This window comes from Rattus norvegicus, chromosome 8 (genome assembly GCF_036323735.1).
Source record: "Rattus norvegicus strain BN/NHsdMcwi chromosome 8, GRCr8, whole genome shotgun sequence".
Taxonomy (NCBI): domain Eukaryota; kingdom Metazoa; phylum Chordata; class Mammalia; order Rodentia; family Muridae; genus Rattus; species Rattus norvegicus.
This window is the reverse complement of record NC_086026.1, coordinates 128,626,814-128,688,873: the sequence shown is the minus strand read 5'-3', so window position 1 is coordinate 128,688,873 and position 62,060 is coordinate 128,626,814. Positions and strand designations below refer to the sequence as shown.

Below are 62,060 nucleotides of genomic sequence, written 5' to 3'. Positions count from 1 at the left end.
CTGTGCTGCCTGCAGGAGCCTGCACAAGCCTGAGCCCGTAAACATGGTCATAGATGGGTGAAGAGCTCATGGATCCCCGCACCACCTGGGGGAAGTCCGTGAGGAACAGAAGTCACTGTCTTCTGAAGCCACTGTGAGCTCCTCATGTTCTGGTGGGTAGCGTCACACAAATGACCCTGGATAAGTGAGTCAGGAAACAAAAATAGAAACAAAGTAAAGAGACGGGGGGGGGGGGTGGTGGTGGTGTAGGGGTGAGGGTGTGCAGACTGTTCGTGTGGGATAAGTCAGAGAATTGGAGGGATGCATGGGACCAGACTGGATTACATAAGTGTGAAATTATCAAAGAATAAATAAAATAGAAAAACAAAACCTAAGAGATGGATTGTAGCCACATGGTGGAGTACTTGCTAAGAGTGCCCAGGCTGAGTTCCATCCCCAGCATTTACCACAATGGGTTGTATGTGGTGGGCAGGGCTTCTGGTTTAATGTGTATTCAATCACGACACTGTTTTTCTTTCTCTGCCACCGTTTTGGAGACATTTTCTGAGTTGAAATGAGAGTTTGGACTTTTTAGATTTGATTTCACCCACAACAGCACTTTGCCAAAAACGACATTAGCAGTTGCCACTGGATAAAGGAGTGAGGTCCCACCTGTTACATTGTTATAACTGGCTTTTCACACCAGAGAGCAGACGAGCATGCACACTCGAAATTCTGTTGGCTTAAGACGTCATCCTGCTTCTATTCAGACACATTGTCTTTTCCCCGTTTTTTGGTGTGAGCATGTGGTTGCACGTTTGTGTGGGGCCCATGCCTGTGTGTATGGAGGTCAGAAGTCAATTTCAGGTGTTGTTCCTGAGGACCGATCTATCTTAGTTTTTTAGACAGTACCTTTCATTGGCCTAGAGCTCACAGAAAAGGTTAGGCTCTGTGGCCATTGAGATCCAGAAGAGCCCCCATCTCTGCCTTCCTGGTGCTGGGATCACAAGTGCATACCATCATACCCAGCTTTTCACATGGGTTCTGGTATAAACCCTGGGTCCTAAAGCTTGTACAACAAACACTTTGTGGACTGACCCACCTTAGCCTTTTTAAAAAAATCTTTTCATTATTTCATGACCTAGTACATTAGAAGTACCTCTGACTGAGGTGTCATTTCTAACCCTTCTCTCCTTCTCACCAGGACACAGTGCTTCTGACATTTTTGAAATGAAAATAAACGTTGTGTGTAGTTTTTGCTACCCCACTTTAAGCTCTGGGCGGCCCTCGCTGCCGGCCCCCACCCAGATTCCCTCGGATCCACAGACATAAAACAACACACACACACACACACACACACACACACACACACACACACACACACTCGAGCATGCCAGTTAATCTTAAAATGCTTTGCTAACTCAATGACTGTGCACTCCTGAACCTCCCTTGCATAATCCCAGGCATAATCGGAGTGGCCATTGGCCACTCCAACAGAAAACTCACATGGCTGCCTAGCTTTATCTCCTGCTGCTACCTCCTCCTCCTCCTCCCCCTCCTCCTCCTCCTCTTCCTCCCCCTCCCCCTCCTCCTCCCCCTCCTCCTCCTCCCCCTCCTCCCCCTCCTCCTCCTCCTCCCCCAGTTCTCCCCATTCTCCCTGCATCCTCCAGCGCAACTCTAAGTGTCCCACCCTGTCCTCAGCATTGGTTGTTGGTATCTTTGTTGATCTGTCAAGAACCAGTTGGGGAACAGGACCCTTTCGCATCAGAGCCACCTTCTACAGATCAAGGCAAGTTTTCTCTTCACTTGCCCTAAGCCCTTTAGCATACAGCCGACGTTGTGAACTCCCAGCATGCACCAACTCGAAGCCCGGAACAGATCTTGTGGAGAGAGAACCCACAGGAGAGCCGCTAGCACAAATGACATCTCAACCTACGAGACTCTATGTCATGGAAGACGTACCCCACTGCCTCCCTATGGTCTAGTGGTTACAAGCAAGCCATGAGTCCTGACCACACTCCCCACAGGACATTACAAAAAGACACAGACAACAGAAGACACGGACAGCAGAAGATGACGGTTGGACCGAGTCTTCCCTGGCAGTTGTCATCTGAGACTGATAAGACCCGCACCAAGAAGTCCTCATCTTGTATCTCATTCCTGCTCTCTCGCCTTTCTGTACATAAATCTGACAATACCACCACCAAAACCTCCTTAAAGTCTTTGTTTAACCTGCTACTCAGCTCAGTGAATTTCATATTTCCTGTCAGCCTGCATAGTTTATGAGTAGTGCATCTATCCCATTGTTTTCGATACCTTCCTGTGTGTCCTTGGGCATATTAGCATTCTAATTTTGTATTCTTTTGTTTCTTGGGAGTGTTTTTGGATTTTGTTTTTTCAAGACAGAGTTTCTTTGTATACCCCAGTAAAAGTGTATACTCACTTTTAGACCAACCTGGCCTCAAACTCAGAGATCCACCTGTCTCTGCCTCTCACAAGTGCTGGGACTAAAAGCATGTACCATCACCACCCAGCTAATTTTATATTCTTTATTTACCAAGTCTGCATCTGCTGTTGGGAACTGATGCCTTTGCTGATTCTTATTCATGGCAGCCTATCCTTGTGTGCTCCAAATTTCTGATTGTGAGTTCATATTCCCAGACCTTTCCCTGGGTCATGCCAGCTGTGGTCAGTTTGCTCCCTGTGGTCTCCATGAGAAATGCCCCTGTGGGCTCATGCACTTGAATAATTGAGTCCCAGTCAGTGTCATTTGTCTGGGAAGTCATATGGTTAGGACAAGGAGCCTCTCTGGAGACAGTTCCATGGGGCAGCCTTTGAGAATTTATGGTGTCACACCACCTTAGTTCTCTGCTCAGGGGTTGAAAATATGATTTCTTGGGCTGGAGAGATGGCTCAGCGGTTAAGAGCACTGACTGCTCTTCCAGAGGTCCTGAGTTCAAATCCTAGCAACTACATAGTGGCTCACAACCATCTGTAATGGGATCTTCTAGTGTGTCTGAAGACAGCAACAGTGTACTTATATATAATAAGTAAATAAATTTTAAAAAAAGAAAATGTGGTTTCTTGGCTTCCTTCAGGTTGCCTGATAGCATCCCTCCCCACAGTTATGGGCTCTCCCTATGGAACTCAAGCCAACACAGACTTTTCCATAACTTTTAGGTCTTGGTATTTTACCACAGCAACAGAAAGTCACCGAGACCCTCCTTCAGATCCAGGTAAACCATGTTTCCCAGGCTGTCCTCTACACATGTGCACCTAATTTTCCCTATTGACCTCTTTGAAACCTACCATCATCCCCTGGGTCTCTAGCCAAAAGGTTCATCCCCTAGGGCACTCTCTGGAGTGCATGGCTGTCTGCCTTCCGTTCTGGAAGCCTCCACCTCTCTTTGCCCCTTTAAGCTTAAGGTGACCCATTGGTTGGTTTTTATCCTCACAACGACCAAAAACTGACTAGAAGCAGCCCAAGGGAGGAAGGACTTACTGTGACTTACGATCCAAGGGTTAAGTACTCTCAACCACTGGGACACCCTCCAGCCCCTAAGTAAACCCCTCCTTTCCCCAAAACAGGTGGTGAGCTCTGACCTCTACATGAGTCCTGCATGGCCATGGGCAAGGGACAATGTGACTTGGTTTCTGCCCCTGGAACAGTAGGGCATGGGCCTCCAGGAGTGTTCATGGTTGCTAGGTGTAAGGCTTTTTGTATATTTTACTTTATGTTCCTCCTTTGGGGGAATGTCCTCTCTGCCAAGGTTAATAACTCCATGATAACCAGAGATAGCATGAATCCAGGAGGTGAGGGTGTGTCAAATGTCCTTAGCAAAATGGTGAATGCTGTGACCTTCTGGCTGTGAAGAAATCTTAAGGCTGTGGAAAGAACTCTGGGAAACATAAGTTCAAAAATATATAAACAGGATTTCTCAGCTATGCAGAATGTAAGGATGCAATATAAATTATATGAGGGGCTTCATGGACATAAAAAAAAAAGCAGAGAGCTGCTCTATGAGTCAGCTTGTCAAAAGGATATTAAGGAAAGAGATGAAGATTTAGAAAGTGGTGTCTCAGGGCAAGATCTCACCCAGCTAAGCTTACTGTCTGTGCTTACAAAGGCAGGCAGAACTCTGAATTCATTTGCAATGATAGATATTTTTTTCCTTGCTATCTTTTCCTAAGAGTCAAGGGGATAAGGTCATGGATTACTGATAGTGGGGTGATCGAAATGGAACCTAGAGTACATTACTGAATTTATATGTAAATAAAAGACTTGTCTTCAAGGAGGGAGCTACCCAGAGAGAACTGCTTGGAGAAAAAACACAACTCTTTAAGAATTTTTCCTAGGGGTTGGGGATTTAGCTCAGTGGTAGAGCGCTTGCCTAGCAAGCACAAGGCCCTGGGTTCAGTCCCCAGCTCCGAAAAAAGAAAAAAAAAGAAAAGAAAAAAAAAAAAGAACAGCTAACAGCTTTTCTGACTGTGGCCTGGAAATCCCATGAGCTATCCAGAGAGCTTTTAGAAAAAAAGAAATTTTTTTTTCTAGTAGGAGAGAACTGTCTCTAGCAGAGAACTGTCTTGCGCGGACTACAGAGCCAAGAGCCATCTACAGAGCTGTCTGGAGAGCTGTCTCAAGCAGAATACAAAACTGTCAGCTTGTACCACATGATTGATTTCCAGTCTCCTCTTTTGCTCATCCCAAACACTCCTTCTTCAGGACCTCCTCTTCAAGCTGAGGCTGGTCTCTGGCATACATGCACATGGGAACATGCATCACTAGACATATAAGCATTCATGCACAAATACACACACACACACACACACACACACACACACACACACTGTTGTGTTAGAATGGCAGCTTATCTGGACAGATCACACCAGGCCAGCACAGTTCCATGGGAGAGGTTTATTGTGGGGGAAAGGACAAAGATTGTGATGAAGGAAGAGGAGGAGGAAGAGGAGGAAGAAGAGGAGGAGGAAAGAGAGAAGGTCAGGAGGTTCTGCTTTTTATTTGGGCTGTGACGTAACCACACACACTGCTGCGCACCTCTGGCACAGGTGGACAGGTGAACCAGGTGGATGCTGGGAGTATATGGCAATTGCCATGCCAACAGATGCCCGGGTCCTTTCATGGTCGTCTAGGGATGATGCCACCATCATCACTGGATTCAGAGGTGACCTGCAACTGTAAATCCAGTTCCCAATGCCAACACACACACCAAACTAACACTCTCTCTCTCTCTCTCTCTCTCTCTCTCTCTCTCTCTCTCTCTCTCTCTCTCACACACACACACACACACACACACACACACACAAACTCACACACACACACCAGAGAGAGAGAGAGAGAGAGAGGAGAGAGAGAGAGAGAGAGAGAGAGAGAGAGAGAGAGAGAGAGAGAGAGGTCACAGGGCTTGCTGTGCCTACAGAAGTGAGGATTTGTTTAGCAGCTACAGACGTAGAAAAGACGAGGGCTTTAGTGAAAAGAAGAGCATAAGGCCATGATGTCTATCAGACAGGCTCTATAGCATTCTTAGAAATGTCTGTTGTCGGGGCTGGGGATTTAGCTCAGTGGTAGAGCGCTTACCTAGGAAGCGCAAGGCCCTGGGTTCGGTCCCCAGCTCCGAAAAAAAGAACCAAAAAAAAAAAAAAAAAAAGAAATGTCTGTTGTCTACAGGGCCTGTTAGGTACAGACCGAAGCAGTCAGAGCAATGAGGAAACTCAACATTCCAAGAGTTCCTCGAATCTAGGTTTTCCCTGAGTCCCACCCCCAAGGTAGGCTGTGGAGACCACAAACTGTGGATAACCAGCCACAGAAAAAAATACTGACTCAGGTGACAGCTAAATAAGAGAAACCTTCTGAAGCCTCTTTCTCTCACAGAGAGGCATCATGGCACCTCCAGATACTGCTGATCCTTCTTCTCGATGGCTGGCTTTCTCAGCTTCCGCTGGTTGGAGCAATTGGTTCTGAGGAAATGGCCGTGCTGGTTTTAATGGGTGACTTCATTATGAGTTCTCATGTGGGTGTATATATAGTTTCATAATGAAAATCTTTCAGTCAACAGTGCACCACATCTTCAATGGTAGTTCCAAGAGATCATATCTCCTAATGACGTGGGTACCTCTCCATTTGTGTAAGGGCACCCTGTGGTGTTCTGATAATGACAGAAGTGTCTAGTTGATGTCTTTCTCAGGTGAGTCTCCTCTGTCAAGGAACACATGACTGTATGTTGTATGTGTCTTGTCTTCATACAGAACAAGAACTGTTGACTGGGAACTGTTCATTGAGAACTATTTTTGGAAATGTTCTTTGGTCATTTTTCCAACCCACCCATAACTGTGTGAGAAGAGCTGACTGCAGAGCTCACATAACACATCATACCTTGGGGAGAGGGTTGGCCTTGTTGTTCCTCGAAACCTCTCCAGCTCAGAGAGACTGAAGTATGCTCTGAATGTCACATGACACAGTTCTAGTGGCAGTACAGAATCCTCAGGTCTGGGAGATAGCCCGTAAAATCCTTCCTTCCTTGTTCTTTTTTTTTTTTTGTTATTGTTCTTTTGTTTCATTTCTTTGTTGTTTTGTTTTGAGACATGGTTTCTCTGTGTTTCTGTGTAGCTCTGACTGTCCTGGAACTCACTCCCCTTGGCTCTGCCTCCCAAGTGCTGGGAACAAAGGCAAGTGCAACCACCTCCCATCCTAAAGTACATCCTTAAATGCATAAATGGTTGTTCTGTAGGAAGCCAAGTGAAATCCTCACTTTGTCGGAAAGCAAATCTAGAGATGTATACTGGGAATCTGACTGGTCCCTTGGTCCCCTGGGCCCTTGACCTCACCTCCTAACGTGTGGCACACCTGAGAACGTGAGGCCCCCAGCACCAGTGCACAAGGTGGACTTAGACGTCCAGTTCTCAGCTCTGGATCTTTGCCCGGATGCCCAGTTTGTGTCAGACCAGGCCTCAGGCAGCAGTTCACCTCATCACCTCAAGGGGGCGCTCCAAGGTTTCCGGATAGGAAATTGTTGGACGGTGAGATGGACCAGGCCAGCCATTTCTTGTCTCCAGTGGCTTTCTTGGAGAAAGAGCCTTAGAGAAGGAGTGGTGGCCACTTACTCTGCCTGAGGGCCCTGGAGACACCTGCTCTGAGCTCTAGAACCTTACAGAAGCCACTTGTTTCCTTATTGCACATGTAAATCTCTGACGTGGGTGACAGGTGGCCTTAAGTTGTCCCTTTAATGTCCTCCAGCTTCAGTCTCCTCACCTGAAAGATTGAAAATTAAAACAACCAGGGAGAAGAAGGGAGGAGGGAGAGAGATGGGCTGAGAATCTGAGTAAGGTCCAAAGATAACAACAAAAACTCCAGACCTGTTACTCTAAGTGGGCTGAGGGTCACACACATGTAACCTCAGCACTCGGGAGTTGGAATCAGGAAGATCAGAAGTTCAAGGCCGCCCTCAGCTCCGTGGTGAGTACCTGGATAACCTGATAAATCAACCTCTGACTTTGTATCTTGATTGCCAGGGCTACGGTGGTAACCATGACAGTCTGGGGCCTTAGAAGGTAACACATTGTTTCTGATGGTTTTGGAGCCTGGGAGACCAAGCTCCAAGTGTCATTGGGTTTGCTCTGCAGATTCAATCTGTGGGTTGCAGAGAGCCACAGCTCACTGTGTCCTCTGCCCACGCACCTCCTGGGCTGGTCGCAAAGTGCAATGTAGCCAAGGATGAGCTTCAAGTCCTCGCCCTCCGCCTCCAAGTGCTGGCATTGCAGCTGTGACATCAGCTCCAGCGGCTTGCAGGCACAGGACATCAACCCAGAGTAAACGCTGTACTTACCGAGCCGCACCCCAAGTCACCATTTTAGAGGAGACCCTCATGCATGAGGGAAGCCTCAGTGTAGCTCGAGATTAGTATAGCTTGGGAGAGAGGATGGATGGTGCGGGGACAGAAGGTGCAGCCTCTGGGACGCCAGCAGCTCTATCCGTGGTCTGGCTCCCAATTTCCCTGTCCAGGTAAATTCCGACTTCACTAGGGCTTCCTAACATAGGGCACAACTGAGAACACAAAAGCAGTCCAACCTGGACCATCTCCCCGTAAAACTGAGCATTCGCCTTGCAGGCTCTGCCTTAGCCTCTGGGTTGTGGGGAGAGGGAATACAGCTAGGTACTCCCCCATTAGGATTTAAAATGATTCTTTTTTAGGTAGACAGAGCTTTCAGAAAAGCAGAGGGAGAAGACTGTCTGACAGGGTTGAGTGGTAATGGAGACAGGGCTGTCGAGAATGCGGAGAGTTCTACGAGGACACTGGCCAAAGCCCAGGGAAGTGGGCAGCTCTACTGGGCTCCCTGACAAGTGAAGCATCCTCTGCGACACCTGGTCCCTCTCCTGGAGCTGCCCCTGCAAGAGGGAGGCCTGGATCCCTAGGCAGACACAGATCTTTCCTCTGCAAGCCCCCAAATTCAATCCCCTCCTTACACCCACCTGGCCTTAATTACTTTGGGGTTGTTGCTTCTGCTTTGAGACAAGACCTCGCTCTGTACCTCAGGCTGGCCTCCAAGTCGCAGCAATCCTCCGGCCTCGGCCTCCCAAGTGCTGGGGTCCCAGGTATGAGCCATATCACCCCACAAGAGGGCAATGCTTGGGGTTGGGGATTTAGCTCAGCGGTAGAGCGCTTGCCTAGCGAGCGCAAGGCCCTGGGTTCGATCCCCAGCTCCGGAAAAAAAAAGAAAAAAGAAAAAAAGAAGAGGGCAATGCTTAATGGTGATCGTTAATAATTATTAAATAGTTAAGGGCTGTGGTAGTTTGAACGCAAATGGCCCTCATAGCTCATATGCTCGAATACTTGGACCCAGTTGGTTAATCGTTTGGAAATAATTAGTGGGTGTGGCCTTGTTGGAAGGGGAGTATTATTGGGGATTTCCCAATGTGTCTGTCTCTGTGCTTCGTTCTTTTGGATCAAGATGTGGGTTCTCGGCTTTTCCTGCTCCCAGGCCTTTACTCCACCACTGGACCTTAACCCTCTGAAACCATTAGCTCGGTAAATCCTCCTCTCTAAGTTGCCGAGGGTTCCACTGAGCATCACGGCATGTGCCGGTTGTCCTGAGAGCTTGTCCTGGGGTGACAGAAGAGCTTAGAAGTTCTAGTTTGGAGGGGCTGAGGTAAGAACTTAGTGCTCGAATAGGCTGGGCAGCACAGCAAGAGCCTGTCTCAGGAGCGAGGGGACTAGGCGACATCTGATGGTCTTATTCCGGAATGAAAGAGAACTTTTGCTCTGATTTTTAACGCACCTCAGTTCCGCCACCTCCAAATGCTATTTCTTAGGAAAACTTTAATCAGGGGCTCAGTAGTGAAGAGCGCTGGCTGCTCTTCCAGAGGACCTGGATTTGATTCCCTGCCCCAACTCTGTGGCTCACAACCATCTGCAACTCCAGTCTCAGGGGGCCTGGGATCCACTGCCCTCTTCTGGCCTCTTCGGGTCCAAGCATGCATGTGGTAGTGGCCACACAGGCAAACACTTATATACACAAAATAATAAAAAAGTTTGTTTTTTGTTTGTTTGCTTGTTTGTTTTTGTTTTTGTTTTTTGTTTTTTTAAAGAAATAGCTTGATCCAAGGCTGGAAAGATGGCTCAGTGGTTAGGAGTGCTTACCACCTTCCAGAGGTCACAGTGTCGATCTCAGCACCCGCATCAGATGGTTCACACCTGCCTATAACTCCAGATCCAGGGATCAGTGCCCGATTCTGAACTTCATTTATGCTGTACAGACAGTACACGTATGGCACACGCACACACACGTACACACACATGTGCACACACCCTTGCACACACACACACACACACACACACACACACACACGGATGAGGTAATGTTTGTCCCCTTCAGGTCCGTAGACCAGGCTTGCTGCCTCCTCACCCTAAAATGGAGCGTCCCACAAGCTCAGGCGAGCTCAGTCCCTCTCCTACGCTGTGTCCCTCCGTGTGTGCAGCTGTCCATCTGGGCAGGCGTGCTCATCCTGTGGCAATGGGGAACAAGGAGACTAGTGTGAGTATATTGACACTCATCGCAGAGTTCTGTCCATGGCAGCGCCCGTGGATGGGACAGGCTGACTTGTCAGCCCACAAGCGTGTGAGGCAGGGAGGAAAGGCATGCACAGGCCAGGGTATGTGTGCTGGAGGAAGAGGAAGCGGTTAGAGGGCAGTGGGAAGTAAAGAGAAGCCATGGTGCTGAGAAAATGTACACAAGACAGAGGAGAGGAACCTCCGAGAGTGTGAAGTCTGTGGAGCTGTCTCTGGCACGTGGATAGACGGCTGGACCGAAAGATGAAACAGGCTGGATGGGAAGGGAGTGGTGGGCACACGATGCCATCCGGCCCCAGCTGGAGGTGGAGTTGGGTCAGAAGTGGACATTGGTGGAATTGTTGGACAGGAGCAGAGGGAGACTCCAGATTCCAGACAGGAGCGAAGAAGAGCTTGAATGCACTGGAGACACAGTTCAGATGGCGGAACGTTCGACGAGCCTGTGTGAAGCCCTGAGTTCCGCCCCCAGCACCTCATAAACCAGACACAGCGGATCATCCCAGACTTGGGAAGTGGAGGGGAAGGGAAGAGGAGCTCAAGGACTTTTTAACTCCATAGCTATTTGAAGTCCAGTCCAGGGTGTGTGGGCTCTGTCTCGACAACAGAATAAACAAACGAACAAAAACAAAGCGGGGTGGGGGATGAAGAAATGGCTCAGTGCCTAAGAGCACACACCGCTCTTGCAGAGGACGTGAGTTCGATTCCCAGCACCCACAGTGATGGGCAGCTCATGACTGCCTACAACTCCAGCCGCAGGGAGACTGGAGCTCTCTGGCCTCCCTGAGCACACATACATAATTAAAAAGAAAGCTCTGAAACAAAAAGTTTAGCAGAAATGGATAAGGACTCAACTCTTGTGGGGTAGGGTGGGGAGGAGAGAGGTAGAGAGAGGCTTGTGATTGAAATACATGTGAGTTCCCAAGGAATTCATAAAAATAAAAGCCAAAATCCAAGAGGTGTAGTGGGGCAGAGTCAAGGTGAGGAGCTGAGACTGGGGGATGCCGAGCAGCCCCTGATTTAGCTGCTGGGGCAACGGGAAAGGGCCAATGTCTGAGAGCCCGTGAGGATCGGCTGGCTCTCTGTGCATCTCTTGGCTTCTGCAGGGGAAGGTGAGCAGACAGGGAGGCCAGAAGGAAGGAGAAAAGGAACTGCCAGTGGACTTCCTCAAATGTGAACAGGTGGAGAGCGTCTGGAGCTCTTAGTTCCTACCTCAGTGGACAAAGAAGACTCCTGAGAACTCCCAAGAACTGTGATAAGGTCAGTGAGCCTGGGCCCCGGTGCTGCACGGTGGGTACCAGATGCTTTCTAAGATGACTGGAAAGACAAGGGGCTCTCGCGGCTTGCCTGAGACCCCTATTAATGAGAGTGTGAGACCTGCTTGTTTGCTGCTGGACTCTGAGGCTACAGACTCACATATCCATCCATCCCCAGGTCTGCCACCCCACATCCAGCAATTCCCAGGTCTGCCACCCCACAGCCCCCAGCAGTCCCCAGGTCTGCTACCCCACACCCAGAAATCCCCAGGTCTGCTACCCCACAGTCCCCAGCAAGCCCCCGGGGTCTCGAGTCCCCTAGATTTGAAGCAGACTCTCTTGTGGTCAGCTGGTTCCCAGCCTGGAGCTCTGAGCTTGCTTGTCACAGCATCTAAAGATAGGGTACCACACAGGAAACCAGATGCTATTGGCTAACTTCGAAAATAAAGATGCCCTCATAGAGAGGGAAGCTCTTGCCTCTGGTGGAGTCTGTGTGGGACTGGGTGAGTGGCTGGCACTTCCTGCAGAAGTCCCCGTCCCCAGCTGCTCAGGTAAGTACCAGGACTCCTCCCATACCTGGGTGTGGGGTGAACCAGGCGCAGCCACAGGGCTTCTGACGCTGTCTGCCTTCCGTGTCTATTTTCCTGAAGATCTTGCAGATAAAGCAGGAGAGTAAAAGATCTTTTGCCCGATCCTAACTTAAGGTGTTAGTAATTACATTTTAGGGGTATGGAGAAAGGTTTATGTTAGATGTTACCCAAAAAAGGGCTTGATATAAAATCCCATCCGGGTAAGTGGAAACATTGATGTTCTTAAAGATCACAATTCAGACTGTCAGTCAGACTTTTCAGTTCATGCCTCTAATCCCAGCACTTGGGTAGCTGAGGCAGGAGGATTGCTACAAGTTGAAGGCCAGCCTAGGCTATGGAGTGAGCTCCAGGCTGGTTGGAGCTGCTGTGTGGGACTATCTTAAACAAACAATACCAACCGTAAAAACTAGTGACCATGGTTTCCATTTTTTTAAAAGGGGCATTTTGTCTTCAGAGATCCACACTTGAATGACTATAAAAAGGAATAATCTAATTCAGCCCTGAAGCAGGACTCAGATGGACTATTAACTGGGAGTTGATAATTCCTGGAACAGAGTGGCAGGTGCCTGGTGTTTCCATTGATTTTTTTTTTTTTGAGTCGGGGTTTTTCTGTGTAGCTGTGGCTCTCCTGGAACTCACTCTGTAGGCCAGGCTTGTCTTGAACTCACAGAGATCCACCTGCCTCTCCCTCCCGAGTGCTTGGATTAAAGGCATGCACCCCCGTTGCCTGGCTCCCCGATTTTGTATAGGCTTGAGGATATAAGGAGAAGACTGCTGTATATATAGAGTTGTTTGCCTTGCAAGGAACCCTGGGTCCTGGGCACAGTCCTCAGCATCTATAATAAAATTAGACTTGGTGGCATTTGCCTCTGGTCACAGCACCCAGCAGGTAAAGGCAGGAGGGTCACAAGTGCAGGATTTTTCTTGGTACGCAGGAATTTTGAGGCCAGTCTGGACTTTATAGGATCCTGTCTCTAAAAACAATGATGGTGATGACGACGACGACGACCACGATGATAAATGTTCAAAATGATGTTAGCATTTCTACTATAAATATAAACAAACAGCTAAAGGAATGTTATACTGAATCTGCAAAGTTGGATAGTTTTAAGGATCCCCCCTCCCGTTTTTAAATGCTTTTTTGGTGCCATCTTTGACTGACGTAATGAACACTTATTACGTTTGTCGTAAGCTTGGCACGAGTTCATTCTTCAGTCTCATAAATGCTCAGAACCGTGGCTCAGACTCTTGGGCGCAGACAACCGAGCTACAATGATCGTGGTCTTTGGGAGGGAATCATAAGAACTGGCCAGGAGGGGTTATGCCCCTGCTTGACACAGACCCTGCAGCCTCCCCCTGTGCCTGTGCATTCTCTTGTCTTTCCCTCCCCCTGGCTCTGTCCTTCCAAGTCCTCCAAGTTTTTGTTGTTGTTGTTGTTGTTGTTGTTGTTGTGCCGTAACTGCCTGAAATATAGTGCTTGAGGTAGGAAGAAATTCAGTCAAACGTGAAGACACTCAGACCCTAAGAAAACACCCTGCTCTGACCCAGACTGTAAGAGGGACCCAGAGTTTACCAACAGGAAACAAGCTCATAGTGGGGCCTGGCCTGTTCAGCCTTGGGCACCTATGAGGGTCAGCAGGGTAGGGGCAGTGGCTCAACTGGGGTGGGGGTCTCCTGGACAACAAATATGGCCCCAGGAAGGTGTTCGGTTGCTTTTCCAGGAGAGGTGTGAACCAAGTTGTCCACTGAAGCTAGGACTCCCGGGGCAGGCAGGAAGGACCCCCACACCCATGTCTAGTCTGGAGAACCAGTAAGTCTTTGGGGGTTACTGATAGGAAAATGTCCTAGGGTTAGTCATAGCTCATCCCAGTGGGGTGCCCACTCATGACAGCTGTGTCCCTGGAAATCCTTGGAAGCCTCCTGAGGGGGATTCTTACAAGTTAGCTGAATCCTGTGAGCTTCCCTCCTCTTTCCTGAGGAAATAGTTCCTAGAGACACAACAGGAGGTCATCATGGCTTCTCTTACAATCTGTCTTATGTTGGCCTTTGTTTTTATCAAAGGATTCTGGAACAGAAAATAGTCCCAGCCCAAATTTAGTCAGATTAGCCTGGCCCTTCACACACCCCTGTTTTCTGGGAAGAAGAACCCACCCAACGCTACTCTCTTCGAAATTTTCCTCTACCCTGTCCTTCAGCTGACTCCTTTGCACTGAGAGGGCTGGAGGGTGGCAAGAGATGTTGTTCAATTTAGGGACACAGCCCTGACTCCTCTTCCACCACTTCCTGTGAAGTCAGCCTCCAGCTTCTCCAGTGACAATAGGATCAGGCTATGGAGTGCACCTTGAGCGTTAGAGTGTGTTATGTAAATTCCCAGATTGGATGTCTTTGGTGCTTAAAACAATACGGACCAGCAAAGCGTCTGTCACCAAGCTTGACCACCTGAGTTTGATCCCTGGACATGCACAGTGGAAGGAGAGAACTGGCTCCCTCAAGATGTATGCTGATCACATGTTGTGGCATGTGCAAGTGTGCACACACATACACACACCACACACACATATAAATGATCAAGATGTACTCTGATCACATGTTGTGGCATGTGCAAGTGTATACATACATACACACATATGATCAAGATGTACTCTGATCACATGCGGTGGCATGTGCAAGTGTGCACACACATACACTCACACACACATGTATAAATGATCAAGATGTACTCTGATCACATGTGGCATGTGCAAGTGTGCACACACATAGACTTACACACACACATGTATAAATGATCAAGATGTACTCTGATCACATGTGGCATGTGCAAGTGTGCACACACATACACTTACACACACACATGTATAAATGATCAAGATGTACTCTGACCACATGTGGCATTTTCAAGTGTGTACATACACACACATACACACAAACACGCACACACACATATATAAATGATCAAGATGTACTCTGACCATGTGTCCAAGTGTGTGCACACATCCGTATAAATAAATGTAATTTTAAAAACAGTGCATGCCTACTGCTTCAGGGAGAGTAAAGCTCTGTGACTTTAGGGATTTAAAATGACTGCCTGTTTTCAAAGGTTACTAAGGATCCCAAGTCCTAGGGACGGGAGAAAAAGGTGCTAGAGCTACTCCAGTTCAAAACAACTCTAGTTCCTCCCCTCCCAAACCAGGGGTGGTCTGGGTTCTGGACGAACTGCAGGGAGAGGGGTCTCAGGCTGTTGCAGGGCTGTGTGTGTGTGTGTGTATGTGTGTGTGTGTGTGTGTGTGTGTGTGTAAAGCCAATATCCAGTGCCCTTCTCAGTCATTTCCACCTTGTCTCTTCAGAGAGGGCCTCTTCTTTTTACCTAGTACTCAACCATTTGTGGGGGAAGATTTTGTACTGCAAGAAGGTTTTGATTTTCATTCTGCTCCTAGAGTACTGTACTAGAGGAGTACCATACTAGATGAGTACTGTACTAGAGGAGTACTGTGCTAGAGGGGTACTGTGCTAGAGGAGTACTGTACTAGAGGAGTACTGTACTAGAGGAGTACTGTACTAGAGTAGTACCGTACTAGAATTGGCTGAGAAAGAAACGCAGAAACAGCAGTATGAGCGTTCATTAAAGAATGTAGGGAAGGTTAAATGATGCCTCAGGCCTGGGCCTCTCTATCTGTCTGCTTTAGGACTGAAGGAGGGGCATTAAGATATTCAAAACAATTTGACTAAAGGAGTTGGTTAAAGGGCTCTCAGGGTTCAGGAGATTCCACACTCAGGGCACTTTGCATATTCTGAGCCACCGAGAGGAAAGGCACACCACAGCAGTTTTGGTCACAAGCCTCAGCCTTCCTTTGGTTTTCCTTGGCAGGCAATGACCTGCGTCAAACAAGTCCCAGCTTCTGAAAGCTCCTGAGCACTGGCACTCATCAAAGTCAGCAGGGCCTGGGCCACATCCCCCACCCCGCCCCGCCCCCACCTTACCTCTCCGACCCCACCTCCTCACCCTTGCTCCCGCCCCTGCCCCCCCTTTCTCCTCTGCAACAGCCTGAGATCCCCACCCCTGCAGCTCATCCAGTCCCCAGACCACCCCTACACAGCTGGCTTGGGAGGGGAAGGAACTAGAGTTGGTTTTGAACCGATCAAAGAGAAAGAAAGGAAGCCCTCCCCTTACTGGCTCAATAAACCAGAGTGTGTTATCCTAGACAATCTACCAGGAAACTTGGAGACAGGAATCTTCCTCTCTTTCCATGGCCCAGCAGACACACTCAAATGCACCATTAAGGTGATCAACAACTGCTCATGAAGCAAGAGGATCTGACAGCATATACATATATACATGTATGCATGTGTGCAAGTGTGTACATGTCTGTACATGTATGGATATGTGTGTACATGTATGCACGAGTTTGTGTGAGTGTGTGTGCCTGTGTGTGTATATGTGTATACGTGTGTGCATGAGTGTGTGTACATGTGCGTGTATGTCAGCATGTGTGCGCGTGTGTGTGCATGTGTGGATATATGTGTGCACATGTATGCATGAGTGTGTGTGTTAGCATGTGTGTGAGGGTGTGTGCACATGCATGTGTGTATGTACACGTGTGTGAGCATGTGCACATGTTTGTGTGTATGTGTATATGTGTGTGCATGTGGGCACGAATGTACATGTGAGTGAGAGAGAGACTGTGTGTATGTATGCATGTGTGTGTGTGTGTGTGTGTGTATGTGTTAAAGCCAATAGCCAGTGCCCCTCTCAGTCATTTCCACCTTGTCTCTTCAGACAGGCTCTCTTCTTTTTACCTAGCACTCACCCATTTGGTTAGGCTGACTGGCCAGGGAGTGCCAAGGATCCCTCTGTTCCCATTTCTCCAGGGCTGGGGTTATAAAGGTGCACATTCATGCTTTGCTCCTTACGTTTTTTGGTTGTGAGCCTTTAATAACTGAGTCATCTCTCCAGCTCCGTGTTTAGCTTCTTAGTATGGGTTCAGAGGCTAGAACTCTTGTCTTGGAGCTTGCAATAAGTACTTTGCTGACTGGGCCACCCCCCCAGTCCCTCAACAGCATTCTTTGTAACCTTTACGCACCAGCTCTACCTGTGGGGTTGTGCTGGTCACTTTTGCTAGCCAATTGGCTCTGTGCAGAGGACAACCAACCGCCTCATATCTTAGTGGCAGGAGGTAACTTGGAGGCGAGCTCTGAAACTCCTACATCCCCACAGAGATGGAAGATGGCATTCACATTTCCAAGTCCCAGTGCCCAGGTCCTGGAGAAAAGCATCCCTATAAGACACAGTGGACCAAAGGCCCAGTAGGTTTCAAAAGGTCTCACACATTCAGAGAGGAGAAATTACTTACAAACTTTCTGAAGTAACAGTTTTAAGAGAAAAGGGGGACAGAGAGAAAGGACCCTCTCTTGTTTTCAACAAACTGAGTTAAAAATCTCTTGGTCTGAATTTCTAACTGTACTTAAACATGTGGCTGGCTTTGCTAGGGTCCCTGCAAACTCTACGACCAGCAGAGAGTAATGACTCTCAAGAGGCAAGAAGGAAACACAATTCAGCGTGACTTAGTTATCTGGTTACTGGTGCAAACACAGGAGTCTGACCCTGAGTAGTTCATTGCAAGCATCCTCAAGTGCAGTACAATTTGGGAGGAAATCCTAGAAACAGTTATCTCAGTCCCTTGTGAACAATAAAACTTAAAGCATGAGGACATCAAAGCTCCTTTACAAAGCACTGTAACCTCTTCCAGAAAGACCTAGGACCTGACACCTGGATCTGGAACTGGTCACACGATAGCATAGAGGTTACCAAGCTATGACGTATATGTGACAGCTCACACAAGGATGGGATCCATTGACTGAGAAACAAAGCTAAAGGTCAGGGAGGAAGAGTCTGGGATAAACGTAATACTCTGGAGGGTTCACATGAAGCCTGGCCCTACAGAGAGCACAGGTCACCAGGCTATAAGTTCCATCTACTCCCAATCTTCCGGTAGAAACTGAAGAGAGAAGCTGTGTGTTCCACATTGCTGGTTCCCTCCCGCTTATCTCCGGTCATGACTTAGTTAAACGAGTGGGCTCAGTGGTGGCTCACACCTTTAATCCCAGTACTCAGGAGGCTCAAGCAGAGCCATTGCAGTGAGTATGAGGCTAACCTAGGCTAAATAGAGAATTCTGGGTTACTGATGGGTGATAGCGTGAGACCTTGTCTCTAAAACTCCTACAGTAACTAGAATTCTATTGCTAAAAAGTCCATCTGTTTCTCCATTACTTTAGAAAAAAGAGATTATAAAACATTTGCTTGTTCACAGTTTATTTGGACAGAAATAAACAAATACCACAAAGTGCTTTAAAGAGGAAAAGGGAGGGAGGGGTGCCAAACCTCAAATAATGGTGTGCTTTAGAAAGGAGGTAACTCCTTTACCCACAGGGAGGGTCCTCTAGCTTGGGTTTGGGTTTGTTTCTCTGAGCATTCATTGTTTTTTGGCTTGGTGGTGTGCCTTTGATCTGGACTAAAGCCTGTTGGGCAGCACTGGCAGGCTACTTTATGTGAGCTCATAGCTGTAGGAACAGTCGGTGAGCTAACTTGCACAGGAAACAGGCTGGAAATTATAGGAGGGGAAGGGGGAGAGGGAGAGGGAGAGGGGATGGGTAGAGGGAGGAGAAAGGAGTGGGAGGGGGAGGGGAGAGGGGGAAGGGGTAGAGGACTGTCAGAGACTGGAGACATAGCTCCCTCAGTGAAGTACTTATAATTCCTGGGGACCAGAGCTCAGACCTCAGAAACTAAAAGCCCGTCTCAGGGACTAAGGAGAATGAAAACCTAATGGGAAACACTGGGTTTAGAAATCAGTAAGCAGTGGGCTGGAGAGATGGCTCAGCAGTTAAGAGCACTGACTGCTCTTCCAGAGGTCCTGAGTTCAATTCCCAGCAACCACATGGTGGCTCACAACCATCTGTAATGGGATCTGATGCCCTCTTCTGGTGTGTCTGAAGACAGCTATAGGGTACTCAAAAGTTAATAAAATATTTTTTTCAAAAAAAAAAAAATCAGTAAGCCTAATGTGGAGCCCAAAGAGAGGAGGGAACACCACAGAAAGGACGCCAGCAAGAAGAAAAGAACTTAGCCATCTTAGGAGAAGGAAGTAAAGAAACAGGAAGCTGGCTGGAAGCTGAGGGTAAGGGTGCCCCATCCCTCGGACAAGGAACGCTACGAAGTAAAGGAGTAGACCCTGATAAAAGGAAGTGGCCAGAGGAAGTGGACCAGGATGGGCAGTGAGAGTGAGGAGGGAGTTTTATAAAGTGGGTCATACGGGAGTCATTTCTGTTTGGATTTAGAACAAGTGTTTCTCAACCTCCCTAATGCTGCAACCTTTAAAAACAGTTCCTCCTGTCGTGGTGACTCCCAACCGTAAAATTACTTCATTGCTACTGCTGTTAGGAATTACAATGTACCTATCTGTGTTTTCTGGTGGTCTTAGATGACCTCCGTGAAAGGGTCATGACCCACAGGTTGAGAACCGCTGATGTAGAGCATTCCAATCTCTGCTTCCAGGTTCAACTCAGATTCCCCAGCTGAACATCAGTTAGTGAGACCACAAGCTAGTGCCGGAGAATGGAGACCTGAGAGCAGCTTGCAGGGATTTATGGGAGTTTTCGGTGGATAGGGTTGGGAAGGGGTAGGAAGGATATTTGTGCATGCATGTGTGTGGGTGTAGGTGTGTGTGGGGATGCACCCGTGTGTGTACATGTGTGTTTGTGCAGGTGCATCTGTGCACACATGTGCATGCATGTGTATGTTTGTGCAGGTGCATCTCTGCACATATGTATGACATGCATGTGTGTGCAGGTGCATCTGTGCACACATATATGTCCATGCATGTGGAGGTCAGAGGTCAACCTTAAGTGTCATTCCTCAGGTGGCCTCCACCTTATGTTTTTAGATTGTCTCTCAATGACATCTGAGGCTTTATGACTCAGTTTCCCGGCCAGTGAGTCCCAGGATCTGCCTTCCCAGGGCTGGGGATACAAGCACGCCCTACCACACCTGTCTTTCTTTTCCTGTGTGGTTCTGGATCTCTTCCTGTTTTCACAGCGGGGATTTCACTGACTGAGCCCGTGGGATTTGTGTTCTCGCCTGAGTTATATAATGCACAGCCCCAGCTGTTGGCTGATGGTACATTTATTGGTGCTAATCCAAATCACCCTCCAGGTATGCTTCCTGGAGCCCTCCTAGGAGTGAAAGCCAGCTGAGAGAATCCTGCAGAGAGATTTCTTGTCAGATTTTTACCCTTCCTTTTCTAGCGTCCTCTGCTTCCATGGAATGCCAGTATCGGGATGGATCTCTGATCTCAGACTTCTCACTATGTAGCCCAGGCTGACCTCAAACTAAGATGACCCTGGATTCTTGACTCTTCTCTATCTACTGCCAGGAAGGAAACTCTGCCTTTAAGTTCATTCCCCAATCTAAATATCTCAGAGAACCCAGAGATAAAGGCTTGCTCAGGTCAGACCAGAAAGTTCGTTTGCTGGGTGTATCGGGTTGGAGGATGACTTCAGAGGGAGCATTCTTTGTTGACTTGAGGTTTCCAAATCTAGGGGAACCCTTGTGCTTTGGGGCTCATGGATGACACTGGGTTTGAACCGACACAGCGTGCTAGAACCTTCCGGGTAGATAGAGATTTATACACCCTGTGTCATTCTGACTCATGCAGCGGAGGCAGCATGGTTTCTCAGTATCGGGGGAGAAGACTTGGAAGAAATTGCTGGCACAGGTGTCTGTCTGTCTGTCCACCTGTAGCCATGGCCAGTGTGATGGCTGAGAATGAGTGCTGAGATGATGGTTTCTGGCTGTGGAGACACGGTGGGTCCCAGTGGGTCCCACGTGCTGAGACTTATCTTACCCTACGTGGTCTTACCTTTACTCAGTCACTCGCTCCCTTGAACACCAGACACCTGCAGAGCTGTCAAGTGTAAGGGCCCGGGGGGAGGGGGGGACACAGCCACAAAAGGTAAGTGCGTGTCCTGTGCAATTCTCCAGGAAGAGGATGTGTGGAAGGTGACACCGTCACTTTCTCAGAACCTGCCGTTGTGTCACTGTTTATTGTACCTTTTCATTAAGATTCGTGTTTCTTCTTGATTTTTAAAATTGGAAAATCCATCAGTTAAAACATTTTCTAGGTGGAGAATACTTACGTGGCTAAGAAAAAGAATCCAAACAAATACAGTAAAAACTAAATCTCCTTTCCCAGATCCTTTGGTCCCCAGAATGGCCCTCTGGCACTGTGGCTCCCAGGGATTCAGATTCACACACACACACACACACACACACACACACACACACACACGCACAAACACACGCACACACACACACGACCCTTTCCAACCTTCTCCAAAATGGAAGCATTCTATGTCCGTGGGAACTTACGTGGTCCTCGTGGTTTTGTCTTGAAGCAGGTGTTTAGCATTCTGTCAGATTCACTGTAGTCAGGACTGATCAGAGCTCAATAAAGGGCACCAGACTCTCCTCCACTTTCAAAATAAGCAGAGAAAGGTACATTTCTTACGTCAGTGGAAAAAAACCACAATCTTTACCATGCCAAATTTCCACAATGCTCGGGGTCCAGTAAAACAAGAGTTCTCCACCAGCTGTCTAATAGTCAGAAGGTCTCTGCAAAAGTCTGCCGTGACAGAAACAGGCTCTCTCCCTAGAATACGTCTGAGTCAATCCTGAAAGTGAACTTCAGACTTGCAGGGAGACCCAGCAAGCCCACAGGCCCCTAGCTCATCCTCTGGCTAGAGGCGTCCATCCTCTGAGTTCACAGAAGCTGTTGAACTGGAAGACAGGTCCCAGGCCAACGAGCGTTTGCTGGCTTTGACCTCCTCTTGTGGGGTCAGCATTGCTAAATCTTCACACTAGGAGGAGGAGGAAGAATGTGGCTGTCCTGGGGTCCCCAGATTCATGACCTCCACAGGTCATGTTGCCGCATGGCATGTCTTTCCATCCCTGGGAAGACAATCTCCTCAGCATGACAAGCCTCTTAGGCTAAGCAACAACTCCGGCTTGCTCATCTGTCAACTACAGATAAATGAAATATCACATTTTAGGGGATATTTATTGATTTACTTATTTATTTATGAGACAAAGTCTCAAATATGCCAAATTGGACTGAGGCTTGCTGAAGCTTGCTGTGAAGCCAAGGATGAGGTGACCTTGAACTCTAGCTTTCCTGCCTCCATCTCCCGACTGCTGGGATTACACACGTATACCAACATGCTTAGTTTATGTGACGCTGAGCTCTGACCCCGAGGCTCTGTGCTCCCTAGGAAGGTACTCACACCAGCCACATCCTCAGCCCCAAAGTGACACCTGCTGGGTGGAGAGCGCTGAGAGCCAGCAGTCTGGGACTCATCGGCTTGAATGCTGCTGAGTAAGATTATAGCAAAGGCTCTCCTCAGAGGAAAAGGCCCTGTGGCCTGAAGCAAAGACTAACTATGCTCTTCCTGCGGCCTGGACTCCATCACAGCCCGAGGTGATCCAGAGCAGACGGCCTCAGCCCAGGCCACCAGGGGAGAGGCGGGCTGGCTGTCAGACATGGGAACTCACAGACGGTTGATGCAGGAAGAAGCCAGGGCTGGGTGGGTGGGCTGCGGTGAGACCATGTTGAGCAGGGTGCGCTGGGTGTGGAAACTCCCTCTGTTAAAAATCATGAGCTTTGCTTTCCGTTTCAATGGGGAACGAGGCAATGGCAGCCAGGAAGTGTGCTCTGAGATAACTTCAGACATCTGAAGGGTCTGTCTGTGGTTTTGAGAGGCAGAAGGGGAGGCTCAGATTCTCAGTGCGGAGTGACCGACCGACCAGCATATCCTGGCTGGGAAGTGAGGGGAAGGGGACAGGTGCCATTACCCAAGTCCTGCACAAATGTCCTCTTTTCCAATTCTCGCCCCCAAGAAAACAGGAGAAAGAGTTTCCTCTTCACCTGGAGCTGCAAGATGACCAACCCAGTGGGACTGGGTTCGAGGACTTTTCCACGCAGAATTTTAACCCTGACAAAGTCCCGGGTAGCATAAGACAAGAGTGTGGGATTACGTTGGTTATTTAAATCATACCAGTGGCCAAATACCAGACAAGAAGCAGCTAAGGGAGGAAGAGGTTACAGCTTCTTCTGTAATACACTGGGCTGAGGCCGTCTGCTCTGGATCACCTCAGACCGTGATGGAGTCCAGGCTGCAGGAAGAGCATAGGCAGTCTTTGCTTCAGGCCACAGGGCCTTGTTCTCTGAGCACCTCTGCTGTGATCTTAGTAATATTCGAACCGGTTGGTAAGCTGGTGTGTCCTTCCTCCTCAAGAGGTGGCGGCCTCCCAGCTGGTGGGATCGTTCTGGCAGGTGTGTGAGGCATCCGGTTACCAGGCACCTGTAAGTAGGAAAGCTCATTGTCCCTTTTTCTAGGAGGTTTGGGACCCTAACCCATGCAATGGCTCCAGACACATTTACAGCGTTTGGGCTTTGGTTCTGTCTTTGTCTTTGTTTTTCTGAGACAGGATTTCACCGTGTTGCCCTGGCTGTCCTGGAACTCACTCTGTAGACCAGGCTAGCCTCGGGCTCAGAGATCTGCCAGCCTCTGCCTCCCAAGCTCCGAGATTAAAGGCATGCACCACCAGGCCCCTGGCTACAGTGGGTCTCTCTCTACCTTGTTAACTCGATATTTAAAATCCCTCACGTGGGGCTGGAGAGATGGCTCAGGAGTTTAGAGCATTTGCTGATCTTCCGGAGGACTTAGGTTCAGATCCCAGCACCCACATGGTGGCTCCCAACCATCCGTTTCAGGGGTTCCAATACCCTCTTCTGGTCTGGGCACCAGGCACACACACATGGTGCCGGCAAGACATGCACACATAAAAACACATAAATCTTTATAAAAATTATAAATGAATGAAAGTCCCCACAGATGTGCTGATAGGCATTTCCTTGGAGATTCTAAATTCCATTAACGAGCTGGAGAGATAGATGCAAGCACTACTCTCGAAGAGGACTCAGTCAGGGTGGCTCCCATGTCAGGGTGGCCCATAACCACCTACAAGTCCAACTCCAGGGGATCCATTGTCCCTTTCAGGACTGAAAAGATACCCGCTTCCCACATGCCTTCCCACACGCAAGCACACACGCATATAGTTTTAAATGAAATCATATTTAAAAAATAAAGGGAACCAGCATGGTGTGGGCTCACATCTTTGATCCCAGCATTCACAGGACAGAAACAGACAGATCTCTGCGAGTCACAGACCAGCGGGGTCTACCTAACCTCAGTCCTCTCAGGTTCGCACGGTCACGTTTCTCCTTCTGTTCCAGGACCTCACCATGCCTACCTCCTTCCCGGAATTGGATCTAGAGAACTTTGAGTATGATGACTCTGCTGAGGCCTGTTATTTGGGTGACATCGTGGCCTTTGGGACCATCTTCCTATCTATTTTCTACTCCCTTGTCTTCACGTTCGGTCTGGTGGGGAATCTGTTGGTGGTCCTCGCCCTCACCAACAGCCGGAAGTCCAAGAGCATCACTGACATCTACCTCCTGAACCTGGCCTTGAGCGACCTGCTCTTTGTGGCCACTTTGCCCTTCTGGACTCACTACCTCATCAGCCATGAGGGCCTCCACAACGCCATGTGCAAGCTCACGACTGCTTTCTTCTTCATTGGCTTCTTTGGGGGCATATTCTTCATCACCGTCATCAGCATCGACCGGTACCTCGCCATCGTCCTGGCCGCCAACTCCATGAACAACCGGACAGTGCAACACGGCGTCACCATCAGTCTGGGCGTCTGGGCGGCGGCCATCTTAGTGGCGTCGCCCCAGTTCATGTTCACAAAGAGAAAGGACAACGAATGTTTGGGTGATTACCCCGAGGTCCTGCAGGAAATCTGGCCCGTGCTCCGCAACTCGGAGGTCAACATCCTGGGCTTCGTCCTGCCCTTGCTTATCATGAGCTTTTGCTACTTCCGCATCGTCCGGACGCTGTTTTCCTGCAAGAACCGGAAGAAGGCCAGAGCCATTAGGCTCATCCTCTTGGTGGTTGTTGTCTTCTTCCTCTTCTGGACGCCTTACAACATCGTGATTTTCCTGGAGACTCTCAAATTCTACAACTTCTTCCCTAGTTGTGGCATGAAGAGGGACCTGAGGTGGGCCCTTAGTGTGACGGAGACAGTGGCGTTTAGCCACTGCTGCCTCAACCCCTTTATCTACGCTTTCGCTGGGGAAAAGTTCAGAAGGTACCTGAGACACCTGTACAACAAGTGCCTGGCCGTCCTGTGCGGTCGTCCTGTCCACGCCGGCTTCTCAACAGAGTCCCAGAGGAGCAGGCAGGACAGCATTCTGAGCAGCTTGACTCACTACACAAGCGAGGGAGAGGGATCTCTCCTGCTCTGAAGGGGTCTCCCCGACCCCGACTCTACTAAGAACCCAGAGTTCCTGCATCTGACTCTGTGTAATGAAAACAGATTCACACACACACACACACACACACACACACACACACACACACACACACACACCCCGCTCCTCCTGCATTTTATGTGCAAGAAATACGGACCAGGTACCTGCAAATCAATCCCACAGTGTTTTTGAAAAATTTATGTTCAAAGTGTGAAAAACACATGTGTCTCTCGTGCAAATGTTGGGCATTGGGGCTTACTTAGTGACAAAGATTCTAACCAAATTAGTGAAATTACGAAGGGGTTGGGCTTGCTGTTTGCAAGATCATGTGGTAAGGGGTGACTAAGTCCTCAGACTGAATGGGAGCCAAGGCTGGCTTCAATGTTCCCTCTCTGACCTTCAGATCGTTCATAGTGACAGATCATCCTGGTTTTATCCTCAGAGAGGGACCTTATCTCTCTGATTTCAAAATCGGCATTCCTGGGAACGCCTCTGTTGGCCAAGTGTGTGGGTGCCCATCCCCTGACTAGGTGGTGTCATTCAAACAGAATGGATACTTAAGATGATTTTGGAGTCTCAAGGTTAGAGGTTGAGAGAGAGACATATCTCTAAGAAGGCGGAGGGTGGGAGCTACTCCGACGAGACAGAACAAGAACGGCTCACCCGACTTACCGTGGAGCTCACTCAGGCTCTCCCTCGGTACCTCGCAGCGTCTACTGCCAGCTTCTTCATTAAGCCTCTCTTGGGAATGCCCTGAACTCACCAAGGGTTAGGGTTTGGGTTGCTGCCCACAGCATCAAATGCAGTCTCAAGGGCCTGGCCTCCAAGACCAGGGAGATAGGATGCGGTTCTAACAAGAGACTCCATGCTGACTCCTCATCCCCACAGGACTCCGTCCACACTGTTGGCCAGGTCCCCTCCATTTGTCTTCACCTTCATATCTCCACTTCTCTCAGGCTAGGGGGAGAACTAGAGACATGCCCCAGAGTGAAGGGACAGATTCATATCCCAACTCTGTTGCTTGCACACTGGGGAGACCGGGGCCAACGGAGCTTCAGTCCCCTCGATATAGAAAGGGGACTGTGGGGCCTTCACCCATTCTAGCATGGCCCCTCAGCCAGGACTTTAGCATTCACTGGATCAGGCGCTGCTGCCCTACCTCTGAGAAATGGAGCAGGTGGAGTGGGAAGAAACTGCAGGCTTTGTTGCAGGACACAGACAAGAGGAGACTCATCCCTACAGCGTCCCTCAACATTTGCCTACATCTACAGAGCCATTCAAAGCTCCAAGAAAAGACCCTGGCCATGAGGGCAGCTTACTTTCTCCTCTGACCCTGCAAGCATGTAGTTTCTAACCGCAGGAACGTTTTTGTGCATTCACTGACTCGGGTCTCCTTTATAGGCTGACATTGAGAGATGCAGTTCTGTAACTTGCTTTTTAAAGAAAAAAAGCACACTGGGTTTCAAATAGCTCTCTGTCCCTGTGCTGACCATAGTAACCATTTCAGAAGTCTCTCCCAGATGGCGGCCCCATTGAGGAAGCTGTGGCCTGTTGCTCACTGCAGCATGTCTGGTATCTCCTTGGCAGTCTGCTTGTTTGTGTCAAGGATGACAGACTGAGTCATGTTCCCCCAACAGACATGTCCAACCTTTTGTCATTGCGACACAACGCTGTCGTCTACAAAGGTCACAACTGAGAACCTCAAAATTGAGTTACCAAAGTGGAGGCCTGGTGAGATGGCTCAGTGGTTAAGAGCACTGGCTGCTCTTCTGAAGGTCTGGGGTTGAATTCCCAGCAACCACATGGGGGCTCACAATGGTCTATAACGCCAGTTCCAGCTAACCCAACACCCTCTTCTAATTTCTGAGGACACCGGACATGTGCACTGTGAGCAGATGTGCAAGCAGGAAAACACCCATACATATAAAATAAGTAAAAGAAAAAAATGGTTCTTCAAGATAGGTTCTCTCTATGTAGCCTTGGCTGTCCTGAAACTATGCAGACCAGGCTAGCCTAGAACTCAAAGAATTCTACCTGCCTCTGCCTCCAGAGTACTGAGATCAAAGGTGTGCATCACCATGGCAGGCTTAGTAAATACATTTTTTTATTTTCAAAAGTATCATATGATGTTTTAAGTAAGTGTAGCTTTGGAGTTGGTCTGTATTTACCGCTGTCCTGGGTCACATGGTTAAACTTGTCTATTTCACTTGTAATTCTGTCAATAAACTCTGGGTTTCCCTCCAGCTTTTAGCAAATCAAGTCTGACAGCACTTTAATCTTTGGAAGTTTCTTCTCCCTCCTCAGTTATTCCTATCAGATAAAGTCTTTGCCATGGGGTTATTGGATCAAAGGGCACAGGGATGCTCAGCTCTGTTCTCCGTGTATATACAGTTTTATCAAAAAGCAGAGCCTAGCAGGCTTGCTAACCTACACCCTTAATGACCGTATTCACAGGGCAGAGGTAGGTATCTCTTTGAGTTCAAGGCCAGCCTGGTCACACTGTGAGTCTGTGAAAAAAAAAACAGAAAACAGAAAACAAACAAACAAACAAAAAACCCTAAAGCTCTATCAAGAAGGCCAACTAATCCTCACAGTCTGAGGCACCTTCATCTCGAAGAATCTGGAAATAATGGGATTTACAAGTCTGTCACAGGCAGCCATCTTGTCTCTTGGCAAGGCTGCCTTGACTGCCTACCTCAGTTAAGAGCCAGTTCTGCTTTCTTAAAAGATTTTAACATTGATTGATTGATCAGTTGTGTGTGTGCATGTGTGTGTGTGTGTGCATGCATGCATGCATGTATGTATGTATGTATATTTAGTGCACGTGTGTATATGTGTGTTCATGTGTACTATGTACATGTACTATGTACATGTGTGTGCATGTGTGTATAAGTGTGTATATTTAGTGCACATGTGTGTATGTGTGTTCGTGTGTAGTATGTACGTGTGTGTGCATGTGTGTATATGTGTGTATGTATATGTACATATGTGTGCACGTGAACACACATGAAGAAACTCAGAGGGCAAATTGCAGAAGTCAGGACTCCCTTCCACTATGTAAGTCCTGGGATCAAACTCAGGTTGAGGGCCTTGGTGGCGAACATCTTTACCTGATGAACCACCTCTCTAGCCCCCACTCGGTTTGTGCACACATACGTATGACCTTCGTTTGGTGGTGACAATTTGTTATAAGCTCTTTATGAAACGCATATCCTAGCTGGCTCCAGAGATGTTTCCACAGCAGGGAGACCTGCTCTGCCTCTGTCCTCAGTGATTTTGATTTTATTTTTTTGAGATAGAGTCTTACTTTGTAGGCCAGGCTGGCCTGGAATTCAGAGAGCTGCCTGCCTCTCCCTGAGGAGTGCTGGGTTTAAAGGTGTGCACCACCAAGCTGGGCTTGAGGTCTGTAGACAGAAATGGTCTGCCTGTGCTTAACTTGCTCACTGTGTGACAGAGCAGAGGTAATAGCATCTGACCCAAGGCTTTAGGGATATGAGCTTCTCCGGGTAAAGCAGGGGCTGTGCTGATAGGAGGGATGGATGTGGATTTGTGTGAGAGACCACGAGACTCTGAGAACTCAGTTAAGCTGCGAAGGGAAACCGAAGGCCATTGGTAACAGCTCGAAGGATGTTTCTCAGCCTGGTGTTGCTGTTCCTGGGGTTGGCTCAGCCAGCAGAGGGTGGCTCCCCTTAGGTGTCTAAGCTTTTGTTCCTTCAGCACCAGACCCTCATTCCAACTGATGAGCCATGAGATTTTTCATTAAAGTTTAACCTGTCCCTGGACTCCCATGTAGAGAAGAAAGAATCCTTCTGGCCTGAGGAGCAATCATAGGGAAACAAAGATTTTTCTTTCTACAAACAAACTAATTGCACTGAGCAAGCGAGCTAGGTCAGCAGATAAAAGAACTCGCCACCAAGCCTGTCAACCTGAGTTCAACCTGACATCCGTGCTGCAAAGAGAGAAACATCTGCACTTGGCTCCACGTGGGTACCGTGGCGCATGCACGCACACACATAATAAACATAAAATAATTAATCAGAACCCTGTGTTTTCTTTTGTTTTGCTGAACAAGACAGGATGGGATAAACACATGGAGTTTCACTGAAAAGCCCCACGTGGCAAGGCACATTTGAAGCAATTGGCCTTTGCAATATAATTGGGTCAGACCTACTGCTGCTCCGGAGCTTGGAGCTCCAAATAGCAGGGAATGAAGGGTGATGTGCTCTGGAGGCAGAGGATGTGTGACAGCACACGCTGGAGGCCCTCAGCAAGTTCTGTGCTTCCTCAGAGGCTCCAATTCTTATCAGAGAGAAGGAAATACAGAGCTCGCCCTAGGGTTTTGAGGGATTAGTAAGCTCTAGATTCACATCTGGCTACACAGTCTAAGCAAGCAGCCCTGTTTTCTCTCCCTTTCTGAGGGAGGACACACCCAGAAGCTTGTCTTTGCTTCTGTTTTCCTTAGTTCCAGGGCCACAGATTACTGAATGGAGTGGTCAGAAGAAACTGGGTCCATTGCAGGCTTTGGCTAGGGTGCCTTTTGTGATGATGGTGTTTGGACTGAGCCTGTGTGTGTGTGTGTGTGTGTGTGTGTGTGTGTGTGTGTGTGTGTGTTTGTGTGTGTGTAGGAGCATGTGTGTATAGGAGTGTCTGTGTATTTGTGAGAGTGTATGTGTGTCTATGTATGTATGAGAATGTGTGTGTATGTGTATATATGAATGTCAGTATGTGAGTGGATGTTTGTGTGTGCATGTTTGTGTGTGCATGTGTGAGAGAGTATGTGTGTTTGTGTATGTGTATGTGCATGAGTGTGTGTTAGTATATGTGTTGATGTGTGAGTGTGTGTTTGTGAGTTTGTGAGTATGTGTGAGTACGAGTGTTCCTGTGAGTACATGAGAAAGAGACATAGAGAGGTCAATCTTGGGTTTTGTTCTAGGAGTCATCCATCTTGCTTTTTGAGACAGAGCCTGAGTCTCTCTCCCTCTCCCCCTTCTCTCTGGGGTCTGAGTTTCACCAATTTAGGCTAGGCTGACAAGAAGCCCCAGGGACCTGCCTATCTCCGACTCCCCAGTAGGGAGACAAAACGTGCATGCCAGCCTTTTACACTTGGGGTCAAACTCAGGTGAAATTGCACAGTGGGCACTCTACCGACCAGGTTACCTCCGTAGCTCCCAGAGGCACACTTTGTAGCTAAGGAAAAGATAGCTGGTCAGTCAGGACTCAGAGTACACTAGGAGAAGGCACATCCTTGCTCCCCGTGTGCCCTGGCTAACTCCATCTTGATCACAGTACCCGTCATTCGGCTTCTAGGAGCGGAGACCACAGGCAGCTGACAGAAAAAACTGGAGAAGAAGGTCTGCAGATGCGCAGCCACATAGAGGCCGAGGTACGTGACCTAGACACAGGTTAATGGAGTCAGTCTTGCCCACAGGTATGCGCTGTGCTGCAACCTTCTGTGACGTCAGTATGCACAGAAAGTCGTCAGCAAAGGAACAGGATGCCCAGAGGCAAACGCAATGGGCAGCCTTGGGAAAGGCCCAGTCCTCACAGATACGCGGGGGATGTCCGGGAGAGCTGTGCCCAGGTGCCGCCCAGTGTCAAGTCTCCCCACTCCTGCCTTAGTTCAACCTCACTCGGGACGCTCTACAGGTTGACTCCCCGCCCCCACCCCTGAGGGCCTTGCCACTGAAAAAGGTGGAGCATGCGTACTTTCTGTTCCCGGGAGGAACTCTTGGTTCATACCGTGCATTGCAGCTGGGGTCTGTACAGGATTTCCTGACTATCTGCTCGTCTCCGAAGCTTTGTCCTACTTCTGGCCCCATAAATGACAACTACACAGGGACGTATGCAAAGCAGCTTGATTGAGAGGTGCATCATGGGAACGCCAAGCTCTAGATGAGACCCCACTCCTGCCCTCAAAAACGCCAGGGGAGTCTTTCCTGACTCAGAAACCAGTTTTCTTCTTTCCACGGCACCCTGTGGGGCGCACCACAGCTACAACATGACTGGAAGATGTTGTTTGCATAACTAACTGGATAGGCAGCCTTGTTCGGGGTGATCCCAATACTGGTGTGCAGCAGGGGGACTCAGCATGTTTAGAAATAGCGAGCTTCCTTTCATAGGAGCCTCTGAGGTACAATGAGGCCCCAGTTGTTTTCTGGAGTCCGTGAGGCACCACCATGTCTCCACATCTCAGTTGGTAAAGTGCTTGCTGGTAAAGCAGAAGGACCTGAGCTCAGTTCTCAAATCCCGTGTAAAAGAGCTGGGCACAGGGCAGGTGAGAGGGCTCAGCAAGGAAAGGTGCTTGCTGCCAAGCCTGATCACCTGAGTTCGATCCCTGATACCCGCATGGGGGAGGAAAAGAACTGACTTCCGCAAGTTGCCTTCTTTTTTTTTTTTTCCTTTGTTATCGTTTTGCTTTCTGCGTGATATATTTTTTAAAGATTTATTAATTTGTTTTCTACATAGTACACCGTCGCTCTCTTCAATCCGATCCCATTACAGATAGTTGTGAGCCGAGCCACCATGTGGTTGCTGAGACTTGAGCTCACGACCTCTGGAATAATCTTCCACAGATAATGTGGAAGAGGAGGAACAAGAAAGCTGGATGTGTTGGTGCAAGTGTGTGTGTGTGTGTGTGTGTGTGTGTGTGTGTGTGTGTGTGATGTACATGGAGCACACAAGCACACACCTAGGCACTCCTCTGCCCCTGACTGAGCAACACCCAGAACAAAGAGTGTCAGTGCGTCATACGTGGAGCAACAGGCCCTTTGGGAGGAAAAAAAAAGACAAAGAGAAAAGGGAGGACATCATTGCTTCTCTTAGACTTAGCAGAGAAGGACTGAGGAGAGGACAGGAGAAGCCTGGGCAGGAAAACCTACCTTACATTTTTGATTGTGAGCTTAGCCTTTGATGGCTGAGCCATCTCTCCAGCCCGGGAAAGTCTACCTTTCAGGAGCGTTGGGAGCCTGGGCTGCTGGTGACGGAGCTTTGTGATGTGAGGGTTGGGAAGGGCCATTTGTGTGTGAAGAACAGGGAGAGGTAACCTGAGGATTGGCTGCACAAAGTGGGTGGGGAAAGCGGGACTGAAGGGGCCTCAAGTTTTCCATGCACCTGCTGTTTCTGTGCTTCCTTGCTAGCCCTCCTTCACTCCGGCATCCATCCAGCCCTAAAAAGGAACGTGATTTTTCACGATCTGGCTCCCATGCCTCCTGCTTTCCCATCCTGGATCTTCGGCAATGTGGTCCAAGAAGGAGTTTCTTCCAGAACCCAGGCCCCATGTGCTTGGAAGAGCAGAAGCTGAGCGGCCCTGTTTGCACAGGAGGGTGGGCGACTTCCACCCACCCAGCGCCAGACTTCACCCGTCCACCCAGAAGGGAAAAGCACCGAGCGAGCGCTATGGTGCAACAGAGCCCATCTCTACTCCCACCACCTGCTGGCCCCCAGTGCTGTGTGGTGACACTGATCCTCCCTGTCAGGAGGAAGCTGAAGAGGCTCACACTTCTTCTTTGGGGTTTGTGTTGCAAAACTCTCCCTCACTCCCGACATTCTTTTACCCTCACAGCTACACGCCAAATCCCATCTGCATCTTTCTAAAAATGGACAGATTAAGAAGCTGTGACTCACCCATGGGATGACCAAAAAGAGGCTAACGGAGGGGCTGGCCCAGCGCGTGTGCCGCATTGCATGATGGGACTACACAGAACTGTTGCTCTTAGGGGACAGCTAATCCCCCAGCCTCCCGTTGTTTCTAACTGCAGGGCCCGTGCCCCAGGGTGGTGCAACTGAGGAAATATACACCCGGGAGGATGGCGCTGAGAGGCAATGTTGGCACCCCACAGACTGAGCCAAAGAACAGTGTGACCAGGGCTGAGGAGATGATTCTGTGGGCAAAGGGCTTTCTGTGTATGGATGATAATGCAGCTCTCCAGCAACGTAAAAGCTGGTGTGGGCAAGAATCTGTAACCCCAGAGATGAAGAGGCAGAGACAGATGGACACTGGGGGCTTGCTAGCCAAACTGGTGAGCTCTGGGTTCAGTGAGAGACCCTATCTCAAAAAAATAAAGTGAGCCATAGTGGGGGCTGGAGGGATGGCTCAGTGTTCAGAGGAGCTGGGCTCGATTCCAGCACACACGTGGCAGTTTGCTATCATCGGTAGCTCAGTCCAGATGAATTGGATATATGCTTCTGGCCTCTTTGGGCACTGCATGCACATGATGCATAGACTTATGTACAGGCAAAACACATTTACACATAAAAATAATGTTTTAAAAAAGAGCCATAAAGGAAGAAGATTCTCAATATCAACCTACACAGACTCCTATAGACATAAACCATACATAGACTCTTCTACATACATAGACCCCCTATACACACATAGACCTCCTACAAATAGACCACTACATGTACACACACACTCCTACACACAGAGACACAGAGACAGACAGACAGACACACACGCACACACACACACACACACACACACACACATGCCTTTAATCACAGCTGGTGGAGGGGTGATCTCTGTGAGTTTGAGATCAACCTGGTTTATATAGCAAGTTCCAGACCACCAAGGTTACATAGTGATACCCTGTCTCAGGGAGAGAGAGAGAGAGAGAGAGAGAGAGAGAGAGAGAGAGAGAGAGAGGAAACAGCCATGAGTGTCTATCACACAGACCCTGTGACAAAGTAACCTTAGCCAAGTCATCCAGGGCCTTCCACACCCTTCTGTCTGAACAGTGCCCTACAGTTTTTTTGTTTTGTTTTTAAAGATTTATTTATTATATATGAGTACACTCATATATGTCACTGTCTTCAGACACACCAGAAGAGGGCATCAGATCCCATTACAGATAGCTGTGAGCCACCATGTGGTTGCTGGAATTTGAACTCAGGACCTCTGGAAGAGCAGTCAGTGCTCTCAACCTCCGAGCCATCTCTCCAGCTTGCCCTACAGTTTTTGAGGAATCCGTCAGTCCTTCTAAGTTAGGGACACACTACTGTGGTGGCATGTCATGCTATTAGAGTCCTGGGGAGTAAGTCCAGAATGACAAAGTCAGGCGCATTCATTCCTTGATAGTGTCTGAAGCTGTTTTCCCCATCCTCCTAGTTGTCTAGCAGGGAGGGTCGTTGATGGGACTCCCCTAGTGTCTACTCTGGGTGTCCTCCTGCTATTGATGGAGGATGCTAGGAAGACATGGGAAGGAGAAGGAGCATCAGAGATGCAGGAGGGTTCCAGACACCCAGCCTCAAAGAAAAAGGGCCAGCCCTCTAGAACTCGCTAGTGGGCCCACCCTCTGCTCACACCTCTGAGATCTTTGTTTCACTTCTTTTAAGAGATCTCAAGACTGTGGATTTGCGGTGTGTCCTTGGAGCTGGGAGTGTGGCTCAGCTGGTAGACTTCGGTGCTTAGCCTTCACAGAGCCCGAGTTCAACCCCCAGCATCACATAAACAAGGAAGGGAAAGGGTCGTCCTGCAGGCTTGGAGAGGCGGCTCAGTGGGTACACCAGCATGCACTTGTGTACATTACTGCATTGCTACATTGCAAGAACGAGGACCTGAGTCCATATTCCAAGCACCCACATAAAAGCCGTGCGTGGCAGCATCCACCTGAAATCCCAAGGCTGGGGAAACAGAGGCAGGCGGACACCTAAAAATCACTGGCAAGCCAGTCTGGCTGAATCGAGCTCCGGGTCCAGTAAGAGGTCCTGTCTGAAGACTGTACATGTGCAAGTATGTCTCACTTATCTGCATGTGCACATGCGCACACACACACACACACACACACACACACACACACACACACACACACAAAGTGAAGACAGATTAGCTTAGGTGAAAAGGGTAAAGTCCAGGCTGGAGAGATGGCTCAGCGGTTAAGAGCACTGACTGCTCTTCCAGAGGTCCTGAGTTCAAATTCCAACAACCACATGGTGGCTCACAACCATCTGTAATGGGATCTGATGCCCTCTTCTGGTGTGTCTGAAGACAGTTACAGCATACTTATATATAATAAATAAATAAATCTTTTTTTAAAAAGACTTTTTTTTAAAAAAATGGTAAAGTCCGTTTTGCAGAAAGAAAACCAGATTGTAAAGTCACAGAGGACAGCTGGGGTCATAGCTCAGTTGTCAGCTTCCCAGAATGCACAGAGGCCGGGGTTCCCACACCAGCACCTCCTAAACCAGGCACTGCAGTGCCTGCCCGTGATGCAAATGCTTTGGAGGTGGAGGTTAGACCAGGAGTTCACCGTCATCATCCACTAGTATCGAGTTGGAGACCCTGCTGCAGTTCCTCAGATGGAGGGGCAGTGTTCATCACTGTCTGGCTGTACCTAAGGAGGAGTGCTCTAGAGAATGAACAGGGCACAGAGAAAAGCTGAACCCAAAGATGATGCAGTGCAGCCGTTCCGGGGTGCAGCTTACAGACCTGGGTCCCATCGCGCCCAAGCTCCTGACTTTTCCATCGGGTAAGCCAGTGAACGCCCCTCTTTATTTACTCTGGTTTTACTTGGGTTTCCACCATTGGGGTTTGAAGCATTGATCAGTGAGGTCGAGGAAATGTAACCTTGCTCTGGGGTAGCTTCTTCGGAAACTAGAGCGATCTAAAGGAAGGGCGGCGACTAACAAATTGTTTGTCCACACAGTGCACCCTCAGAGGCCTTTGTCTTCCTGGCACACATTCATTTCTTCCACTGCAAAAACAAAGATTTATTTTTTTTTAAATTGTTTTAGTTTTAGGGTTTTTTTTGGGTTTTTTTTTTTTTTTTTTTTTTGCGGAGCTGGGGACCGAACCTAGGGCCTTGTGCTTGCTAGGCAAGCGCTCTACCACTGAGCTAAATCCCCAGCCCTACAAAGATTTATTTTTATTTTACGTGTATGTGCGGGTGGGTGCCGTGTGTGTGTGTGTGTGTGTGTATGTTTGTATGTATGCATGTATGTCTGTGGATATGCGTGTATGTATGCATAGGTATGTATATGAGTGTACATATGTGTGTATGTATAGGTATGTATGTATATATGAATATATGTGTGTATGTATAGGTATGTATGTGAGAGTATGTATATGTATATTTGTGTATGTATATATGTGTGTGTATGGGTATGTATGTATAAGTGCACATTCACGTGTGTGCATGACAAAAGCTGTGTGTTTTTATTTTTACTTTTAATTTTGTGTATGTGAGTACCCTGTAGCTTTCTTCAGACACCCCAGAGAAGGGCATCGAGTCCCATTACAGATGGTAGTGAGCTACCATGTGATTGCCAGGAATCGAACTCAGGACCTCTGGAAGAGCAACCAATGCTCTTAATGACTGAGCCATCTCTGCAGCCCTGTCTGGCTTTTTTATGTGGGTACTGGCTATCAAGATCATGTCCTCACACTTACAAGGCAAGTACTTTACCGACTAAGCCATCTCCCCAAAGCTCTAGGAGAGTTGAGATGCCTTCAGTGCCTTAGGTCTACCATAGGTTATCAGTCATTATTGATACTTTGTTTTCCTGAATCATGAAACTTCAGCTGGGAAGACTGACCCGGGGCATCACCAGAGAAGCAGATAAACCTCGCAGGGGGCAGTCTTTGGATCACCAGAGCTCACACTACTGAAGGATGAGTGGTACCCTGAAGCACCCCATACCACTCCTCGCACCCCACCAGCCCCACCCGCCCAGGGTGTGTTCCTCTCACCTCTCAGCAGCACATCACACCCACTGCTCTTCAGACCTACTTAAGCTTATAGCCTTTGTCAGGAAATAGAGCCTCTCCCCGCCTTAGCCCTCTTTCAGAGAAGTACAAACCCTCCTAATTCAAGGCAAAGGCCTACCCATCAGGCTTGCCACACTGTTCCTTAGGACCCTCTAAAGATTAGTTTTTCCACTTATTTGCTTGCTTGTTTCTTTTTGAGACAGTGTCTCATCGATGTAGCCCTGGCTGTCCTGGAACTTGCTGTGTAGACCAGGCTGACCTCAAACTCACAGAGATCTGCCTGCCCCTGCTTCCTATGTCCCGGGATTTAAAAATGTGACGAAGGCCAGCCTTTTTCCATTGTTTCTGTTTAGTTGGTTGGTTGGTCCGTTGGCTGACTGGCTGGCTGGCTGGTTGATCGGTTGTTAAGTTGGTTGGTTGGTTGGTTGGTTGTTAAATTGGTTGGTTGTTAAGTTGATTGGTTGATTGGTTAAGTTGGTTGGTTGTTAAGTTGGTTGGTTGGTTGGTTGGTTGGTTGGTTGGTTGGTAAATTGGTTGATTGTTAAGTTGATTGATTGGTTAAGTTGGTTGGTTGTTAAGTTGGTTGGTTGGTTGGTTGGCTGGTTGGTTTCCCCATTGCTTTTTAAAGGTCATGGGTCATTATTCTGACCTAGGCAGAGATGAAGGAAGGAAAGAAGAAGGGACAGACCAAAATAGCTATTGCCTCTGGACATAAGACCAGGAAAGGGGCACCATAGCCAGACAGAGAGCTTTTAGAGCCATAAGAAGTGGTTTCTACTACTTTCAGCCAAGGAGGAGCCATCACAGACCTAGTGGGAGCCCCAGCCACACATTCACACCATAGTAAAAGAAGTTTCTGGCCCCAGGGATCACCAAGTCCAAGAGGGAACCTGGACTTCCATCCCTACCCACAGCAGAAGTGAACATTAGCCCTTCCTTCTGGGCTGCTGTCAGCAGATAACAGTTGAAACAAATACCACACCAAAGATCCTCACATCCAAGTTCTAACAGAAGATGACCCATCGAGCCAAAAACCAACAAGGTCTGAATGTCGGAGGACAGTGGCCAGATTACAGCTCTGAGCTGTTTGGATGACCTGACAAGCAGTGTTGACTGTGTTTTGTTTTTAAGATTTATTGTGTAGGCTAGACACAGTGGCAGACACATTTAATCCCAGCACTTGGGAGGCAGAGGCAGGTGAATCTCTATGAATTCAAGTCCAGCCTGGTCTACACGTCAAGTTTCAGGGCAGCCTGTCTGAAAACAACAACGCAAGGTTTATTTTGTTCTTTGTCTCTGTGTGAGTGCGCATGCTCTGTGTCTCTCTCCAGCTCCCTATCTCTCTTTCTCCTCTCTCTGTCTTTCTATTCCTCCATCTCTGTCTCCTGTGCTTTCTTCCCTCCTTCCCTCCCTCTCTGAGCAGGGGAGAAACACTATCTTTTCATGTAGGTCAAGCTGCCCTGAACCTCTCCATCCCAGCTGGTTTTGTATCAGGTTGACAGAAGCTAGAGTCATCTGAGAGCAGGGAGACTCAACTGAGAAAATTCCTCCGTAAAACTGGGCTGCAGGCAAGCCTGTAAGCATTTTCTTAATTAGTGATTAATGTGGGAGGGGCCAGCCCATTATGAGTGGGGCCATCCCTGGGTTGGTGGTCCTGGGCTCTATAAGAAAGCAGGTGAGCAAGCCAGGGGGAGCAAGCCAGTAAGCAGCACTCCTCCACAGCCTCTGCATCAGCTTCTGCCCTGCTACAGGTCATCTTCCCACTGCTTCTGATGATGAATTGCTCTATGGAACTGTAAGTGAAATAAACCCTTTTCCCCCCTAATTGCTTTTGGTCATAGTGTTTCATCACAGCAATAGTAACCCTAACTAAGTCACTCTCCACCCACGGCCCTCTGGCCTCTGCCTCTTAAGTGCTGGGTTGAATGAAGACGCACCAGATATACTCATGTCCAGTGTCATCGGCTATCTTAGAGAATTATTTTTAAGCTGTTGATGTTTCTTAAGCTCCCCCTGTGGTAAAATTCTTAGCAAGCAGTTCTCCATGAAGGAAGCAGACAGAAGCCTGGGAGCTAGAAAAATAGGAACCACACATGTCCTGTGTCTGCAAGCTCAGAACTAGCTAGACAGACTGACCTATTTATGTGAGGGGAATCGGGAAGTATCCATTGCCAAGACTGAGAAATGCTGCAACTGTCAGCAAGCAGCTGAAGATAAGCAGATAAGAGAAGCCCTGCACCCAACCGAGGGAGCCTGGGCTTTGCACACAGGGCATCTCCAGATTCTCCAGGCTGCCAGGAAAGCAAGGGTCCAGCTTTCCCCAGGGCCTTGCTTCTTCCTAAGGCAGCCATATTGGAAAACTCCTCATAGGACCTCCTTATCCAGAACCCCCAGCTTTAATGATCTCTCCCTCCTGGTGAGAAGGAGCCTTGAGTCTACTCTGGCCTGGGCCAAAAGTGAGCCATAGATTGGCTGAGGATACCTATGTGACCTAAGAGTGAGTCTCCTGAAGGTGGTCATCTATACTATCTTTATTGTCTCACCCTACTGACAACCCAGGGTCTAACCCCAGCTCTGCTACTCATAAGCCCTGCAGATAGACAAGAGTCCTTTGGCCTCTCTGACCCTCTTTATTCATGGAGGAAATCAAGTCCTGGCATGCTTATAACCCCCAGCAATTGGGAGGCAGATGCAGGAGAAGAATGTGAGTTCCGGGCCAGCCCGGGCTACATAGTAAAATCCTGACTCACACACACAAAAAAAAAAAAAAAAAAAAAAAAAAAAAGAAAGAAAGAAAGAAAGAAAAGAAAAGAAAAGTAAAAAACGAGATTTTTTTTTCTGGCAAAAAGCATTCACCCCTCATTTCAATGCCTCCTATCTGGGGACTGCTGGTCTCAGACAGGCTTTATGGGTCTCTGCTCTCTTCTCTGGGTTGAGACCCAGTGGCTGGGTGTGGCACCTCATTCCAGTTGGATTGTGGTCACCCAAGTATGCTCTTCACTGGAAATAAGCTGAGAAGCAGCAACCGCATAGATAGACATATTCATTCAAACAAAATGGAAGGAGGGAAAAAAAAGGAAGGAAGAGACTGAGTCAAACACAGCATCACACATCTGTGTGGGCTACGTAATATGTTGGTTCCAGGCCAATACAGGCCACACAGTGAGACCCGACCTAAAAAGAGAGGAGATGGGGAGAAAGGAAAAAGGAAGAAAGGGAGGGAGAAGGAAGAGGAAGGAAGGAAATGTGGTGAATTGGATCAATGTTCCCCACAAACCAACCCAGGAACCAAAGCGAACCTTAATTCTACATTCACAAAACCCTTGACAAACAGCCCCACTTCTTCAATCCATTAAAAAACAGCTCTTGGCTCCATCCACGGCTTAGCAGGCTCAGCCGCTTAAAGCCGGAGGACCTGAGTTCAATCCCTGGAACCCACACGGTGGGAGGGAGAAGCGACTCCTAAAAGGCAGAAGAAGTGCTCAGTGTCCTCCATGAGACAGACACCTTCATCAAGGCACTGTGCCGGAGGCTGAGGAGATGGATGGTTCAGTGATTAGGAGCACCGCCTATTCCTACAGAAGGCCTGAGTCCAATTCCCAGCACCCACGTGGCAGCTTACAAGTGTCTAAGTCCCATTCCAGGGGAGCCACATCCTCTCTGACTTCCGTGGGCGCCAAGCATGCACAGACTTCAGTACACATATGCAGGCGAATGCATTATACACATAAAATTATAAAAATAATTTTAAAAATAAAGAAACTGTGCCACTCCCTCTGAGCTCCCCCCACTCTACCCAAGAAGGGTTTTGTGCCTTTACTCCCTTTCTCGGTTAGAATACGACCAGAACTCTCATCCAGTCCCAGGCTGATCCAGTCTGCAGTCTGAGACAAGTAGATGACTCCTATCGATATCTGGACCTTGCAGAGGCATCACGGCCAGCAGCGATGGGCAGAGAATCTTGTTAACTAAGGAGGAGTCTGGGTTCTGTGTCCCACAAAAGGTGAAGAATTACTTGAAAGGTTGAAAGGTTGGAGAGCGTCCTCAGCTCCTGGCTTTCCCATATTGGGGCCAGCGCGGACTATCCTTGAGTATTTAACTTATATCCTTATCCAGACTACAACCAATAAAAGTATAACACGCACAAAAATGACCCAGTTCAACAAATGAAAGCCAAGTGTGTAATGCGGGGATTCTAGACCTGCGCCTCCATCCAAAGGGTCTGCGCTGTTGGGGATTGAGCTCATGGCTTCCTGAATGCGAGGCAATCGCCCAAGCAAAGAGCCACACTTCCACCTCTGTTTCCTGTAATTCTTTCCGGGGGTGCCTGCTCTTGTTTTACGAACACAATAAGACCTCCCCACCCCAACCCCCACGGCATGTCCATGACTCTTCTTTAGGTTCTGGGTGCTGCCAGAACATTTGCAGGTATCACAATGTCAAGCCTACTCGAACTGAACAACCCCTTACTTTTGCCGGTAAGCCTGTGGGTCCTGTGGTCTGTAAGCCACAGACAGCATCGGCTTTCTTTGAGTGGGGCAGGAGGCCACTGGAGGACTTCGGGTAAGAAAAAAATATGAAGAATTTCCTTGTGAAAGGATAGCCCTCGCTATGTTGAGAGTAGCCAACGGGGAGCCATTAGGAGAAAGAGAGTCCCCCGGAAGAAAGATGGCAGCCATCTTGGTTGCTAAGGGTTTCCTCAGAGGTTCCTTTGGGAGAGTAACCTTGAACACACACCCACTAGCATCTGCCTCTCAAAGAGCTGGGATTACAGATGTGCACCACCACGCACAGCCTGGCTGGTCTGTTGGGAGCATATTTGTTGGCAGATGTGAGTGTAGGGAAATGAATCCTGACTCAGGAGCCATGTCCTCAGAGAGGGGGGATGGACCTAAGGCAGAGCAGACAGAGCGGGCCCTAGTCACGCTAAAAGAAGAGCTGATTGGACGGGTCTGGTAACCAGATAGGACTGGGGAGCTCATGAAGTACTTCCGGTTCTTCTGGAAGTACCAATGGCAATGATCACCTGAGGTGAGGTGGGGGAGGTTCACTGGAGATCTGAGAACGGTGGTGAAATGCGGGAGGGACATATGAATGAACAGCAACCAGAACAAAGAAGGCTGACTGCTGACCAGCCATCCGTACCCACGGAGGTCTCGGAGGTCACAGACCAGGAGGCACTGGTCAGCACTTTCAGATTCTCAGTTCCCCGAACGCTCGTCTCAGTTCTGCCCGCCGTGGTCCTTCTCAGTTTTGCTGTTGATTTGGCAGAAATATCTGTCCACGGTGGCTCACTCGTGCTTACAGTGAGGGGCTGGGCTCACTCCAAGGCACAGTATCCAACTGGAGTGCCCCATCCCAAGCCCAAAGAGGAAGAAGAGACTTATGGGGAGGTGCTTACCTCTGCAACGAACTTTGTGGTCAAATCTCAGGACCCCCAAAATGAGGAGGCAATCTCAAAAGGCTTCTAGTGGAGTATATTAAATTTTACCTGTGACAAAGTTGTTTCAAGCAAAGAGAAGCAGAACCAAATGCTACCAGCAACCTTTGGTCCAGAAGGCACAAAGCAAATGCTCAAAGCTCCAGAATATGGAGCCAGCTCAGTCAAGAGCACAGCATGGGGGTATTTAATAAGCATCTTTGTAAATAAACACACCCTCCCAAGTGTGGTAGTCAGCTTTAATTGTCAACTTGTTACAAGCTAGGATTTCCTGAGAGTCTCAATGAGAGGTTGTCTACAGTAGGTTGGCCTGTGGGCATGTCTTTGGAGAACAGTCTTAAGTTAATTGATATGAAAAGACCCAGCCCATTGTGGGTGGCACCATTCCCTAAGCAGGGAATGCTAGACTATAGGAGAATGAAGACGCAAAGCTGATCCCAAGCAAACAAGTGACAGAGCAGAACCCACGCATCCACTTCTCTCTGTTCTTGACTGTGGCAGCTTCTCCTAACTACATATTTGGAATTCCTGCCTTGATTTCCCCACAATAATAGACTGTAACCTGGAATTGTGAGCTAAAATGAATCCCTTTCTTCCCTAAGTTGTCATTTGGGTTTTGTTTGTTTGTTTATCTGTCTTGTTTAGGGTATTTTATCACAACAACAGGATCAAAACCAGGATATCAGGCAGGTATGATGTTTAAAAGACACGGGGATAACACAGAGCCTTCAGCACAGATGGATGACCAAGAGAAACACAGGTGTTGTTGTAAAAATATAAAAATAAAAAGGTATAGTTGTCTTTTACCTCGCTAGGTCCACACCACGGTGCCACAAGATATCTGCTAGATATCTTGGTGGAAACACATCCCAGCCGCACACTTTCCTAGACTCAAACCCTCACATAAAAGAACACACAACACAATAATCTTAGATCCAATTGATAAGATATAATTGCCCACTTAAACATACAAGCCCCGTACCATCCATCCCTTAGGAACATTAATAACAACCTGTAAATACACAGAGCAGAATCTTAACATCACCTGCCACGGCTTCTCACCCTCTCCTCGCCTCCCTCTCTCCTCTAGTCTCCTCCTCTTCCTTCAAACTTCCCTCCCGCCCATCCTTCCTTCTCCTCCAATGACAGGCCTCCTTCTATCCTGTACCTGCCCCTCACCTGTACTTTACAAATTCAATGGGGAGGTGATTCTGGTGAACTCACCTGAGTTCTGAGTAGTGACTAGGCAGCTGTCCTTGGGGCAGTGGAATTAGCATCAAAATACAGATAAATTCAGGGCAAACCACAACACACAGGCAAAGAAGTTGATCTATTAAAATTCTTTGGCAGGGGTTGGAATGATGGCTCTGTGGTTAAGAGCACTGACTGCTCTTCCAGAGGTCCTGAGTTCCCAGCAATCACATGGTGGCTCACAGCCATCTGTAATGGGATCTGATGCTCTCTCCTGCTGTGTCTGAAGATAGCTTATATAAGTAAAAGAAATTTTTTTTTAAATTCTTTGACAGTTTCACGAATGTGTACCATGAATTTTAGTTGTTTTTGCACCCAATGTCCATCTCATCCCTGTTTCCTCTCCAGTAGAAACTACCCTCCTCCCAACAAGTCTTCCCTACTTCCCTGCTGTGTTTTTGTGTGACCCTCTGAGTTTAACTAATGCTGCTTACACAAGCACAGATGAGAGGTTTTTTTTTTACTGGAGCATGAGCAGTTGATCGGTAGCACATCAAAGAAGACAGTGATAACCACTGGGGCTTACATCCCCAAAGATTTAGTTTTATTTATACACGTGCATGAAGGTCCCATGAAGGCCGAAAGGGAGCGTTGAATTTGAATCCTTTATAGCTAGAATTCCCAGCGTTTGTATGCAGGTCCCAGGAAAGCCAAAAGGGGGCGCTGAGTCCTTTGGCGTTTATGAGCCACCCCAGGAGGGCATTGAAAGACTTTTCAGGACTTACTCTTAACCATTGAGCTATCCTTACGGCACCCCCCCCCCCCACTAAAAAAAGTGGTTTCTTTTTAATCACTTTGGGAGGGGTTGGGGGTACGGGATGAAGCTAGGGCCTAATGAATGCTACACAAGCAAGCTACCTCTGAGTGACAGCCCAACCCTCCTTACCTTCTCCTTTATCACGTTCACAAACCCTTTGTTTAAACAGTGGCTTATAATTTACCCACTTCTTACGGTTCTCCACAGATGAGTCCAAGGACAAAGGACAATATTTCTGGCAGGCGGAGTGAAGGGCGCACTGCTGGTATCCAGGCAGGGAAGTGAACCAAGAAGAGGTGAGAATAAAAATCCAGTTCAGATTGACGTCATCAACCTGGCTGGGACTCGGAAGTCCGATGCCCGGCGGTTCATAGCCAACATATTTAAAACACAGTTCAGTTTGAAGAAAGAAAAAAGTTTCCTGGTATAATGCAATCCTGGATACACAAGAAAGCATAACTGTATGGAAATTGAATTCAAGGCACATATCTCTTCCAAGAAGATGAGCTCTAGAACCAGGCTGCCCGTACTGGCTTAAGGGCCTAGGGAAGGATTTTGGCCTGGTCTTGGTCACACAGATAGTGTAGAGGTCACTTGAGATATTAGCCGACCCTAGTCATGGTGGTGGAAGCTTTGGAGAGCCCCTGGCTCTAAGGGTCATTTAGATTCCTAGCCACCTCCAGTACTGGTTGTAGAACCTTGATATGGCCTGGCCTAACAGACAACACAGACCACCAAACTGTTAACCGCCTCCTTGTGACTGACACCTGTGGTCTCCCTGGATGTCTGCAGGTGCAAATCCAGCAAAAGACACCCAAACAAAAACGCCAAAGGAATGTTTTTATTTTTTAATACTTATTTTATTTATTATATATAAGTACACTGTAGAGGTCTTCAGATATGCCAGAAGAGGGCATCAGATGGTTGTGAGCCACCATGTGGTTGTTGGGATTTTAACTCAGGACCCCTGGAAGAGCAGTCAGTGCTCTTAGTCACTGAGCCATCTCTCCAGCCCAGGAATATGTTTTTTTGTTTTTTTTTTTTTTTGGTTCTTTTTTTCGGAGCTGGGGACCGAACCCAGGGCCTTGCGCTTCCTAGGCAAGCGTTCTACCACTGAGCTAAATCCCCAACCCCCAAGGAATATGTTTTAACGTGACTGATTTCTTTCCTATGTATCAAGCCACTTTAGTTGGTGAACATATATAGAGAACCTATAGCTAGCCGGGCAGACGGCTCAGCAGGTAAAGGCACGTACCACCAAGCCTGGTGACCTGAGTTTGATTCCCGGAATCAAACCTACAGGAAAGGACAGAGCCTACAAGATGCCCTCTGACCTCCACACACACGCCATGGCACATGCTCACTCTCTCACACAAATAAATAAATAAATAAATAAATAAATAAATAAATAAATGTCAAAATAAAATAATTCAGGCTGGAGAGATGGCTCAGCGGTTAAGAGCACTGACTGCCCTTCCAGAGGGTCCTGAGTTCAATTCCCAGCAACCACATGTAATGGGATCTGATGCCCTCTTCTGGTGTGTCTGAAGACAGCTACAGTGTACTCATATAAATAAGTAAATCTTTAAAAAAAAAAGCAAAATGATTAGGTATATGTCTTAAGGTTACTACTGCTGCAACAAAAATAAATAAATAAAATAAAATAATTCACCAGGCAGTGGTAGCACACACCTTTAATCCTAGCACTCAGAAGGCAGAGGCAGGTAAATTTCTGAGTTTGAGGCCAGCCTGGTCTACAGAGTGAGTTCCAGGACAGCCAGGGCTACACAAAGAAACCATCTTGAAAAAAATAAAATTGAGTGAGTAATTGATATTTATTAAGAGAGAGAGAGAAGTTGGGTTGGTGTATATACATGCCTTTAATCCGTCACTTGGGAGGCAGGTAGATCTCTGTGAGCTCCAGGCCAATCTGGGTGACACAGCCACACACTGTAGGAAATGAGTGTCTGCTGCGGTGTTTATGGTAGGGCAGTAGACGGATGTGCACAACTCCTGGATGGAGATTAGTCTGGCTTTGTTTTTATTTCTCTCTAACCACTGTGTAACCAGAAGCTCTGTGGCATTTTACAGACCAGACCTGACTACGTGACATTAGATATAAGTTACTTAACCCTTCCCTGCTAGCCGTCAACACTTGGGAAATGAGCAAACACTGTTTTTGTGCAGCCACTTCCCAGAATGCACTGGTCTTCTACTGTCTGTGGCTGACATGGGGGTTTAATACTGCTTGGGAATAAGTGAAGCAGGGGAAGGAAAATTTCCACTCTACTCTTCACAATTCTGAGTGAGAAACTGGAGAGATGGCTCTGCAGTCAGGACTCATAGCTGCCCTTGATCCGTACCCGGTACCCACACGGTGACTCACGATTATCTGCGACTCTAGTTCCAGGACATCTAATGTCCTCTCCAGCCTCCAAGGGTCCTGCGTACACGTGGTGCACAGATGTAAACGCTGGGAAAACATTCATACCCTAAAATAAAATAAAAAGCAATACTCCTTGCTCTTTGTGCGTGAACCACCTTTCCTGGATAAGAAGCTACCATAACATCAAAGCAGCCTGTTTTTACAGCAGACGGAAACCATCCCAGAAAATCACAGCTAGACACAATGCAGAGATGAACAGACTGTTATGTGTGCATACACATATATACCTACACATATGCACATATATACATACATACATGTAGGCAACCCGACAGATCAAGGTCATTATAAACATTTCTCCGGTGCCTTGCAGGTTAGGTTAATGAAGCTGTAATGGTGCCTTGCAGGTTAATGAAGCTGTAATGCTGTCTTAGTCTTTTTCTCTCCTGGTGTTAGGTCAGGAAGGGACAGCCTTGTGCGGTTATTCTCTGACTCAAGTAAGTTATGGAAGGCAGAGTACTTTTCTTCTCAATCGCCATTGGCTCGAAATAATCACTGTGCCAAAGTGTCGGGTGTGTGTGTGTGGCACGGGCTACCTTTAGTAATAAATGTGGCAGAATGGTCTCCTAGAGGATTCTTTCCCATCTCTCCTCCAACCCAATTCTCAAGCACAGGAAAGAGGGAATGAGAACACGGGAACTTTTGCTCTGCAGTAACCCTGTCAGGACAGGAAGGAAGCAATCTGAGACCGTCCTCCACGCTCTGCTCAGAGGGATAAGTACTTTCTTCAACTAATTCAAGTTCCAAGTCTTTGAACCAAACACCAGACAACTGGGTAAGGACAAAGAGAAAGTTTGCTGCTTTACTTTTATCTCATTTTAAAGATTTAAAAAAAATTGATGTCTTTGCCTAAATGTATGTGTGTGTAGGGAGCCGGATTCCCTGGAACTGGAGTTACAGACAGTTCTGAGTTGTGAGTGCTGGGAATTGAGCCTGGGTCCTCCGGAAGGGCAACCAGTGCTCTTACCCACTGAGCCATCTCCCTGATTTACTTCATTTCATTTATTTTGAGACAGGGTCTTGTTCCGGGAGCTCTGGACAGGGACCTTGGTTCCTCTCTGGTTGCTTGGGCTTCCTCACAGCATGGCTCTGGGTTGCAAGATCTCCAGAGATGGAGGCTCTGTTGCCCTTTGACCTTTTGGCATGCTCTATCTTTGCTAATAAACATGATATGACGGTCCCCTAGAGATGTTTCTCTGTTGTCATCACAAGCTTGCCTGACCTCCAGATAATCAGGCGGGCCTCCTTTCAGTTAGAGGCCTTTCAAAGTCACGTTATAAAGAAAGCAGCCATGGCAGGAAACACAGGTAGGTGCTATGTCCCAGGACTGAGTGACCACATCTCCAGGATCCTCCCGAGCTCAGATCCTCTTCAGTTAAAGACAGAAAGTGCACATAAGCCCCACGTTTTAGAAGCCATCCTCTGCATCCAGGACACGATGGGGTTTTAGAGTTTGAAGAGTAACTGACAGCCATGAAGCCTGGTCAGCTATGTGTCTGCCATCTGTGTCTTCAACCAGATGTGGGCTCTGTGAGAATTTATACACGTGTGTAAGATGTAGAACGTACACACATATCTATGTATTGAGTATGGGCACATATATGCATGCGCACGCACACACACACGTTTGCACGAGCATATGCAGACACACTATCAGTGCTCAACCCAGAGTTTAGCACACAGTGGCTATAAATACAAAAACTTCTTTTAGAATGCAATGTGTGCGGCCAGGTGATGGTGACGCACATCTTTAATCCCAGCACTTGGGAGGCAGAGGCAGATGGATCTCTGTGAGTTTGAGGTCAGTATGATCTATGGAGCAAGTTTCAGGACAGCCAAGGCTACACAGAGTGACCCTATCTCCAAAGAAAGAAAGAGGGAGGGAGGGATGGAGGGAGGGAAGAGAAGAAGAAAAAGAAAGCCTTTTTGCCAGGCGTAGGGGTTGCACACCTTCATTTCCAATGCTTAGGAGTCAGAGGCAAGCGGATCTTTAAGTTCAAGACTGGCCTAGTTTATGAAGGCTGAAACAAAAAGACCAAGGTGGCTTCGAAGCCACAGTGGTCCCGCAGGGTGGTGACGTGCTGCCCCCTTCTGGGAGATGAGTGTAATGCCGCCTATTTCAAATTCCATTTTCTCCCTCTGGAACCAAGCTCCCTTCTCCTATCTTAGCCTAGTCACGCACTTTATATGAATCTTTCGTGATGGTCAGTCGGTCGGTCTGTCGGTCGGTCTGTCTGTATGTCTGTCTGACAACAATCCTGGTTCCTGTGTTAGTTTCCATTTGAATCTCCCTTGTGTCCAGCCACATGGCTCAGACCGTCCCCTCCTGAGGCCCCAGCCAGGGTTGACATACTTCACCTCTGCTCTGCCGGGATCCCTCAGGACATGCTGTGGCTCCTGGCAGCCGTCTTACCCACACTGCACCACTCTTTCTTCCCCAAATAGCTTCTTGTCTCCACATGGTCTCCAGCTAGTCTCTGGCTGCAACGTCTCCCTAGCCATATCTCTAGTCTTCCTTCTCCCAGATCCAGCACTGAGCCTACTCTCCTCATGGGCCATTCAGGAGATCACCACCCCTCAGACTCCTACGCACACAGGGGGCACCAGCTCAGTCCTCTCTCTCTCACTTCCAGCTCTGAGTGTGACTCACGGGCCACTCCTGGAGACCTGGCATCTCCTGTTCACTTCCAGCTCCGTATGACTCACTGGCTACTCTGGGAAACCTGGCATCTCCTGTTCAAAGCCGTCGTTCCCCACCTCGCTGCTGTCCTACCTATTCTCTCTCCACGCCGGACTGATAAAAAAGGCCTCGATTTTTTCTCTCCTCGTCAGTGTTGTACAATCTTTATCTTTTAGCTCTGTGTGCCGGCTACATTTTATGTCAGCTTGACACAAGCTTGGGTCCCTGTCCCGACTTCCTTCAAAGATGAACTCTGAAGTGAGAGAGCAAATGAAATGAGCTCGTGGTGCTTCTCCTCAGCGGTAAAACCCTACGACATGATGGCTTGTCACTGGGAACTTCCAGATGTTTTGTCGCTGTTGAGACCGGTTTACTATATATGCATGGTTGCAGGCATGCTCCTGCAGCCGGCCATGTTCTAAACCTTGTCAGGTGCAAAAGCAACCCGTACACCAGTGCTCAGCTTCTGCCTTCCTTGCGATCTCCTGGACCCAGTGGTTGATATGTTGGCTCTTTCTTCTACCCCCACACCCCATCTCTGTGACTCTCTAATGACCGCACTGCTGCCTGCCCTTGACTAGACCTTCTAGAAGAGCTGGAGCTTAGCTCAGCCAGTACAGTGCACGCCTGTCACAGGTCCCTGAGTTCTATCCCCAGCACGGAATAACTCAGCTGTGTTGGTAAGCGCCGATCATCCCAGCACTCAAGAGGTTGAAGGAGAGTCACAAGTTTAAGGTCACCCTCAGCTATACCTCAGATTGACCCATGGGCATGTCTGTGGGGCATTTTTGATGCTAAGTGGCGTAGGAGAGCCCCAGCCCACTGTGGGTAGCGCCATCCCAAGGCAGGTGAGCCAGGGAACCAGCCAGGATAGCTGCCTTCCTTCCCGCCCTGCCTGAGTTCCTGCCGAATCCCCTCCTCGACAGGCTGTGGTAGAACTATCGGTCATGGTGTTTATCACAGCAACAGAAAGCAAACTAGAACAGTCCTCAAAGCTTCTCGGTCCAGCCAACAGGATACCCTAGGCATAGAAATGCCCATGGAGCCCGGTGAGTGGCTCAGCAACAGCCAAGCCTGACCTCATTCCGAGAGGGGGAGGGGAGAACCAACTCCACCAAGCTGATTCTTAAAACTTAAGAGAAAAGAAGGAAGGAAGGGGCTGGACAGATGGCTCAGCAGTTAAAGAGCACTGACTCCTCTTTCCAGAGGTCCTGAGTTCAATTCCCAACAACCATGTGGTGGCTCTTCTGTAGTGAGAGGTGATGCCCTCTTCTGGCATGTGGGTGTATATGCAGCAGAGCACGCATACATAAACTATTTATTTATTTATTTATTTATTTATTTATTTATTTACTTATTATTTATTTAATGTATCTGAGCACACTCTCCTTGACACACCAGAAGAGGGCACCAGATCCAATTACAGATGGTTGTGAGCCACCATGTGGTTGCTGGGAATTGAACTCATGTCCTTTGGAAGAGCAGTCAGTGCTCTTAACCATTGAGTCATCTCTCCAGCCCCCGTTAAATACATTTTTAAAAAAAATAAATAAAGTGCCTTGTTGGGTTTTTTGTTTTGTTTTGTTTTTAGAAGGAATCCTGCGAAATCACATGGTTGGCGTCACAGGTGAAATTCAAACCCAGGCAGTGTCCCTCCTGATCGGGTCTTAATCTGCTGGACCTACCCTGCAAGGACTTCCTCTGTGTATTAGAGGCAGAGTGGGACACCCCTGCTCAGTCCTGGTAAGAACAGAGCCAGCCTAGAGGAGGGGCTGGCAGAGAACAGGGCTCTGGGGCATCAGCTTCATCATCCAGACAGACAGACAGGGCTGGACTTGCCTTCAATCCCAGCACTCAGAGCCAGAGGCAGGCGGATCTCTGAGCTCAAGACCAGCCTGGTCTACAGAATGAGTTCTGGGACAGCCCAAGGCTCGAGACCAGGGGTGGAGGGCATGGAGCACACGTGACACTAAAATCCAAAATCTCACAACAATCCTCTTGGATCTACCTGGATGTTGGGGTTACTGGATAACAAATTTAACCGACAGCACGTTTCCAGTGAGGTGTGTGGGGAGAGCCCTTCATCCCTTTCATGATGGAAGCCTGGGCACTTCTCACAGGAATTAGCACCCTTGACACTGTGAACGCAAGCTTGCCTGCATGCCCTCCTCCAGCTCTGCTCTGATTACTCTGGGGATGAAGGAGGAGACAGGCTCTCACTGTGCAGCCCTGGCTGGCCTGTAGACCAGACTGGATTCAAACTCACTGAGAACCACTGTCTTTGCCTCCCATGTGCTGGGAGTAGAGGCATGCACCGCCATACCCTGCTTAATTAGACCTTTTTTAGAAACTGGTTTTCTGTTTGAGGACCACAGGACAACTTGCAGAGGTGGCTCCCTCCTTCCACCAGGCGGGTCCCCGGGGATTGAACTCAGGTCCTCAGCCTTGGTGACAAGTGCCTTCAGCAGCTGAACACTTCATCACCCCATGCTGCGTTGCTCTTAGGACATAAGAACGGGTGGGTTTATAAAACACATGACGTGGTAAGCATTCTCCACAGCCGTTCTCATATGACAATTCATCCAGTGCTCACAACCACCCCGGGGAGAAATTCACTTCTGGTTGTAAATGCTCCTGCTTCCTCTGGTACACCCTGTGAGAGGGAGACTCTGCCACGTCTGTCCCTTCCAGGGACAACCAGGATTCTGGTATGGGTCATGGAGACAAGGGTGGGAGGGGAGTGTTCAAGATGCACTTCCCAGGCCCCAGCTGACAGCAGGATGGTATTAACGCCAGAGCAAAGGTTCACAGCGCCTGCCATCTTCTCTGGCATCTGGAGGCACGTGGAATTCAGAGAGAAGACTGAACACTCAGACCCAGGGAGGAGCCTGGCTTCCCACCTGTTGCCTGTACCCTAGACAACTGGATGCCCGGTCCTACCTGCCCTTGGGGGTTGGGGGTGAGGTGGTGCAGAGTCAATGACACAGACTCCGGGAGCAGGTGACAAACGCTGTTGCAAGCTCTCTGAACACTCCTGCAAGCCCCTTTAATACCCTCCACCCGTACCCCATTGGTCCCAAGAAAGAACCTCTTCTAAACAGCAGTTCCTGATTGGCTGGCATTGTCTACACCAGCAATCCATGGTCTCTCAGGCAGTCCTCAATCAGGTCCTCCTGCAGGAGATTCTTTTGTGGCTCCACGGCCCCCCATTGTTTACATAGAAGCGACACCCACCTGGGACAAAAGCCTCTTCCGTATTTTCTGTGGCATCTCTCCACACGGGCCTTGTGCCAAGTAAATCACTAAGCCTGCCAGATCCCCCGGGGACCCGTGTGACTGAGGAAGAGACAGGTGCACAGTCTGTCACTCCATCTGTGATCACGAAGATGATGACTCCAGGGTCAGAAATAACCCCACAGTCAGCTTCATGTGTGGATCCTCTCAGCCATCCCCAGAGAATCTGGGCTCTGAGTCAGAGGGAAGAGTCTAGAAGTAGCCATGGACCGGGGTCTGGATGGACACCATGGGTCCATCCTTCAGATTTTTGTTTTGTTTTGTTTTTTTGTTTTTTGTTTTTGTTTTTGTTTTTGTTTTTGTTTTTGTTTTTCGGAGCTGGGGACCAAACCCAGGGCCTTGCGCTTGCTAGGCAAGCGCTCTACCACTGAGCTAAATCCCCAACCCCTCAGATTTTTTGATAAATCAAGAGCCCATTCCTTCAGAAATCTCTCTCACCCCCAAGTTCATTTCCCTCGTAGCTTCACAGACTAGGGCTGTGGAACTTAGGGCAAGAACAGACAGGTGATAGGCCAGCTTTGTTTTTGCACAGAGAGAAACAGGGGTTGAGCCTTTTACATAAAGATGTCTCCGGTAGTGAGACGCCTGGTTCTGCCCTCAGGGAGCTGCTGGGCTTTTGGGCACAGTGGAACACGCGTGGTAACAATAGTTCAGCATAGAGAGAGGGGGGCCTGCAGGGTAAGAGGACAGGGTCACTCATACGCCAAGTGTCCCCTATTCATCTCCTCAAAATAACCAAGATGTCTCCATCCACGACTGAGTCACCCACCCCAGTCCTCTGGGAAGACTTGGGATGAATGGGACTCCTCCTCCACCCTACCCCTCCCCAGCCCAAAGGACTTGTAACTGATTCCCCAGGATGGAAAAGTGACTTCCACAAGCCCTAAAAATAACCAGACCACTTAATACTCTGAACATAGCCTCTCCCCCGCCCCCACCCTCACCCACCCCCAGCCAGCCAGATAAAGGGCAGCTGCCTGACTGGCAGAGAACAGAGACTGAGAGCCAAGGTAGAGAGGCGTTGGACCCAGGAGCAGAACAGAACTAACAAAGAACCCCAGCAGAGCAACAGACCCCGAGGCTAGACACCCAAAAGCACCCAGACACCAGCCAGACCCTTGGTGAGTACCCTTCCCTCTGGTGTTATAGGCTAGGCTACCTCTCTAGCCGTGGCCCTCTGGACTTTGCAGTGTGGGTGTCAGGAGGGAGTCTAGCGGTTGCGGGGAAGGTGTGAAGAGGATGTGAGTACAGGAGTACAGGTCCTCAGAGGGAAAAGCCACCAAGACTTTTCTCTAGAAGGTAGCAAGTGTGCTGAGCAGTTACTGTGTCCACCTCAGGCCGACTCAAGAAGCAGATTTCTCTCTGATCTCGTATCATCGCCAGATAGTTTCAGGTGGTCGCCTGGGGCTTTGTGGCTTTTTAATTTTTAAATTACAGTTTTGTTTATTTTGCGCGTGTGCGAGTGGGTCCACCGCGTCACGGTGAAAGTGTAGAGATCAGAGCACATTGTTTCTCCCTTTTACCGAGTTTGTGACTCCTGGGAATAGAACTCTGGTCCTCAGAAGTAGCAGCAGGTATCTATACCACTGGCCCATCATTCCGGCCTGGAGTTTTTGATGGCTTTTTGTTTTGTTTGAGACAAGATTTCTCTGTGTAGCCCTGGCTGTCCTGGAACTCAATTTGTAGACCAGGCTGACCTCAAACTCAGGGATCCACCTGCCTCTGCCCCCAGCGTGCTGAGATTAAAGGCCTGGGCCACCACCGCCCAGCTGGAGTTTTGACTTTTCAGATGCAGCTGTGGGCCTGCGGCATAGCTCAGCTGGTAAAGTGCACAAAGCCCTGGGTTCACCACATAAAACCAGAAATGGCGTTTCGTGTTGCATGCTTGTAATCTGTCTGGGGGGTGGGGGGTGGAGGCAGGAGGGTCTAGAGTTCAAGGTCATCCTCAACTACTTACGGAGTTCAAGGCCAACCTGGACTGGATGAGAATCTGTCTGAAAAATAAATAAAAAGGCTGATGTGGCTCCTCTTGCTGCAGGGCTTCCTCTCAAGAAACCTGAGATCTCGGGAAAGAGAGAAGAGAGGCAGAAGGTAAGGGACCCTGGGTAGCCAGAGCCAGACCATGGCCCGGGGTAAGCCCAGTCCCCAGTCGTTATTGGTCACAGTCTTGGCATAAATGGCCCAGTGTATCCAGGCTAGTGAGCAACTTTCCCTGTGAGGCACCTTGGATGGGATGACTTTGTCCCAGGCCATCTTCTTGCCCCATGGGGGAATCCTCCAACTAAGTCTGAGGTGACTCAGAGAGGAGAGATCCGAATGTGACCAGTGGGCAGGCTGCTGCCGAAGAGGGGTCCGAGGTGGAGGTGGGTGGTCCTGAGTAGTCGGCAGTGCGAAGTCAGTGTCTCAGCACAGGGGACCTAGGCACAGTTTTTGAAACTTACTGTATCCTAAACCTGCCCCCAAACCTGCCTTTACGTGGCGCAGGCCAGATGAGTGTACAGTTGGGAAGGCCAGGAGCCTACAAGCCTGCCTCAGCCTTTTCTGAGACCTCAGCTGAGCCGCCATGGGCAGCCCCTGTCCCTCGATGGGCTTCTGTATCCCCTAACAACAGGCCATTAGATTGGATCATTGGCCTCTGTGGATCCTTGTCTGACCTCTTTGGCCTCTGTGACCCTAGCAAGGATTCTGGAATTCCTGGGAGTCTGGGTTGGGGGCAGCTGGTGATCTGTATAGGAAGTCTGCCCAGGCCTCCCTCATGGTGACCTGATAGAGCAGAAGTGGGGACAGCATGGGTTTGTGTGTGGTCTCCTACTCAGAGCTCAGAGACAAGAGGGACCACCCAGAGGTTTTGCTTGGGGCTCCATAAGGGGATGTCAGATCTTGCTTCCTCTGGACTCTCATATCCTCGATGGGCAGGCCACGGGCAAGCAGCCCTCCCTTCTCCTGCTTCTGAGGTAGGAGGTCAGGAGGATGCCCTTTCTCTTGTCACCAGAGTTCCTGATTCACCACACACCCTCAGGTCCCCAGCTTGACCTACAGGTCAAATAAATACCTTCGCACTTCACAGGAAGCAGAAGGCAGCGTCTTCTAGGAACCCAAAGTATGGAAAGAGATAACATGGGGCATGGGGACACCAGGTCTCCCTGGCTGAGTCGAAACCTCCTTCTGAGTGCCATGATGGCTGGCTGAGGCCCGGACCTCAGCTATATTTAGTGTCAAGTGCAGGGCGGAGCAGTGGGTTGGGGCAGCAAGGGGGGGGGCACATATTTTACATTCTTTCCCTAATGGCCTCTGGGGACTGTCATAACACCTGTCTCAGGACAGATAGGATATATGTGAAACAGACCAGAAGACGACTAGAGGAGTGTGAGGTCTCTGAGGTGTGAGGAGAGTAAGGGAGACGCATGCCTTGGTGGAATCTGGGGCCGGAGAAAGGTCAGGATCTAGACTCTGGCTGGAAGCCCTACCCCAGAAACTTTACAAGCTATGCCTGCTGGCACACAACCGGGGAGGGCACTCTGTGAGCCAGGGCAGGGCCCTCATGTCCAGAGCTGTTTTAGCAGAAGGGACTTCAATCCCACAGTCCTCTACCACACACACACACACACACACACACACACACCCCACACACACACACACACCACACACACACACACACACACCACACACACACACACACCACACACACACACACACACACACACACACACACACACACACACCCTGGATACGACACCACCCTCTGATTCCTCTAGGGATGCAGGACTAGAGGAGTGCATGGCGAATAACAAAGCCCCCCAGCCCCCGCACCCAGTCCTGCTATTTCCTGGGAGCCGGGACTTCCTTAAGGTCTAGGGACTCGAAGTCAGCACAGCCTGTTACTCATTCCAAAAGATCTGACCCCAAAACCTCAGCTTCTTATCTTTAATTGCAGAGAGCTGTGAGGAGAAAAGAACTCAGGAGACAGTCAGTCCAGGACTGGCAAGGTGGCTCAGTTAGGAAAATGCATGCCTAGAATGCATGAAGTTTGAGTCCAAATTCCCAGCAGGAGACCAGTGGCACATTCCAGAAATCTCACACTTGGAAGGTAGAGGCAGTGGGAAGGTCACCCTCAGCTATGCAGAGTTTGAAGCCAGTTGGGGCTACATGTAAAAAGCAAAGCCTGACCTGTTATTCAAACATTGGCCCTGCCTAAACGTGAGCAAGTTTCCCTTTTTGGGCCTCAATTTCGCCAGCAAGGGCTGTGGATCCTGGGGCCTGGGAAAGGTTAGAGGGAGCCAAGAAGTGGAGGTTAGAGAAAGGTTTCTAGTAACCGTGCTAAGCGCGCCCTCTGGTGGTGTAGGGAGGGATTTCACCACTATAGGAAATGTGTCTTCATTTAAGGACACCTTAATTCAGGCATTTCCCAAGACACTTCAGTGCACTCACTTGGGAGTCTGCTGGGGATAGATGATTTTGACAGAGGGAGGCGTGGGTGATTCATCCAGCTTTCCTACTGGGTTTTTGGATCTCTCCAGGGGCTGGAAAGAGTCTCCAGGCCAGCTGTGCCCGGCTTGATCCCAGTGCCCCAGGTGAGACTAGGAAGTGGGGATTCATAGTGATGAATGAATGGACTGTCATATGCCGGCCAAGCAGTGGCAGGGTGAGCCCCATGCTAGAGATCTAGAGATGTGAGGAGCCCCTTGGTAGTGGCCACACACAGTCCCTACCCTTCCTCCTGCTAGTTCACCCAGGAACTGCCCCTCCCTTAACTCAGCTTCTCCCCTCCTTCCCAGAAGGATGGCCGATGCCCAGATGCAGGTAGTTCATACACCAACCATCCAAATGAGGACTGGAGAGGACCTGCCCCTTCCCCCTCCCTCAGCCCTAGAGGGTCTGCCGCCACCGCCCCCCAAAGAATCTTTCTCCAAGTTCCAGCAGCAGCGGCAAGCCAACGAGCTTCGCCGTCTCTACAAACACATCCACCCTGAGCTTCGGAAGAACCTCGAGGAGGCTGTAGCCGAGGACCTGGCCAAGGTACTCGGTTCGGAGGAGCCCACCGAGGGCGATGTGCAATGTATGCGCTGGATCTTTGAGAACTGGAGTTTGGATGCCATTGGCGACCACGAGAGGCCAGCTGGCAAGGAGCCTGTGTCAGGTGGCAACGTTCAGGCCACCTCTCGGAAGTTTGAGGAAGGCTCCTTTACCAACAGCTCAGATCTGGAGCCAGGACCCCAGCTGTCAGGGGGTGACGTCCGAGCTACCAGACAGCTGTTTGAGACCAAGTCACTGGATGCACTGACAGGCCAGGAAGAGGCAACACAGATGACCATGAAGGAACCTGCAGTCTCTGGAGATGTACAGGGAACCAGAAAACTCTTTGAGACTAAGCCCCTCGACATGCTGGGCTCCTGCCCCTCTATCCAGGACCAGAGCCCTTTAGAGCTGCGCTCAGAGATTCAGGAGCTGAAGGGTGATGTGAAGAAGACGGTGAAGCTGTTTCAGACGGAGCCTCTATGTGCCATCCAGGATGCAGAGGGCGCCATCCATGAAGTCAAGGCTGCCTGTCGGGAGGAGATCCAGAGCAATGCAGTGAGGTCAGCTCGCTGGCTCTTTGAGACCCGACCTCTGGACGCCTTCAACCAGGACCCCAGCCAGGTGAGGGTGATTCGGGGGATCTCCCTCGAGGAGGGAGCCCTGCCCGACGTCAGTGCAACTCGCTGGATCTTCGAGACGCAGCCTCTGGATGCCATTCGTGAGATCTTGGTGGACGAGAAGGACTTCCAGCCATCTCCAGATCTCATCCCTCCTGGTCCAGACGTTCAGCATCAGCGACATCTGTTTGAGACCTGCGCCCTGGACACTCTGAAGGGAGAAAGAGAAACCGAGGCAGAGGCTCCAGCCAAGGAGGAGGTGATTCCTGGTGACGTCCGCTCTACACTCTGGCTGTTTGAAACAAAACCCCTGGATGCTTTCAGAGACCAGGTCCAAGTGGGTCACCTGCAACGGGTGGATCACCAGAAGGGTGAGGGGCCTGTGATAGAGTGTCTGTCCAGTAACGGCACTTCAGCGCTGCCTCTGTCTCAGGGTGTCCCCCAGAACAATGGGCCGAAAGGGGATGTGAAAACCTTCAAGAATCTTTTTGAGACCCTTCCCTTAGACAGCATTGGGCAGGGTGAGCCTTCAGCCTGTGGAAACATAAACAGAGGACAAAGGACTGATTCTACTGGGCTGTCCGAGGGCGCCGATGCCCCCGTATATGCTATGCAGGACAGCAGAGGACAGCTTCATGCCCTGACTTCTGTCAGCAGAGAGCAGGTAGTTGGAGGTGATGTACAAGGCTACAAGTGGATGTTTGAGACACAGCCCCTGGACCGGCTGGGCAGAAGCCCCAGTACCGTGGATGTGGTGCGAGGCATCACCCGGCAAGAAGTGGTGGCTGGGGATGTAGGCACCACTCGGTGGCTCTTTGAGACGCAACCACTGGAGATGATCCACCAACAAGAGCAGCAGAAGCGAGAGGAGGAGGAGGGGAGGGGTCCAGGAGGCCCCCCTCCTGAGCTCCCCCAGAAGGGCGATGTACAAACCATCCGCTGGCTATTTGAGACCTACCCTATGAGCGAGTTGGCAGAGAAGCAGGAATCTGAGGTCACAGGCCCTGTGAGCAAGGCAGAGGCACAGTCATGCACCTGGATGTTTGGGTCCCAATCTCTGAACCAGGCAGAGGGCTCTGGGGAGCAGCACTTGCAAACCAGCCAGGTCCAGGCTGGAGACAGACAGACAGACAGCCATGTCTTTGAGACTGAATCTCTGTCAGCCCAGGGCCAGTCCAGTGGGAGAAAGCCTGTAAGGTACTGCAGCCGAGTGGAGATTCCTTCCGGGCAGGTATCTCGGCAGAAAGAAGTTTTCCAAGCCCTGGAAGCAGGCAAGAGGGGGGTACAGGAGACTGTTTTAAGCCCCGGATCCATCCCCACAGGCTCCGTGCATAAATTCACCTGGCTCTTTGAAAACTGCCCCATGGGCTCCCTGGCAGCAGAGAGTGTCAGTGGGGGCAACCTCCAGGAAGAACAGCCCAAAGTCTCTGCAGACCCTGGGACCCCAGAGAGGCAGGAGACAGCAGCCGAGAGAACCCTTCGGACTTTGCATGCCACCCCTGGCATCCTGCACCACGGAGGGATCCTCATGGAAGCCCGAGGGCCAGGGGAGCTCTGCCTTGCCAAGTATGTGCTCCCAAGCCCAGGGCAGGGGCGCCCCTGTGTACAGAAGGAGGAGCTGGTGTGCGGTGAGCTCCCCAGGATCGTCCGTCAAGTGCTGGGCCGGACAGATGTGGACCAGCAGGGACTGCTGGTTCAGGAGGACACAGCTGGCCAACTCCGACTCCACCCACTCAAACTGCCAGGGCCTGGTGACCCTGAGAATATTGAAGACATGGACCCGGAGCTCCAGCAGCTGCTGGCCTGTGGCCTGGGAGTCTCTATGGCAAAGACGGGGCTGGTGATGCAAGAAACAGGACAGGGCCTAGTGGCATTGACTGCCTACTCCCTCCAGCCCCAGCCAACCAGCAGGGGCCCTGAAAGAAGCAGTGTGCAGCTGCTGGCCAGCTGCATAGACAAAGGAGAACTGCACAGCCTTCCCAGTTTGCGGTGGGAGCCGCCAACAGACTCAAGTTCAGTACCAGTTACTGAGGAGACCCAGAGGCTTCCCCCAACTGAGAGCATCATACGCGTCACCCCATTAGACTCCACCATGAAGATGGGGCATCTGAGAGTCTCAGGATCCACACCCTGCCCACCTCTACCTCGGGCAGCTGGAAAAGTGGTCCTTCCAAATGGGAGACCGGGAGCACCATTGCAGGAAGCAAGGAAGCAAGTGGATATCAGCCATGCTGGGCAGAAAGGGAAGGCAGCCTCAGGAAGACCAGAAGGAACCATTGCTCCTCCTTTAGGGTCTGGGGCTCCAAATCTCCAGGAGGCCATGCAAAATCTGCGTTTGGCAACTGCTGAGGCCCAAAGCCTGCACCAGCAGGTTCTGAGCAGGCATGCACAGGGCTCTGACCCTGCAGCCACCTCCATATCTGCTCAAGATGTTCTGCAAGTGCCGACTCCTACCACTACCCAAGGTAGCATCATGCCTGTGGCTGGAAGGGACGCCAGGATCACAGCGGTCCCCAGAAAGGTCAGTGGAGACAACAAAGCAGTCCCCAGAGGGCTGCCTAGGGGGCGGGTGACCATACAGGATGGTATCTATGCTGCTCACCCTGTGAGAACCTCTGACCTACCTGGGGCCATCCAGCCTTCTGAAAAAGAACCCCAGCCAAGGGACAGCCCACCCCAGGCAGACCAAGGTCAGAGTCCCAGGCCAGAATATCACGAGCCTGGGGGTCACTCACAAAGGGCTTGGGGACCTCTGGGGAAAGTGATGCCACAAATCTGGCCTGAGTGCCTCCAGGCAGCAGACACCTCCCTGAAGACTGTCCCTCTAACTCACCACACTCTGACACCTAAACCCCAGGCTGCAGGTGACAGCCTGCACTCCCATAATGCCTCTCCTCCTACTCTCCCAGCTGCTGTGACAGAAGAACCAGACCACCCAGCTCAAGGCCACCACCAGAAGGACTCCGTCCAGCAGGCCTCCAAGCCCCTGCGGGAACCCCTTCTTCACAGTCACAACAGACCTGCTGGCCAGAAAACCCTTGAAGGGTCAGAGACAAAGCTCTCTAAAGCGGAATCCACTGTGCTTCCAAGAAAGAAACCCCCAGTGCCTCCGAAACCTGCCCATCTAAGCCAAGTCCACCCACCTCATAGGCTGCCCAAGCCCTTAGCAGCCTCTGCCAGCATCTCAGAAGCAGGACAAGACCATAAGCCAGGTGAGCCAGGTGTAGCCAACCCTGGGTCGGCCAAAGCTCCCACAATAGCAGGTCAGGGCTGCCTGCCCCTGGCTGAGTGCTCCAAGGGGCAGAAACAGCCTATGCGCCAGTATCCACTCAGCACCACAGCTTCCAGACCTAGCGGGGGCCAAACAAGCAACAGCAACAGCCAGAGCCCTGAGTCTCGCAAGTTGACCATTCTCAACAATGACAATGACGTCAGCCCACCACAAAAGCACCCTAGCTCCCCAAAACAGCAGCCTATGGATGGTTCCAAGCAGAGGACCCCTGAGAGCCCAGAGATTGTTCAGGGCAGCC

The 62,060-nt window shown here is 49.4% G+C and overlaps 2 protein-coding genes and 2 long non-coding RNA genes across 12 annotated transcripts in view; 2 read left to right on the top strand and 2 right to left on the bottom strand.

Annotated features, from left to right (window-relative positions):
• Nucleotides 1-9,825: 9,825 nt before the first annotated feature.
• On the top strand, nt 9,826-27,580 carry Cx3cr1 (C-X3-C motif chemokine receptor 1). Of its 2 annotated transcripts, none has more exons than XM_063264812.1 (2): nt 9,826-11,318; nt 24,246-27,580. In XM_063264812.1, the coding sequence occupies exon 2, from the start codon at nt 24,255-24,257 to the stop codon at nt 25,317-25,319; it is 1,065 nt and encodes a 354-aa protein (XP_063120882.1). In that variant the 5' UTR covers nt 9,826-11,318; nt 24,246-24,254; the 3' UTR covers nt 25,320-27,580. The 2 variants fall into 2 exon arrangements, with proteins under 2 accessions (XP_063120882.1, NP_598218.1); NM_133534.2 differs by lacking the exon at nt 9,826-11,318 and adding an exon at nt 11,808-11,865 and having other exon boundaries at nt 24,246-25,513.
• Nucleotides 21,997-35,287, bottom strand: LOC134480114 (uncharacterized). Its single transcript, XR_010054310.1, has 2 exons — nt 30,615-35,287; nt 21,997-23,310 (listed from the first exon to the last, which is right to left on the bottom strand). It is a non-coding gene; the product is annotated as an uncharacterized LOC134480114 (long non-coding RNA).
• An 18,038-nt stretch (nt 35,288-53,325) lies between these two features.
• On the bottom strand, nt 53,326-55,259 carry LOC120094294 (uncharacterized). 2 transcript variants are annotated; one of them, XR_005488559.2, is made up of 3 exons: nt 55,121-55,259; nt 54,855-54,891; nt 53,326-53,568 (listed from the first exon to the last, which is right to left on the bottom strand). It is a non-coding gene; the product is annotated as an uncharacterized LOC120094294 (long non-coding RNA). The 2 variants fall into 2 exon arrangements; XR_005488558.2 differs by lacking the exon at nt 55,121-55,259 and having other exon boundaries at nt 54,855-54,997.
• The window catches only part of Xirp1 (xin actin-binding repeat containing 1), a 9,901-nt gene continuing 1,703 nt past the window's right edge, over nt 53,863-62,060 (top strand). Inside the window, exons 1-4 of one of the 7 annotated variants that reach the window (XM_006244155.5) lie at nt 53,863-54,018; nt 54,936-54,988; nt 57,673-61,051; nt 61,440-62,060. The exon at nt 61,440-62,060 is cut by the window's right edge and continues 1,703 nt beyond it. In XM_006244155.5, coding sequence (XP_006244217.1) covers nt 57,677-61,051; nt 61,440-61,448 — 3,384 coding nt within the window. In that variant the 5' untranslated portion in view covers nt 53,863-54,018; nt 54,936-54,988; nt 57,673-57,676 and the 3' untranslated portion in view covers nt 61,449-62,060. Of the gene's footprint in view, nt 54,019-54,935; nt 54,989-55,719; nt 55,852-57,672 lie in introns of those variants that run through there. The other 6 variants (XM_006244151.5, XM_008766701.4, XM_063266351.1 and 3 more) reach the window with 6 other exon arrangements.

Excerpts from the sequence above, each read along its gene's own strand:
- Cx3cr1 (XM_063264812.1), top strand. The coding sequence starts at position 24,255 with ATGCCTACCTCCTTCCCGGAATTGGATCTAGAGAACTTTGAGTATGAT.